Source organism: Hyperolius riggenbachi, chromosome 1, assembly GCF_040937935.1.
Source record: "Hyperolius riggenbachi isolate aHypRig1 chromosome 1, aHypRig1.pri, whole genome shotgun sequence".
NCBI classification, from domain to species: Eukaryota; Metazoa; Chordata; class Amphibia; order Anura; family Hyperoliidae; genus Hyperolius; species Hyperolius riggenbachi.
Genome location: NC_090646.1, coordinates 516,555,114 through 516,627,202, shown reverse-complemented (window position 1 = coordinate 516,627,202; position 72,089 = coordinate 516,555,114). Strand labels below are relative to the sequence as shown.

The window sequence follows — 72,089 nt, the reverse complement described above, 5'->3', positions numbered from 1 at the left end:
ATAACACATACTATAAAAATGTATAAAAACATCTAAGAAAAGCATGATATAGAACACTAGGAAAGATTGTCACATCTGTGTCACTTGATGTTGTAGCATCATGATATATAAAAAAAAACATATTGTTGTCTATCCATCCATATGTTTTCACAGTTTTGTGGCAATGTATTGATTGTTCATAATTTACAGTAAAAATATAAAACTGTAAAATCATAACATCAGAAATTAAAAATTAAAAACTTAAAAGAGAGGACTAGATAATAGTGTGAACAGAACAGTATGAATATATTGCTTAGAAAATTAATAGATTTTTTCTAGGACCTCGTTTAATCCTTCTGGAGCGAGTGTCCTAAGAGTCTGGATCCAGTACATTTCTAGTTTTTTGAGTTTCTCAAATGCCGCTGGTTCTGATTCGTTAATGGTGTCTATTAAGGTGATGGAAAAAGTGTCGGGTTTGCTTTGGTGCATGAGGTGAAAGTGGCGTGAAACACTGTGCATGGGAAATTTATTAAAAATGTTCCTTTTATGTTGGCCAATTCGGCTCCGGGCTTCTTGAGTTGTTCTGCCAACATACTGGAGATGACAGGCACAAGTAATCACGTAAATAACGAATTTGGACTGACAGGGGATGTGTTTCTTTATGGAGTAATAGGTATTGGTGACAAATGATTTAAATGAGGGAGGAAGTATTGGAGACAACGGTGCATGCTAGACAACGGATGTGGTTGCAGGACCAGGATCCTGGTCTGGAGGGGGCTTGGTTAGGTGTACTTTCAGTTTTGTGGCAGCGGAGTCTGCTGGGGGCTAGTAAGATATGGAGGTTGGGTGCTCTTCTATAAGTGATGAGTGGCTTATTGGGTAGAATAGGTCTGAGGTATGGTTCCTGGAGTAAAATTTCCCATCTTTTGTTGAGTATTGATCTGATGTCCTGGTGTTCTTTGCTAAATTGTGTGATGAATCTGGGGGGTGGGTTTGCATCAGTATTAGGATTGGGTATTGGATATGAAATGGAGGGTTGTTTAGCTTTATGGCATGCATCGCGGATGAGTTTTTTCGGGTATTTACGAGCAGTACATTTCTTGGTAAGTGTTTTGGATTATGTAATATAACCATGGTTATCAGTACAGTTTCTGTATATGCGTCTGAACTGGCTGTAGGGTGTATTCTGGGTCCAAGGTCGGTGATGAAAGCTATTGAAATGGATGTAGTTGTTGGAGTCTACGGATTTGAAGAAGGTCTTGGTTTTGATTTTACTGTGTTCGGTGAAAATCATTAGGTGCAGGTAGTCGATGGATACAGGGTGATGTTGTGAGGTGAATTGAAGCCCGGCTTTGTTTGTGTTTAGAAATTGTATGAATGCGGGGATGAGCCTTTCCAAATAAAAAACAGGTAATCGATGTAACGTTTGTATAGTATAATGTTGTCGGTAAATGGATGTTCAGTTTATATTAGTTGTTGTTCAATGTAGCCCATGGTGAGGTTTGCATATGATGGTGCAAAGTAGCTACCCATAGCTGTGCCATTGATTTGCCATTGAATTGGTATTTGTCATTGAAGGAAAAAATGTTATCGTTAAGGATGAATTCAGTGCATTGTAAAAGAAAATTCTGTTGTATGGGTGGCATGGAGGGAACAGTGGTAAGGAAGAATTGTATAGCTGATAAACCAAATTGATGGGGAATGTGGGTGTAAAGTGATGTGATGTCACAAGTGAGCCAATGGTATTCAGAGGACTAGGGGATGTGGGATAGTATTTGTATCAGATGTTGCGAGTCCTTCACATATGATGGGAGGTTGGTAACTATTGGTTGTAGGTGTTGGTCGATGAAGCGGGAGAGATTGCTTGTCATGGAGTCTATACCTGATATAATTGGTCGGCCGGGTGTTTGAAGGCTTTGGGCAAGGTACCTGTGGAGAGGGAGAGGACCAGGGCCAGGTCAGGGAAGTAGGGGCGAAAAGTATTTGAGGGTACAGGGTCAAGAGGGGGGAGGTGGTGGGAGAGGAAGTCGTCAGAAACAGTCTGACTTTGCCAATGATGGCAGTAGAACAGTAGGTGAGGGGTGGATGGGACAAGGGAGCGGCTAGTGGGGGAGGTAAGGGGACCACCTGGGAGGAGATGAGAAGGAATGGAGGGTGAAGTGGGGTTGAGTACGGAATTAAAGGTGGCAAACAGCCGTTGAGAGTTGGAAGCTTGGGTTCCAATTAGGACTGCAAAGTTTTTCTTGTTAACCACTGCTTACGAGAAGAGATGTTATGCTTGCCACATTACACTCCATTTAGTATAATGAAATTGCAGTTGAAAGGCGGTGGTGGCTGACACACCGGAGGCTGAACGGCCCAACAATTATTCATTGGTGAGCTGACTGATGTCCATATTGTATACCTTGATTGATCTGGTAGTAGCCAATGCCTTCCAGCAATACAGCACCCACGTTCCACAAGCCCAATAAGCCATAGATTACCTTTCTCCTCGATGAAGTGCTCAACAAGTGTGCAGTTTCACCCACTGTCTGAAAGGGAACCCAAGGTGAGAGAGATATGGAGGCTGACAGGTTTATTTCCTTTTAAATAATGCACATTGCCTGGCGGTCCTGCTGATCCTCTTCCTCTAATACTTTGAGCCATAGACCCTGAACAAGCATGCAGATCACATGTCTAAGACAAGTCTGACAAGATTCACTGTATGCTTGTTTCAGGTGTATGATTTAAACCCTACTGACCAGAAAGATAAGTAGGACTGCCAGGCAACTGGTATTGTTTAAAAGGAAATAAATATGGAAGCTTTCATAAATCTAACACCTCAGGTTCTATTGAAAGAGGCCTTGGGGAGGGACCTTTACAGTACCACATGTATATCTAATAAGATAACCCAATTTTGGTGATCCTGTGCAAATTGTAGTCTCAGCTTCCTATTTTTAACGGACATACCGGGTGCCAGTATGGTCTCCTGTTGCTGTAGCCCGTCTGCTTTTAGGTTTGACGTGTTATGTGTGTGTACAAACAAGATATTCTGCATACCTTGGTTGTAACAAGTGGTTGTTTGCTCTACTGTTGCTTTTTGATCTTCTCAAACCATTTTGCTCGGACATCAAGACATTTTAATTCACACAACTGCTGCTTACTGAATACTCCTGGAGGCAGGCCGTGGCAGCGCAGGCAGAGGTTTCCAAAAACCTTCGGAAGGGGTCAGAGCATCACCTGTAAAATTACAGCCATGCAGGTAAGTAAATAACCCTGAGACCCCCCTTCCCCCAATCCTGCATCCAGGGCCGGGACGAGGCAGAGGCCGGACAGGCTGCAGCCTCTGAGCGCTTCCCCTAGAGCATTCCACTGCACTCTCCCCGCCGCCCGTCTGTCCCATTCCTTTGGACTCTCCCCATCTGTCCTGCACTGGGATCTCTCTTACCAAACTAACCTCTCCAGTCCACTCGGTTTCCTCCTTCTCTTATCTGGCATGGCCCTTCTGCCCTGAACTGTAACAGCCGTGCTGTCATCAAAGAGCTGTATGCATTGGGTTGCTAGGCAACAGCAGGAAGCCGACTTCTGCAGGAATGGAACTGGTGTCGACTTCCTGCAGAGTTGCCTCTGGACAAAACAAACTGCACGTGTTATGTGAGATGCCGCTGGACTGAACAGGGGAGGGGACCCCTGCTAGCCTTCAGTGAAGCCAGACAGTGCCCACAGATGACTGGACATTGGAAAAAGAAGACAGAGACCAGCTGTTGTCCTGCGGATGCCTGGGAAGAAGCAGGTATGGTAGGGGAAGTGGGCTTCGAAAGGGACAGACAGTTATGGAGAGAGAATTACACACAGACACACATATCAATTAGCTGCCTATGTGACTAGATGTGTTCTCAACACAGCAGTGCCCTCAATCTAACTCTCCCTTTTCTGAAGTGAGGGTAGATTGAGAGCACTGCAGTATTGAGAACACATCTAGTCATATTTATGTTTGTAATTACCTGCTTTTGTGGTGGGGGTGGGGGCGGGCACACTTTGGAATCTCTGCCTCTGGTGCTGGGAAGCCTTGTTCCGGCCCTGCCTGCATCACTAAGACAATGCCTGGCATGACATTCTATGTTTTTTTTATACCGGAGGTACTCTTTAAAGCCCCATTCTAAATGGTTTCTTAGACACGTGTAGGCATTCAGTTGCAGAGCTTGTTTCCTCTGTTTATGAGCTCCTAGATTAGTTAATATGAAATAAATCAATGGTAAAATACCCAGTGAGGAGCCCAGACTGGCCACTTCCTGCAGAACAGACAATCTTCTCTTGGATATACAGTAGCACTCAGTTTAAAAAGAAAAGCATCCATATAGCAAGAAAATCATGTAATAAATCCATGCAAAAAGCTCAATAAAGTATGAACAATTTATTAGGGACTTGTCCCTTTAAAAACAAGTAAAACATGTAGCAGGGGATACAGGTCAGATGTCATGGTGATATGACTCATATAATAATGATCAACATCCCAATACAATACAAAATAATGATAATATACATCAACTGGAGAACTGGGCAAGCTAAATATAACAACACCAATCTTGCAATAGAAAGAATATATATAGAGAGAACTGCACGTTCTGTTAGTGCACCCACTGCTAAATAGAAATAGGTGTCACCTAGAATGAAAGATAAGAAACAAGAAAGGAGGAATGCTTACCACCAGACCAGTTGTAACACCCTGCCTGTGCCCCCGCTAGACCTCACATGTATCGCAGACCCCTCTGCTTCGTCGGAGATATATACAGTAGGTTTTTTACCCCTGTTGGTTTAATGCATATATCCGCAATCACACAACCATCATTCCATGACCGTTGATATGGTCCAGGGGGAGGTTACAAACTAAAGGTGGCCATACACTTATAGATTTGCAGCAGATTCAACCATCAGATAGATTTATGTCAGATGCCTGTCAAGTTGAATCTGACAGGAATCTATCTGATGTGTGCCACACACTAGGAACAGATTTCCAATAGACTTCAGAATGAAATCTATTGGAAATCGATCAAAATGCATTATTAGACCATTAGCTCCACTGCAACTCTATGGGCCATCCATCTACTGCCAGCAGCAGATCGACCTAGATTTTCCATCCTGTCACAGATCAAATCAGCCATAAATAGATCAATTTGATAGAATAGATTTATGATTGATCGATCACTGAAATCAACCAGTGTATGGGCCCCTATACCATGTAATTACAGATGTTTGGTAAATCCAGGACAGCTGCAGCACTAGGCATGACTTCCAGGCCCATTTGTGCTGACAAAGTCTTCAGGCCCTTTTCCACCAAGAAAAACAAACACAATGTTATCGTGTTTCTGATATATTTATTTTTTACAGATGCAATCTGTCAGAAACAAAATCATACTGGTGCAATTTCTAGGAGATTTTCTTGCACTACTACACAAAGTAAAGGCACTGAATCACACACAAAAGTGGCAAGACGATTGGGCTTGTCCATACAAATGGCTTGATTCACAAAGCCGTGCTAACTATTAGCACGCTGGTGAAAAAGCCCATTATCACGCCTAAACTCAGTTTAGACGTGATAAAATAAACTCGGGCGCAAAGTTTGCACGTAAAGTTTTACAAGTTTACGCGCGGAATGCCATTAAACCCTATGAGACGTTTCGCACGCACCAGACTTTGCGCGCGAGTTTTTCCCTCAAAGCTAACCTACTTAGTGCAATGCTTATCACGCCCAAAAGTCTTTCGGCGTGCTAACTAGGTTAGCACCGCTTTGTGAATCAAGCCCAAAGAGCGCTTCTGAGTATGTCCCAAACGGTTCGCCGGCGAACGGTTCCAGGCTAACTTAGGGTGGTTCGCGTTCGCCTGCGAATGCGAACTTTCCCGGAAGTTCGATTCACCCCATAATGCTCTATTGAGCAAAACTTTGACCCTCTACATCACAGTCAGCAGGCACATTGTTGCCAATCAGACTGCACTCACTCTTGGAGCCCCACCCCCCCCTTTATACAAGGCAAGGTCCTTGTGCCGTTTTGCTCACTAATTTGCCTACACTAATTAGTTAAGAGACAGCTGCTGACAGACTCTGCTAGGGAGAGTTTAGTTAGGCTCTTAAAGGCTTGTTCCTAGCTAATTGTTGTTCCTTATATTCCTTCCTTCCTCTCTCCCTAGGGTCTCATCTTCCAGGGAATTGTAGAATTTCAAAAGCCAGCTTATATACCTTGGCCGGGAATTGAACCCAGGTCTTGGCCGGGAATTGAACCCAGGTCTGAGTGCTTGGTAGATAGCTCTCTTAACCGCTATACCACCACCAACACTACATGCTGAAGGCAGCCTAGCATGTAGTGATATATCCTAGAGAAAAATGAGCTTGCTTAAAGATTTGTAGGCTTTCAAAAGCCAGCTTACATACCTTGGCCAGGAATTGAAACCAGGTCTGAGTGCAAGGTAGATAGCTCTCTTAACCGCTATACCACCACCAACACTACATTCTGAAACCAGCCTAGCATGTACCATTATGATATATCCTAGAGAAAAATGAGCTTGCTTAAAGATTTGTAGGCTTTCAAAAGCCAGCTTACATACCTTGGCCGGGTATACCACCACCAACATATTACGCAGCGCTGGACAATAAATAGGGATACATATATTGCAACAAGGGGTGACAGACAGAGAGGTAGCAAATGGTTATACAACATAGCACAAGGTTATACATACAATCAGGGGTATAAAATGCGGTTTACAGAGACGCGGCAAAACAAATACGAGTTAGTCCATGAGAAGGGTGTAATTTCTGGGGTAGTAAAATTAAGAAGGACACACTAAGGGTGGGGGGAGGCCCTGCCAAGGCTTACAATCTAAAGGGTGGGGGGACACATAAGGTAGGACTGTGGAAAGGGAGATTGACAGAGAGTTAGAGTGTGGTAGATGTGGGGTAGGCTATTTTAAAGAAATGTGTTTTGAGGGCTTGCTTGAAGGTGTTGAAGGAAGGAGCGAGTCTGAGGGGGAGTGGAAGGGAGTTCCATAGGGTGGGGGCAGCTCTTGAGAAGTCTTGTAAGCGTGCATGGGAATGAGGAATGCGTGGGGAGGTCAGGCGGAGATCATTGGAGGACCGGAGGGGACAGGCAGGTATATATATCGGTTGACTAGCTCAGAAATGTAGGTTGGGCAGGTCTTGTGCACAGATTTGTAGGTAAGGCACAAAACCTTAAAACTGATCCTGAAGCTGATAGGGAGCCAGTGTAGGGCTTCACAGAGGAGAGAAGTGGAAGCATAGTAGTGGGAAAGTCTGATGAGTCTAGCTGCTGCATTCATGACTGATTGAAGGGGTTCAATGTGTTTTAAGGGGAGGCCAGATAGTACGGCATTGCAGTAGTCAAGGCGGGAGATGATGAGGGCATGGATGAGAAGCTTGGTAGTGTCTGGGGTCAGAAAGGGGCGGATTTTGGAGATGTTTCGAAGGTGGAAGTTGCAGGTTCTGGTAACATTTTGGATATGTTGGCTGAAGGAGAGGGCAGAGTCTAGGGTGACACCCAGGCAGCGGGCCTGGGAGGTAGGGCGGATGGTAGTGCTGTTGATAGTGATGTGAATATCTGGGAGGGGTGGTGCAGAGCGGGGCGGGAAAATTATGAGTTCAGTTTTGTCCAGGTTAAGCTTCAGGAACCTAGCTGACATCCAGGAGGAGATGGTTGATAGGCAGATGGAGACCGTGTCCATAGTGGAGGGGGAGAGATCGGGGGTGTGGAGATAGATTTGGGTATCATCGGCATATAGGTAGTATTTGAAGCCCAGGGAGGAGATGACTTTGCCAATAGAGGAGATGTAAATTGAGAACAGTAGGGGGCCCAGAACAGAGCCCTGGGGGACTCCAACCGAGAGGGGTGTGGGAGTTGAGGAGGAACCATTAAAAGAGGTGGTGAAGTGGCGATTAAAGAGGTATGAGGAGATCCAGGCAAGGGTGTTGTCACAAATCCCTAAGGACTGTAGGGATTGAAGGGGGAGGGGATGGTCAACTGTATCAAATGCCGAGGAAAGGTCAAGCAGTAGCAGGATGGAGTCGTTTCCTTCAGCTTTAGCAAGGGTAAGGTCATTTACTACCTTGAAGAGAGCTGTTTCTGTTGAGTGGGCAGGACGGAAACCAGATTGTAGGGGGTCAAGTAGGGAGTTGGTGCTGAGGTAGTGCGTGATGCGTCTGTGGACCAGGCGTTCGAGGAGCTTTGAGGCAAAAGGGAGGAGAGAGATTGGGCGGTAGTTGGAGGGTAGGGAGGGGTCGAGAGAGGGTTGTTTCAGCAGGGGGAGTACAGTGGCCACTTTAAAAGCTGAGGGGAAGGTGCTGGTGGAGAGGGAAAGGTTGAACAAGGAGGTGAGGACACGGGCCAGGTCAGGGAAGTGGGGGTGGAGGGTGTCAGAGGGGACAGGGTCAAGGGGGGAGGAGGTGGCAGGGGACGTGGCAAGCAATAGATTCACCTCTTCAATGGTAGCAGGAGTGAAGGAGGTTAGGGAGAGGAGTGCATTGGAACAGTCTGGATGGAGGAGGTGAGGGGGGGGGGGCATGGGAGAGGCCTGGAAGGTGAGGCATGGGGGGAGTTGGAGGGAATTGAAGAATGTAGGAGGGAGATTTCATTTCGGATAGCTGAGATTTTACTGGTGAAGTGAGTGGCAAAGTCATTGGCTAAGATGGTGGTGCAAGGGGGGGGGGGAGGAGTGGGTTTAAAGAAAACCCGAGGTGTGTTTAAAGAATGTTATCTGCATACAGAGGCGGGATCTGCCTATACAGCCCAGCCTCTGTTGCTATCCCAAACCCCCCTAAGGTCCCCCTGCACTCTGCAATCCCCCATAAATCACAGCCGTGCTGTGAGGCTGTGTTTACATCTGTAGTGTCAGTCTCGACTGCTCTCCCGCCTCCTGCATAGCTCCGGTCCCTGCTCCCATCCCTTCCCTCCAATCAGCAGGGAGGGAAGGGATGCAGGCGGGGACCGGAGTTGTGCAGGAGGCGGGGAGAGCAGCAGACTGACACTATAGAGATAAACACAGCCAGCTCTGACAAGCTGTTTGTCAGCAGCGTGGCTGTGATTTATGAGGGATTGCAGAGTGCAGGGGGACTTTAGGGGGGTTTGGGATAGCAACAGAGGCTGGGCTGTATAGGCAGATCCAGCCTCTGTATGCAGATAACATTCTTCAAACCCACCTCGGGTTCTCTTTAAGTAGGGAGTTAAAGGTGGCGAAGAGACATCGTGGGTTGGAGGCTTGAGTTCCAATCAGGGCAGCAAAATACTTTTGTTTAGCTTCTGATAGTGCAGTGTGGAAAAGTAGCAGCTTCGCTTTATAATCCAGGAAATCAGAATTAAGACGCGATTTCCTCCATTTCCGCTCAGCGGCTCGTGTCCCTTTCTTGAGCTTGCGTGTGTGGGTGGTGTGCCAGGGTTGGGGATTGGGGGGGTTGTTGGGGCGGAAGGTAAGGGGGACAGCTTCATCTAAGGCTGATGAGAGGGCCTTGTTATATAGTGCTGCTGCTTGATTGGGGCATGGCAGGGTGGGTGGAGGAGAGGGAGAGGAGGGGGTCAGCTAGGATGGTTGGATTCAGATTGCGCAGATCCCTTTGCCATCGACCAGGCATGGTAGGGGGGGCAGAGGAGGAGAATTGGGAGATGGTGAAGGTGAGGAGGTGATGGTCAGAGAGAGGGAATGGTGCAATGTCCAGGTTGGTGAGGGAGGCGGATTTAGAGAAGATGAGGTAGAGGATATGACCAGCAGAGTGGGTGGGGGAGTTTACGTGCTGGGAGAGGTCAAGGGAGTTGGCGAGGGAAAGTAGCTGAGTGGTGGCAGGTGCGTTGGGCACTAGAGATGTGGCGAACGGTTCGCCGAGCGAACATCTCTGGGGTGTTTACTACTTCCGGGTCGCTCTGACCCGGAGTAGTACACCTGCGCTGCCCAGCAGAGCTCGTCCTAGATCGCGCTTCTGTTGCCGGGCACTCTCTGCGCATGAGCGTGACGTCGTTCATGACGTCACGCACATGCGCAGAAAGTGCCCGGCAACAGGAGCGCGATCTAGGACGCGCTCCGCCGGGCAGTGCAGGCGTACTACTCCGGTTCAGAGTGACCCGGAAGTAGTAAACCCCCCATGGATTCAGAGATGTTCGCTGGCTCGGGAACCGTTCGCCACATCTCTATTGGGCACATCAATAGGAATGTGCTCCTTTCCTATGACTGCCTCTTACTTGTATTACTGGGCCTACCTAACCAGCCCAAAATCACATGATCATGTATATTGTACCCATTTTGCCTTGTATAGTTTTGTAATGTTTTGTATAACCTTGTTACAACTGTTATCCTTTGTATCATTGTATGTATTTATTGTCCTGCAGTGCGTACTACGTTGGCACTTTATAAATACAATAAATAATAATAGCGAAGTAATCGCAAATACTTCCACGTTTCAAGTGAAATATCTATACAAGATGATGGCAGCAAAGCAAACCAACTGGTACATGCCTAAATGCTATACTAGCAACTAAGCCTGCTAGCAACCATTCATTATTGTTTCAGCCAACACTATACCTGCAGTCAATGAGCATTCATGCATGCATGGCTATTATAACTGGCACACACTGTCTTGAAAGGAGAGGAGAGGGTGGATAAGCAGGAGGTCCACCACCGTGTGCAAAGACCAAAAAAAAATCTGGTAAAAAAATTCCATGCAGACCATTGTTGTTGCCTATATTTATCATGCACAAACAATGCCTCAATTGCTAATGGCAAACATTCCCTTGAAAAAAAAAAATCAACATTAATGGCATATAGGGGCAGGATTAAATGTTTTTTCATGCTTGTAATTCATGAATGTGACTCCTTGTTAAATTTCTAGGTCTTCACAGATTGTGCCTGTATAAAGTGATGATCAAAACGATCACAATTGATTGTTTCAGGCATAAAGCTGTGTGCTCCACCACATTTCAAATCCAAGTATTGGCCAGCACACTAGACTACTATTCAAATAGTCTTTAATACATCCACTATAGACAATCTGACAATTGTTTTGGGGCGATACAATGCACCCCTGTATCAAGGAATGCACGGCCGGCCTTTGACCTGAGCGACCAAAGCGGTCGCTCAGGGCGCCAGCTTCCAGGGGCGCTCCTGCCATTCTGGCGAATATTGGCTGCAGGCTCTGGCAGGTCCATCTTCCGTGGTAGCTCCGCCCAAGTTCGTACTCAGTGTTCGTCAATACTGAGCTGCTGATTAGCAGTAGAAGGACCAGTGCCCCGCCTACCCCTCCTCCTGCTTCCTCCCTTCTTGATGTCTCTTCAGCTGCATGATGCGTGTCAGCGGTCAGCAGCTACTGTGGCGCGAAATTTGTACTAAGAGGAGTGAGGAGCAGTGGACGGAGACGAGCACTGGGAGCTGTACCTACCAGGAGGAGAGAGGAAGATCAGAGACACAGGCAGACCCAGCCAACAGCTGTACACGGAGGGCGAGATCGGAGACAGATAACAACTAAATACTAGCCTGCAGGCCGTACATGGAGGTGGTAGCATAGACACAGCCAGACTGAGGGACACTCAGCCAGAGAGGGAGGAGGTGATATATTCTGGCTTCTTATTTCTGTTATTTGATCTCTAGTCTTGTGTCCATCTCTGTCTCTATCCTGTGTTCACCATCTCTCCCTGTGCATCGCTCTGTGTGACTACTCTCCTGGCATCCTACTGTGCCCACCTTCCTTGCATGCTGCGCTGTGCTCACCTTCTCATGCAGCCCCCCTGTGCCCACCTTCCATGTATCCCCCCTGTGCCCACCTTCCATGCAGCCCCCCTGTGCCCACCTTCCATGCAGCCCCCCTGTGCCCACCTTCCATGCTCCCCCCCCCCCCGTCCACCTTCTTTGCCTAAGTCTATGTGCATCCCTATAATGTCCTACCATATTATTATTATCATTCATTTATAGAACACTGACATGATCTTCTGCAGCACTTTACAGAGTACATAGTCATGTCACTGACTGTCCTCTGAGGAGCTCACAGTCTAATCCTACCATAGTCATAGTCTAATGTCCTCCCATATTATTATGATGTATTTATATAGCACTGACATCTTCTGCAGCACTTTACAGAGTACATAGTCATGTCACGGACTGTCTTCAGAGGAGCCCAGTCTAATCCTACCATTTTTTTATTATAAATTTTATTTAGTGCTGACATCTTCGGCAGCACTGTACAGAGTACATAGTCTTGCCACTAACTCCCGCAGAGGAGCTCACAATCTAATCCCTACACAGACGGGGGGGGGGGGGGGGGGCATACAAACTCCATGCATATGTTGGCCTGACTGGTATTTGAATCAGGGACCCAGCGCTGCAAGGCGAGAGTGCTAACCACTACGCGGCTGTGCTGTTCTAACATAGTCATAGCCCAATGTGCTACCATTTATCATTTATTTACACAGCACTGGCATCTTCTGCAGCACTTTACAGAGTACATAGTCATGTCACTGTCCTCAGAGGAGCTCACAATCTAATCCTACCATAGTCATAGTCTAATGTCCTACCATATTATTATTATTATTATTATGTATTTCTATAGCACTGATATCTTCTGCAGCACTTTACAGAGTACATAGTCATGTCACTGACTGTCCTCAGAGGAGCTCACAATCTAATCCCCACCATAGTTATAGTCTAATGTCCTACCATATTGTTATTATGTATTTATATAGCACTGACATCTTCTGCAGCACATTACAGAGTACATAGTCATGTCACTGGCTGTCCTCAGCGAAACTCGCAAGCTAATCCTACCATAGTCATAGTCTTGGATCTGCCTATATACACTAAGGCCTAGTGCACACCAGAGCGGTTCTGCTGCGGTTTGCGATCCGCTTGCGGGTGCGGATCCGCTAGGGTAGTGTATTTCAATGGGCTGGTGCACACCAGAGCGGGAGGCGTTTTGCAGAAACGCATACTCCCGGGCTGCTGCAGATTTTGGATTGCGGATGCGTTTCTGCCTCAGTGTTAAGTATAGGAAAAACGCAAACCGCTCTGAAAAACGGCACTTCAGAGCGGTTTGCCAGGCGTTTTTTGTTACAGTAGCTGTTCAGTAACAGCTTTACTGTAACAATACATGAAATCTACTACACCAAAAACGCTTCACAAAACCGCAAAATGCTAGCTGAAACGCTACAGAAAAAGAAGAAAAAGCGTTTCAAAATCTGCTAGCATTTTGCGGATCTGCTAGCGTTTTTTGGTGTGCACCAGGCCTAAAAGAGGATCTGCAAGCCTAGCCTATACATACACTAAAGGGGGGAATCTGCCTTTATATAATAAAGGGGGGGATCTGCCTACGTATGTGTGCGCGTGTGAAGAGGATGAATGGGTGGGGGGCACCAAAATCAGGTTTCGCTCAGGGCGCTGTGAAACCTAAGGCCGGCCCTGAAGGAATGTCACAGTGTCTCCATGGTGGATGCGTTAAAGACGGCAGTCTGGCATGCTGGCCAATATTTGGATTTAAATTATTAATGGATGGTGCCAAGAGTCTCTGGCTGCAGCTCCCACTACACATGTGAAGAGGTGTGCCTACGCTAACCAGGGCTGTGGAGTCGGAGTGATTTTTGGGTTCCTGGAGTCGGGAAAAAATGCATCGACTGACTCCTAATGAATTTAAACTGTAATTAAAATAGAAAATATGATAAAATGTTCTGTTTCTCAGATAATAGTCATCAAATAATTTATATATACAGTAATAGCTCTGCTTAGTCCACAAAAATGAACGAAACCAATAAAAAAATAGTTACTTATGCTGCTTCAAAAAAGCATTCCCCGTATTTTTAAAGTCAGATATACATATCTAATTGTGACTGTATATATGATGTGTACACTGGAATCTCTTATACAGTATATACTAAATAACATCTATGCTGTAAGAATAAAGCCTGATGTGTAGCTGTGTCACTAATAGAGATAGTCAATGAGATGGAAATAATTCTGTGCTGATGCTGGTTTATGCAAATGTATGCACTCCCTTTGCTCATGAAATCAAATAATTTGATATGTTGTTAAAGGATACCTGAAGTGACATGTGACAAGATGAGATAGACAAGATGAGATAGACAGGTATGTACAGTACCAAGCACACAAATAACTATACTGTGTTTTTTCTTTCTCTGCCTGAAAGAGTTAAATATCAGGTATGTAAGTGGCTGATTCAGTCCTGACAGGAAGTGACTACAGTGTGACCCTCACTGATTAACCTCCTTGCCGGTCTAAAACAGAGTCTAAACATTTTTATTATTATTATTTTTTTCTTAAATCATGTAGCGAGCCAAGGGCTCGCTACATGATAGCCACTAAGCGGCGGCATCCCCCCACCCACTCCGATCGCCTTCGGCGATCAGAGTATGCAGGGAATCCCGTTGAGAACGGGATTTCCTGCAGGGCTTCCCCGGTCGCCATGGCGACGGGGCGGGATGACGTCACCGACGTCATGGACGTCGGGACGTCATAGGGAATCCCGATCCGCCCCTCAACGCTGCCTGGCACTGATTGGCCAGGCAGCGCAGGGCTCTGAGGCGGGGGGGAGCGACTCGGCGCGGCGGATTGCGGCGGATCGGCGGCGAGCGGCGGCGATCGGAAGTTACAAGCAGCTAGCAAAGTGCTAGCTGCTTGTAACAAAAAAAAAAATTATGCAAATCGGCCCAGCGGGGCCTGAGATATCCTCCTGCGCATGTTACCCCGAGCTGAGCTCGGGATAACCGGCAAGGAGGTTAAAAATTCCCCTTTTTACCTCTTTCTTGCTCTGAGAAGCCATTTTCTGCAAGGAAAGTGTTTTATAGTTGGAATTTCTTATCAGTGAGGGTCACACTGTAGTCACTTCCTGTCTGAGTCAGGACTGAGTCAGCCTCTTACATACCTGATATTTAACTCTTTCAGGCAGAGAAAGAAAAAAGGAACACAGCATAGTTATTTGTGTGCTAGGCACTGTACATACACATATCTATCTCATCATGTCACATCACTTCGGGTATCCTTTAAAATTTGGTTTAGGGACTTTGAATTAACCACTTCAGGACCACAGTCTTTTCGCCCCTTAAGGACCAGAGCCTTTTTCTCCATTCAGACCACTGCAGCTTTCACGGTTTATTGCTCGGTCATACAACCTACCACCTAAATGAATTTTACCTCCTTTTCTTGTCACTAATACAGCTTTCTTTTGATGCTATTTGATTGCTGCTGCGAGTTTTACTTTTTATTATATTCATCAAAAAAGACATGAATTTTGTCAAAAAAATGACTTTTTTAACTTTCTGTGCTGACATTTTTCAAATAAAGTAAAATTTCCTATACATTTGAGCGCGAAAGTTATTCGGCTACATGTCTTTGATAAAAAAAAAAACATTCAGTGTATATTTATTGGATTGGGTAAAAGTTATAGCGTTTACAAACTATGGTGCCAAAAGTGAATTTTCCCATTTTCAAGCATCTCTGACTTTTCTGCGCACCTGTCATGTTTCATGAGGGGCTAAAATTCCAGGATAGTACAAATACCCCCCAAATGACCCCATTTTGGAAAGAAGACATCCCAAAGTATTCAGTGAGAGGCATGGTGAGTTCATAGAAGATTTTATTTTTTGTCACAAGTTAGCGGAAAATGACAGTTTGTGACAAAAAAAAAAAAAAAAAAAAGTTTCCATTTCTTCTAACTTGCGACAAAAAAAAATGAAATCTGCCACAGACTCACTATGCTCCTCTCTGAATACCTTGAAGTGTCTACTTTCCAGAATGGGGTCATTTGTGGGGTGTGTTTACTGTCCTGGCATTTGGGGGGTGCCTAATTGTAAGCACCCCTGTAAAGCCTAAAGATGCTCATTGGACTTTGGGCCCCTTAGCGCAGTTAGGCCGCAAAAAAGTGCCACACATGTGGTATTGCCGTACTCAGGAAAAGTAGTATAATGTGTTTTGGGGTGTATTTTTACACATACACATGCTGGGTGGGAGAAATATCTCCGTAAATGACAATTTTTTTATTTTTTTTACACACAATTGTCTATTTATAGAGATATTTCTCCCACTCAGCATGGGTATGTGGAAAAATACACCCCAAAACACATTATACTACTTCTCCTGAGTACGGCGATACCACATGTGTGGCACTTTTTTGCACCCTAACTGCGCTAAGGGGCCCAAAGTCCAATGAGTACCTTTAGGATTTCACAGGTCATTTTGAGAAATTTCGTTTCAAGACTACTCCTCACGGTTTAGGGCCCCTAAAATGCCAGGACAGTATAGGAACCCCACAAATTACCCCATTTTAGAAAGAAGACACCCCAAGGTATTCCGTTAGATGTATGGTGAGTTCATAGAAGATTTTTTTTTTTTGTCACAAGTTAGCGGAAATTGATTTTAATTGTTTTTTTTCACAAAGTGTCATTTTCCGCTAACTTGTGACAAAAAATAAAATCTTCTATGAACTCGCCATTCTCCTAACGGAATACCTTGGGGTGTCTTCTTTCTAAAATGGAGTCATTTGTGGGGTTCCTATACTGCCCTGGTATTTTAGGGGCCCTAAACCGTGAGGAGTAGTCTTGAAACCAAATGTGGCAAAATGACCTGTGAAATCCTAAAGGTACTCATTGGACTTTGGGCCCCTTAGCGCACTTAGAGTGCAAAAAAGTGCCACACATGTGGTATCGCCGTACTCAGGAGAAGTAGTATAATGTGTTTTGGGGTGTATTTTTACACATACCCATGCTGGGTGGGAGAAATATCTCTGTAAATGACAATTATTTGATTTTTTTTACACACAATTGTCCATTTACAGAGAGATTTCTCCCACCCAGCATGGGTATGTATAAAAATACACCCCAAAACACATTATACTACTTCTTCTGAGTACGGCGATACCACATGTGTGACACTTTTTTGCAACCTAGGTGCGCGAAGGGGCCTAACGTCCTATTCACAGGTCATTTTGAGGCATTTGGATTCTAGACTACTCCTCACGGTTTAGGGCCCCTAAAATGCCAGGGCAGTATAGGAACCCCACAAGTGACCCCATTTTAGAAAGAAGACACCCCAAGGTATTCTGTTAGGAGTATGGTGAGTTCATAGAAGATTTTTTTTTTGTCACAAGTTAGCGGAAAATGACACTTTGTGAAAAAAAAAAACAATACATATCAATTTCCGCTAACTTGTGACAAAAAATAAAATCTTCTATGAACTCATCATACACCTAAAAGAATACCTTGGGGTGTCTTCTTTCTAAAATGGGGTCACTTGTGGGGTTCCTATACTGCCCTGGCATTTTAGGGGCCCTAAACCGTGAGGAGTAGTCTTGAACCCAAATGTCTCAAAATGACCTGTGAAATCCTAAAGGTACTCATTGGACTTTGGGCCCCTTAGCACAGTTAGGCTGCAAAAAAGTGTCACACATGTGGTATCGCCGTACTCAGAAGAAGTAGTATAATGTGTTTTGTGGTGTATTTTTACATATAACCATGCTGGGTGGGAGAAATATCTCTGTAAATGACACATTTTTTTATTTGTTTTACACACAATTGTCCATTTACAGAGAGATTTCTCCCACCCAGCATGGGTATGTGTAAAAATACACCACAAAACACATTATACTACTTCTCCTGAGTATGGCGATACCACATGTGTGACACTTTTTTGCAGCCTAGGTGCGCTAAGGGGCCCAACGTCCTATTCACAGGTCATTTTGAGGCATTTGTTTTCTAGACTACTCCTCACGGTTTAGGGCCCCTAAAATGCCAGGGCAGTATAGGAACCCCACAAGTGACCCCATTTTAGAAAGAAGACACCCCAAGGTATTCCGTTAGGGGTATGGTGAGTTCATAGAAGATTTTATTTTTTCTCACAAGTTAGTGAAAAATGACACTTTGTGAAAAAAACAATAACAATCCCATTTCCGCTAACTTTTGACAAAAAATAAAATATTCTATGAACCCATCATACACCTAACAGAATACCTTGGGGTGTCTTCTTTCTAAAATGGGGTCACTTGTGGGGTTCCTATACTGCCCTGGCATTTTACGGGCCCAAAACTGTGAGTAGTCTGGAAACCAAATTTCTCAAAATGACTGTTCAGGGGTATAAGCATCTGCAAATTTTGATGACAGGTGGTCTATGAGGGGGCAAATTTTGTGGAATCGGTCATAAGCAGGGTGGCCTCTTAGATGACAGGATGTATTGGGCCTGATCTGATGGATAGGAGTGCTAGGGGGGTGACAGGAGGTGATTGATGGGTGTCTCAGGGGGCGGTTAGAGGGGAAAATAGATGCAATCAATGCACTGGGGAGGTGATCGGAAGGGGGTCTGAGGGGGATCTGAGGGTTTGGCCGAGTGATCAGGAGCCCACACGGGGCAAATTAGGGCCTGATCTGATGGGTAGGTGTGCTAGGGGGTGACAGGAGGTGATTGATGGGTGTCTCAAGGTGTGATTAGAGGGGGGAAATAGATGCAAGCAATGCACTGGCGAGGTGATCAGGGCTGGGGTCTGAGGGCGTTCTGAGGTGTGGGCGGGTGATTGGGTGCCCGCAAGGGGCAGATTAGGGTCTAATCTGATGGGTAACAGTGACAGGTGGTGATAGGGGGTGATTGATGGGTAATTAGTGGGTGTTTAGAGGAGAGAATAGATGTAAACAATGGATTTGGGAGGTGATCTGATGTCGGATCTGCGGGCGATCTATTGGTGTGGGTGGGTGATCAGATTGCCCGCAAGGGGCAGGTTAGGGGCTGATTGATGGGTGGCAGTGACAGGGGGTGATTGATGGGTGGCAGTGACAGGGGGTGATTGATGGGTGATTGACAGGTGATCAGTGGGTTATTACCCGGAATAACAGATGTAAATATTGCACGGGCGAATTGATAAGGGGGGGGGTCTGAGGGCAATCTGAGCGTGTGGGCAGGTGATTGGGTGCCCGCAAGGGGCAGATTAGGGTCTAATCTGATGGGTAACAGTGACAGGTGGTGATAGGGGGTGATTGATGGGTAATTAGTGGGTGTTTAGAGGAGAGAATAGATGTAAACAATGGATTTGGGAGGTGATCTGATGTCGGATCTGCGGGCGATCTATTGGTGTGGGGGGGGTGATCAGATTGCCCGCAAGGGGCAGGTTAGGGGCTGATTGATGGGTGGCAGTGACAGGGGGTGATTGATGGGTGGCAGTGACAGGGGGTGATTGATGGGTGATTGACAGGTGATCAGTGGGTTATTACCCGGAATAACAGATGTAAATATTGCACGGGCGAATTGATAAGGGGGGGGTCTGAGGGCAATCTGAGCGTGTGGGCAGGTGATTGGGTGCCCGCAAGGGGCAGATTAGGGTCTAATCTGATGGGTAACAGTGACAGGTGGTGATAGGGGGTGATTGATGGGTAATTAGTGGGTGTTTAGAGGAGAGAATAGATGTAAACAATGGATTTGGGAGGTGATCTGATGTCGGATCTGCGGGCGATCTATTGGTGTGGGGGGGTGATCAGATTGCCCGCAAGGGGCAGATCAGGGGCTGATTGATGGGTGGCAGTGACAGGGGGTGATTGACGGGTGATTGACAGGTGATTGACAGGTGATTGACAGGTGATCAGGGGGGATAGATGCATACAGTATACGGGGGGGGGGGGGGTCTGGGGGGGGGTCTGGGGAGAATCTGAGGGGTGGGGGGGTGATCAGGAGGGAGTAGGGGGCAGATTAGGGACTTAAAAAAAAAATAGCGTTGACAGATAGTGACAGGGAGTGATTGATGGGTGATTAGGAGGGTGACTGGGTGCAAACAGTGGTCTGGGGGGTGGGCAGGGGGGGGTCTGAGGGGTGCTGTGGGCGATCAGGGGGCAGGGGGGGGGGAAATCAGTGTGTTTGGTGCAGACTAGGGTGGCTGCAGCCTGCCCTGGTGGTCCCTCGGACACTGGGACCACCAGGGCAGGAGGCAGCCAGTATAATAGGCTTTGTATACATTACAAAGCCTATTATACACTGTTGCAGCGGCGATCCGGATGCCAGTAACCCGCCGGCGCTTCCGAACGGCCGGCGGGTTACGGCGAACGGGGGGCGGAGCCAGTCCCCGGCGGCTGATCGCGTCACGAATGACGCGATCGCCGCATAGCCACTCCCGCAGCCGCCCCCGCCGATGGGCGTATTGCGGTCGTTTGGGCCCGGACTTTGCCGCCGCCCATCGGCTGGGGGCGGTCGTTAAGTGGTTAAAGGGTACCTGGGGCAGATGAAAAGAAAAGTTTTATGCATACCTGGGGCTTCCTCCAGCCCCCTTCAGGCTAATCAGTCCCTCGCTGTCCTCTTCCACCACTTGGATCTTCTGCTATGAGTCCCGGTAATTCAGCCAGTCAGCACAGTCCGGCCGCATGCCACTCCCACAGCCAAGAGCATTCTGCACCCGTGCAGGTGTAGTACGCTCCAGGCGGTTGAGTGTGTGCATGCGCACTACACCCGACTGGCTCAAGCACCTGGAACCATAGGAGAAGATCCAGGTGGCAGAGGAGGACAACGAGGGACTCATTAGCCCGAAGGGGGCTGGAGGAAGCCCCAGGTATGTATAAAACTTTAATTTCATCTGTCTCAGGTTTACTTTGTTAGACAGTAGTACTATAGGTACTTATCCGTTAGCCGGGCGCATCCGGCAGGTGGCGCTAATTACTATTCCCCCTCCAGGCCGACATGGATAGTAGGGAAAGATGTAACTCTGGTGGAGTTTTGTCGCCACCTAGAGGATGCGCCCGGCTAACGGATAAGTACCGTACTATACATATGCACTCCCCACAGAGCTGCAGGGAATCCACTGAGAATGTTGTGCACATTGAACAGAGGTTTTGTCTATCACCCATAAACCTGGTGTAGATTGTACCTGAAGAATGTGTAATAGATGAAGAATCCCCTCATTCCCCTACTTAGTTTTAGTCTATGACTAAAAGTATTAGAGGCAGAAGATCCGCTGGATAGCCAGGTAACTGGTATTGTTTAACCACCCTAGCGTTCTGGACGAGCTGAGCTCGTCCAAGAAAAAGTTGCTGTTAGTGTTTAGGACGAGCTCAGCTCGTCCAGCGCTGTCCCCACTCACCAGCGTGCACAGCGTGATCTCCGCCGCCTCCTCTGTGCTGCAGCGGCTGCTGCGGGGCTCCCTCTCCCTCCTGCTGGCTCTGATCGCCGGCGCCAGGCTCCCCAGATCCTCCGGTCCCCGCTCCCCAGGCTCCCCCGATCCTCCGGTCCCTGCTCCCCTCCTCTCCGCAAGCCTACGGAGATCCGGCAGTCAGGGAAGATGGCGTAGCCCAGCCACTTCCTCTGACGCCGGCTCCTGCGCCCCCTAGTGTCCGTCGCGGCGACAGCATCATTGGATTACATAGGTACACAAACTCTATGTAATCCAATCATGCTACTGTATTTCAAAAAGTTGTTTGCACAAACACAAACACCTGTCAGCTCTCAATAAAAGCCCTGAACAGTTACTGGCTCTCCCTCTTTCAGAGTCCTCAGCGTCCAGTGTTAGTCTGTTTACAGCTATCATCTGTGATTTCTGTGCGATTTCTGTGCGATTACTGCTTTTTTCCAGCCTTAGCTTCGTTCATATTACTGTCAGATTGCGTATTGCTTTCCGTCTTTTTCAAGACGCTGTGATCCCTGTGCGTTTGCTTTTGCTGTTTTTTTTTTTTTTGTCGCTGCTCGTGACCCCGTACCCTGCTTGGGGTCATGGCCTCGTCCTCCCGGAGGCGTGTGCGTGACGAGGAGTTGTTGGATGTCCTCGAGGCAAGCGACAGCGAAGACGAGCTCCTAGAGGAATCGACAGACAGCGATGTTCCCGGTAACCTGTCTTCGGAGACGGAGACCAGTGATGAGGAAGCCGAGGAGCCAGTGACGGTCGCACGCACCTGGTGTGAGCTGGGGAGCCCCACTCAAGCTCCGCCACCCAGGTTCCCCTTCACAGGGGCACCCGGGCAGAAGATCGCGTGCGACGAGAGTCCGCTGTCCTTTCTGGAGCTCTTCCTGACTGATGACGTCATCCGCAAGATTGTTGAGGAGACGAATCGCTATGCAGCGCAACATCAGCAGGGATCTTCTCTACCCAGGTTCTCGCGGAGCAGGAAGTGGGAACCTGTGACCAGCAACGACATCTGGGTGTTCCTGGGGCTCGTCATCCTCCAGGGAGTTGTTGGTAAGCCGCTGCAGAAGTGGTACTGGACCACTAATAAGATCCTCAGTACGCCCTTCTTTGGATCTGTTATGTCCGAGCCACGGTATACCCTCATCATGAAGTATTTGCACTTCGGAAACAACGAGGAGTTTGATGAGGCCACCCATCCCGCACCCAAGCTGAAAAAAATTTGGGACATATACCAGATGATTGTTGCGAACTTCAAGGCTGTGTATGTTCCAGATCGCGACATCACGGTTGACGAAAGCCTCATGGCATATAAGGGGAGACTGAGCTGGGTGCAATTTATTGCCTCAAAAAGGGCACGCTTTGGGGTGAAGTCGTATATGCTCTGTGAGGCCAACTCCGGGTACATCTGGAACTCTGTAATTTACACGGGCAAAGGCACCAAATTTGCCCCTCAGTTCAGCCAGTTTGGGTGTGCCACCTCCTCTGTCCTAACCCTAATTGAGCCATTGCTGGATCAGGGGTACTGCCTGACGACAGACAATTTCTACAGCTCCCCTGAACTTTTTGATTACCTGGTCCAGCATAAAACCGATGCCTATGGTACCTTGAGGGCTAACCGTCGGAATCTGCCGCCGGCCTTTTCTGCCAGGAAGCTGAAAAAGGGGGAGGTCGTTGCCTGGCAGAAAGGCAAAATGATGGCTCTAAGGTGGAAGGACAAACGTGATGTCTGTGTCCTCAGCACTATTCATAATGCCGAGACTGTCCGCACCACCAACAGGAGTAAACAGGAGGTGGATAAACCCAAAGCCATACTGGATTATAACAACACTATGGGGGGTGTGGACAGGGCTGATGGAGCCATGACTTTCTATCCGGCTGTCCGCAAGCAGCAGCGGAAATATTATAAAAAAAAATTCCGCCACTTACTTGAGCAGTGCTTGTGGAATGGCTATGTGCTCTACAAGAAAAGGTGTGTAAGGCCTGTACCCCACCATGACTTTGTCTGGCAGCTGACGGAAGCAATCTGCACGAAGTACCCCGCACCAGAGTCAACATCTAGACCGGGGCGCAGGGCATCATATGTCGTGAATCCGGCACGGCTTTCAGGGAGACACTTTGTGGAGTACTTGCCACCGACCCCACAGAAAGCAAACCCTACAAGAAGGTGCGTTGTTTGCTGCAATAAGAAGGACAAGGATGGCAAAAAGATGCGGAAGGAGACCCGCACTTACTGCCCAGATTGTGACGTGGCACTTTGCGCATTACCATGCTTCAAGATCTACCACACTAAAGAAGTGTTCTAAGGTACACTTGTAGCCTGTATAATTTTGTTTCTGCCTTCATTTATTTATTTCTGCATTGATTTATTTATTTCTGCATTTTCTTTATATTTCTGCATTGAGGAAAAATGCAAGGTATTTCAGTTAGTTATTCATACATTTTATTTTATTTTTGACAAGAATTAGTGTTTGACACTTTTATTATACTCAGAATGTATACTAAACTCTTGCTTGGCTCATTTTGGTAAGTTACAGGAAAAAAGGTGCTGAAAATTAAATGTACCGCTTTTTGCACAGAAATCCTTGGGAATCAGAACGCCGAGGTGGTTAAAAGGGAATAAATATGGCAGCCTCCATATCCCTCTCACTTCAGTTGTCTTTTAAAATTCCTAAGCGTTGGCAGCTAAGAGATACATTTCATGTTCCATACTTTCAATCAACAAGATTGTAATATGCAAATTAGAGGAGTCTGAGTCAGTGGAATCCTAACTTGAGGAGTCGGAATCGGTGGATTTTTGTACCGACTCCACAGCCCTGATGCTAACTTTGGTGACTCCACCATTACAAGACTCACAGACCACCAAGGCCAATTCTCGTTTGCTAAGAACGATTGTGCGGTTAAATCAGCACATTTACTGGTAAAAGAAATTGAATGTGACATCGATTTATACTTTAGATAAGTTTAATGCCTGTGCACAGCTTTAGCTCATTGTTGATGTGAAGACTAGTACATTTCAAATTACAATATTCATTCAGGGCTGTGGATTTGGAGCAAAAATGTAATGATTGGTGTAACAACACAGACGTCTGATTATGTGTGATCTGCAGAATCACCAATAATACAGACACTATACCTGATTATGTAGTGATCTGCAGTATCACCAATAATGCAAGTATAGCTATCAGAATAGCAAAGTGTATAGTGCTTGGTGCAACAGTAACTTAATAGTTTAACTAGACCTCACCAGAGGAGCTGGTGGGTACTATTTGTACACAGTAATAGAATAGTAGACTAGATCTCACCAGAGGAGCTGGTGAGTACTAGCAAAGAGCACCTCACCAGTGACAGGGCTCACTGGTGAGTAGAAAGGTCAGACAGGCTAGGATCAGTAACAGGCGGGCAGGTACAGTACAGAATCAACAGGCAAGAGAGTAGTAAGATATCAGGCAGGGTTCAGCAACAGAGTCAGATGGGCAGAAGTACAGAATCAGTTAGCAAGAGCAGGGTCAGAGGATAGCCAGAGTCATACACAGAATATCAAATATACAGTAATACAAATAATACTAGTCTTGTGTGAAATCCCTGGTTTCCTCCCAGATCAAACCACACCGGATACTATCTAAGGTCTGAGCGCTAACACGTAAGTATTCGCAACAGCAGACAGGTTGCGAGTGAAGACTGAAGGCTTTTGAAGCAGAGGAGACCCCACGGCCACGCCCCCTACCAATCAGCCAATCCGGAGCGCCATGAGTCTCCTCTGACGTCAGCCGACCGGCTGGTCAGCTGACGCACCTCCTCCCCGCATAAAGGTCCTGTCTCCACGCACGCCTGCGCGATACAGCAACCATATGATCAACGGACAGCCCCGTCCTCGGTGTACTAGACGCCAGAGAACGCCAGAGCAGGGAAGCGAGGCGGCTGCGGAGACACCCTGCGTGCCCGCAGCCGCTGCTTCCGTGAATGTTACAAAAATCGTCTAACTCCCAACTCCGACACCTCAGTTTATGAAACCACTGACTCCAGGTACCCAAAATTGCTCTGACTCCACAAGCGTGTACTTATTACAATCGACAGTATGATAATTTTATGACAATCAACATTGCAGATCTTTCGATCGATTTTTGCCCTCAATACCGATTATACTACATAAATAATTGAAAACAAAATTGAGTTATAATTGAATTATGTTTAGCCAGCTGTAGGCTCAACAGTGTTGTTGGAATTCAGGATACCTTATTCGGGAAACCCGGATCATGTTGTGCACAGCAGTTCAGCACCTTTATGTTCGGAGATGTGTTCCATGTCACGCTTCAGGAGTCCGATGCATCCTCCTTCCAAGCGGGAAGGCAGAAGCAACAGAGTCATGTGAAGCATTACATGCAATGCAACAATGTGACCCTCTCCAAACAAAGGCGCTGAACTGCTGTGCACGGCATTATCAAAGTTTCCAAATAAGGAATCCCAGATTTCAACACCACTAGCTCACACTAGAGAGCAAACTGGACCCCATGTTCTGATATGTCCTTTGTCCCCATTGTGGCGACGGAACATCGCCAGTCCTTTTCTGGACACCGGAAAGAAGTTGGACATGCCCCATAGATAGCATGCCATCTATAACATGTTCATTACAATGGATGGACACAGCGGATTGTACATCAGATCTTCTGGGACCACCCATATTGTGGCTGTGATCTAGTGTGAACCCAGTCTTACTGTTGTAAAAGACAAAAAGAAAAATAAATATGCAGCCTTCAGAGTGCCATGATTTGGATGAATTGATACAAGATCATCTTCAGAAACCAAACGATCAACACTCAATCTGAAGATAATCAGTTTGTAAAAGGCTTCCAAAGATTGCAATGAAAGAAATTAGTCTCAGCAGATATAGTCTGCCGATGATAATTCTTACCACAAGGTGTGTATAATATTGTCAGATACTGCTTTACTTTTGTGAGAATTGCGCAAGTGTGAAGGAGGAAGAAAATGGAATACTAAAGCATTTCTTGTTTTGTTTTTTTTGCATGGACTGCATGTGTACAACATCATTAGAATGTTCTGTCGTTCAAACCTTCCTGCCAAACCTAAGCAGCAGATTGAACTCTCATGTGTACGCAGCTTCACATTAGTGCTATGCAGATATACTGTACTTTTGCTACCAAATCTGACTGTTCATAATCCCTTTTGGTAAAAATATACTTTCTGTACAGGCAATCCCAGTGCCTGCCACTGCAGCACTCCAATAAGTTGAATATTGGTTCAGTTACCAGCAGCTTATATCAGGATGTCTTTTGCTCAGCCTACTCTGTCCATAGGACAGAACATGCTACCTGGTAGAGAGCCAAAAATCTCTATTGCAGATCACTGGAAAAAAAATCATCTAATGCTATCACAAGATGATATAAGGCGACAGGAATATATAACTTAGATTTAACAGTTTCAGTGTTTTTTTTTTTTTTTTTTTTACTTGCTCATGCTAAGTAGATTGACTCTAACTTTTCATAACTACCTGCATTGAGTCAAATGGCCCTGTTAATAAGCAGAAAAGGATGACTGTTGTGCTCTCTGATGTAGTGGCCCTTACCTCATTCAGTCACATTCTCTCTGAATGTGACTGAATGAGGTAAGGGCCACTACATCAGAGAGCACAACAGTCATCCTTTTCTGCTTATTAGCAGGGCCATTTGACTCAATGCAGGTAGTTATGAAAAGTTAGAGTCAATCTACTTAGCACGAGCAAGTAAAAAAAAAAAAACCACTGAAACTTAAATCTATCCAAGTTATAGATTCCTGTCGCCTTATGTCATCTTGTGATAGCATTAGGTGATTTTTTTTTCCAGTGATCTGCAAGAGATTTTTGGCTCTCTACCAGGTATCATGTTCTGTCCTATGGAGAGAGTAGGCTGAGCAAAAGACATCCTGAACACAAAGCGGTAGTGGTGAATTATGCAAAAAAGAGCAAATTGACAATTATTTCTTTCAGTTTATTATTGTACTTGATACCAATTGTCAGGCTCTATGTCTGTTATCCTGCTGGTGGCAGCACTGGTGAACTTTGGTGCGGACTTCTTCTGTCCACCAGCAGATGGCTCTCGTCTTGCTGGGAGTTGTGCAACTCCCCGACTCACCAGCAGATGGAACTATGAGGAGATTATGGACGATCATCTGATCAATGTGCTGCATATTCAAAGAGACACTGAAGTCTCCTAAAAATCAGCTTTTTATTATAAAATCATCTAACATTACTGCCCTAACTAAACCGCCGCATCCCGCGGCTGAAATCTAACTAAATCCCCCCTAACTCCCCCCCCCCGCAAAATCCACGACTTTCTTGGTCGTGGATTCTGCTGCTGGAGTAGGCAGAGCTTTCAGCCGCAGCTCTGCCTCCTTGTGCATCTATCAGCGGTGGATCTCTGCCTCTCCCCCGCCCCTCAGTGAAGGAAGACTGAGAGGGGCAGGCAGAGGCAGCGATCCAGCGCTGACAGACGCGTGGAGAGGCAGAGCTGCAGCTGAAAGCTCTGCCTCTCATGGAAGCGCTGCCCAGGGGGGGGGGGGGGAGCTAGGGGGGATTTAGTTAGATTACAGCCGCGGGGGATGCAGCGTTCTAGTTAGGGCAGTAATGTTAAAGAGGAGTTTGTAATAAAAAGATGATTTTTTTTAAGAGACTTCAGAGTCTCTTTAAGGGTGGACATCCTAGCAGCACATTGCTAGATCATTCTGGTTTTCCTGCAGTGTTGTGATTCTAGCCATTACTCCTGTGTTCCCTGAACCTTCTTCCTCCACTCTGAACTCCTGGTATTGACGCTTGCTAGTCCGACTATTCTCTTGCATACTGTCGGTATTCCTAATATTTCTGATTACCTGGTTTGATTACTGCCTGTCTGACTATTCTCTTGTATGCCGATTTGGTTATCCACTCCTGTATACATCGTGAGATCTGTGTTCCTGTTTGTGCCATTATAAATATTGTGTGATCTGTGTTATTGCATATTTGTTGTATATAATTGTATAGTTAGTTAGATAGGTTCTGGAATTGTGATTCATTGTTTCTTGGATTGTATGTGTATGGTGGTGTATATTTGAATTGCTGCACCTTTGTAAATAAAACACGTTTTCACCTTCAAATCCAACTTGTGCAGACCTCAGTATTTTCATATATGTGATTTCTTCCTCTTGCATGGTCTTGATAAAAATCTGCATGTGTAGATCCTTACACCGATCAAATAATCTTATGGATTATTTTATACTATGAATGAATGACTGCTTGTACACGCTTCATGACGACAAGTGTAAGAGCAGCAACTTTATTTTTACATGTATTATTATTGTGAGATCTTTTGGGGAACAAGAAGTTTTTGTAGCACATGGATACTCAGGGGTCCAGTGAGTACAGAAACCAGAGATTTTCTATTATCGGTGACTTATAAAGGCTGCAGAGGCAGGCATCAGTGAGTACAGGTGCCGGAATACAACCAGACTATTTCTCCCATCATCCAAAGGTGAACTATACACTGTATAAGATGATGAAATGTACTGAACATCTTGGACACAAACACAGGATTTTTTTCCTTAAAGAATGTTTATTTTTCACCGAACCTGGGTAATATTTAGACAAGCATCTTTTTCTTTTTTAAATGTACATCTTTGAGTTCAGTTTTAAAGTGATATTCAAACAAGTCGGCAAGCAACAGTCCTAACAAAAGAACTATAGGTAATTCTTCTCAAACCTGCTGCACGAGAAGTTTTGCTCGAGGTGGAAAAGATTTCTTAAAACGTGGAAATACAAAAGAAAATTCAATCATATAAAACAACTGTGGGTGTAGAAGAAGAAAATAATACAAGCAGGTAGGTTACATAATTCACTACTTAATCCTGATCTGCACCAACACCAGAAACATTTTACCGTAACCCATCATTAACAGATAAAAAGAATATGGCCTTCAATACGACATACAATTTTCATGTAAAAGAAATGCAGAGACAAAAGCACGTGCCAAAAAAAGAAAAACACGTGGGTGGCATTAAACAAAGCCTGACTCCTGCTTTCTTTCATTTATTTTTTTCAATTCTAGATAGAATAAGAGAATGGTTGATTCACATTCAACTCTTCATCACCCTAGAAGTGTAAGGGGAGTCTAGCAAAGAGAGCAATTAGCTGCCAAGGCCGGCTGCTTCCCAGGTGATAGAGAGGTGTATGCTATGCCAATTCTCTGCTCATCCTGTTATATACTACCTGTCAATTCGTAACTACCAAAATCAAGAAAGAAAACCCCTCTAAAACCCCCACTGCCAAGCCAACAGCCTCCCGGACACTGTAGAGCAGAAAGCCACTTCTCAGTAATACCTGCAGTAAGAAAGTTCATAACAGCAGCAATCTTTATTAATCATGGGATAACACAGCAAGTACAGGGGTACAAACATTAGAGCCCCCCACAACAGGTGGCAGATACTTGCTGTACTATCCCGTGATTGAACAAAGATTGCTGCTTTTATGGACTACATGGATGATGGGCAAATTTTCTTACTGCAAATTTGTAACTAGTGTTTGTGTTCTCATTGAGAAATCTCCTCTGCTGTGGTGACTCAGAATCCTAAACAGGAGGGATGGCAATAAAGGCATAACAAGAGAGAGTTCTATAGCTTCACCCATACTACTATTAAAAGCCTTTTTTCCCTATTTAAATAGATGCCTTTGCCCAACAGATTTACCTCAATTTCCTTCACCAACTACTACCTGTCAATGGGTAAAAAGCGAGGAAGTTGCTCCCCTAAAGGGACACAGACAGCAATAACAACCACAGACATTTGACATCTTTCTCATTCTATCCAAAACCAAGGCTATGTTCACACCTTAGAATTTTATATCCCAAAATGATCAGATGTGATTGTTGCAAGCAAAAATGTAGAGTGCATACAGGTGTCCCCTGAGGTTGTCAGTATTCCATCTTATTGGATAACAACTAAACCTCTATTGTTCTTGTGGGAATTTCAACGTAACTATTGTGACTACTATTCAATCCTCCCCTCTTCCCCTTACCATGGAACACAACAGGAAGCTCTGCAGAGAGCCAACAGTGTGATAGCACAGTGATCCTAAGCTGTCAACAAATATAAAATCACCAATGATCTTGGGCAAGTAGCTTTAACGCTACAGCTGGAGTTACATTTCAATCTAAATCCTCACAGAAGGATTTACTGTATTCCTCTCTGAAAATGTTCCTTTCACAAACAATCTTTATAGGAAGGAAAATGAAAGCAATCATGCTAACATTGTCCATACAGAAGAGAAATGGTTTCCCTATGAGCGCCTTCTTAGATGGCATGCACAACAATGCATACTGCGCAAGCTCTCCCTTCTACGAGACTATGTGAATTCATGAATATTCTCTACTATGACCAACAGTGTCCCATAGATGGCTACATCGATCCACAAAATCACTCACACAGAACTGTACAGTGCCCTCCATGTGTGACCAGGAGCTTGTTAAGCTTAACCGTTTCACAACAAAATAATGAATGACATTTTAGTTGCAGAAATTTTTTTTGCATGCTGTCACTATAGCAGGTTTAGGTCATTTAAAATATATAATGTACCAAATTATTTTCAAAAATGCATTTTAAATTTGCAAACTCCCGTCTTGCTAAGGGACAAATATAAACCGCAATATAAATATGCTGGAAGTACTCAGTGACTTGCAACTCACTGTTCTTTTGCTAGAACAAGTGCATGAGAGGTTCTCCAATTATGGGGTCAGCTTTATAAGCCATTCCCTTATATATGCCACAGACTGTCCCCAGTCATGACAAGTTGCTTTTATAAGATTTGTTGTAAGAGCACAGAAGACCACTGCGACACCAGCAATACTTACCAGTAGACCTAAACTCCTGTGAGGTAACCCAGATTTGCAGCAAATCTCTCACTGTCACAACATCGGAAGCACTTCCAGAGGTTTGACTCTGATACATTTCCTATACTGTGGTGGCACATTCTATATTTCTTGTCTCAGTGCTCTGTATCATAGGTTATGAGAGGTATCTGACCAGGTCTGTGTTGCTAAGAGAAGTGTTCAGTGCTGCTTTACAATCATATTTGCATAGCAGATCAAATCAAAGCATTGTCAAGATACAACTGCATGTTATTAACCCCATACTCAGACAAGTCAACACAAGTATCCTGGTCTTTTTTTTGTTTTTTTATGAAAATTAAAGAGTTTAAATTTCTGGTGTAAAATTACAAAGTCACATCTGACTCTTCCATTACTAGAATCCAGGATCTTGCAGTAGACTTTAAAAAGGACGTTTAGCAAAGAAGCATACGATTTTCCTGTAGGCAGAACTAATTAGGTAATGAATTATAAGAAAAGACAAGACAATGCCACAACAGAGTAGATCATATCAGGGAAGGGAGATTTTCATTTGTTGGATACAGCTATTGCAGGTTAAATTTATGTGGCTTATTCTTAGCCATTTTATTAATGAACCTCTTTGGTTCGAAGTCTCAATAAAAACAAGACATCATCGCTGCAAGAGTAGAGACAAGTGTAACTAGATGAATTTCCAATCCGGACGGTACCACAACATGAGAGTGCTCGAAGATCTTTCCAGAAGGTTTGGATTTCTCTAGGACTTTTCCTGAAAGTAACATATGCAGCATGGTATTTTGTTTGTGCTACAATGAGCATTTCCATAGCCAACATTGCAAAACTAAATTCTGAAGTTGTTTTGACCAAGGTGACAGGAAGGAAAAACAAAACAAAAATAAAATTAAGTTTGGGATCATCAGTAAAAGGACAAAATAATCCCACAGAAAAGCTGCTTAAACCACTCGCCGAACTTCAAAAAATCTCTTCAAGTAATAGATCTGTCCCAGGGTCATAGCTACAAGTACAAGGGCTTCAAAAAACGACCAAAGCACAACTCTGCTGTTCGTGTTGTCATTGACTGTTGGAAAGAGAGAAAAAGGTCGGTTTTATACTTGTATGAAAATAAAATTAACATCGCAACATAAGGGCTATAATAGATAGGGTATATGTAAAGCAAAATAACCACATAAAATTATATAACCATTTACCACTGCTCCAGCTTACAGTTCACATGTGCCACTGACTTATACAAAAGTCGATGTACACAAAGATGTTATTGAACATGCAACTGAACATGAGAAGCAGTCAATCCTTTGTTTGAAGAATCTTATGTACATAACAGCGCACAATAAAAGCAAGGAATCAACAAAAAAAAAATTCGTAAATAACGACATGATGATTGAGGTTTGGTTGTTTTGCACGACCGATGTTCTCATAGCAATGTTCTGCATCATACAGTACAAAGTGAACAGAGGTAGCTGCACAGTTAATGTTAGAAAGGATTTCTGTGGAAATCTTCTCTAATATCAACTGGGTCCAAGTAACGGATAAGCATTCACTATCGGTGAGATACTGATAGTTTCCCTGTCTACCACTATATGGTTAGCCTTAAGTCTTGTACACACACTAGACTGTCCTCAGCCAAGGTGGCCATTCAGGGCCCCTATGCCAGGAATCTAGCATTTGTTCAGTGCTCCCAACCCCCTCAGTGCCTCACCTGATGATTAGCCTGGCAGATAGTCTCCATCGGCCCTCCTTCCCCTGCACACCAACAGAAAGTGTTGCCAGACTAGAGGCTAGCAATACCTCTGCAGCCATGGCCCCACACTGTTGCCTGAGTAAATGAGTCCTGATCCCTCTCTAGCGACTGTCCTCATGCGTGTGTATAAGGCTTGAGGATCATCAGTACTACTGCATTTGAGCTGCGCTGAACAGAACTTAGCAGCAATACCAAGCCCAAACCATTCATGCCTTATATGATACAACAATTTCAACAACAGAGACTTTTCAGGTTTAGAGTTTTTCTCTATACATAAAGCACTCTGCCACTAAGTTTATACTCTGCTCTGTTTAAATCGTAATTGGTTATGGTCTTCCCTTAAAGGATTCCTGAAGTGAGATGGATATGGAGGTTGCCATACTTATTCCTTTTTATACAATACCAGTTGCCTGGAGTCCAGCTGATCTTTCTGGCATCAGCAGTGTGAAGCAGTCCAGTCAGACTACAGTGAGAAACATCTGATCTGCATGCCTGTTCAGGGTCTGTGGCTAAAAGTATTGGAGGCAGAGGATTAGCAGGGCAGCCAAGCAATCTGCATTATTTAAAAGGAAATCAATATGGCAGCCTCCATATCCCTCTCACTTCAGGTGTCCTTTAAATTCAGTTCCCATGCAACAATGAAGTGTTAATAAAATTGGGATATATTACAAATTAAATGCAGCATCCCTCCATGACAGGAATGCAGAGAGGTCTAGGTTCACTCATTTCTGTCTGTTCTGCCTAAACTCAAGGAATCTCACCTGCTGCTCTCTGGATATGTGCTTAATAATAATCCACCCGTCACTATTGCTGGGGAGATTTACCACCACCCACTTTTAGACAGCCATTATCTTTATCTACTACCTCTTATCTACAGTGACCTCTTATGCTAGGTACACACCATACACATTTGTGTAAGATAGATGGTTCGATACATAATTTCCAACATGTCCGATCTTATTTTCAATCGTTTTTCTGATTGCTTTCTCATAGAAGTGAATAGACATAGGTAAGAAAAGATAATAGAATTGAATCGGAAATAGATCGGACAGAAAATCGACCAAAAAACGCATCGTGTGTACCCAGCATTAGGTCAGCCTTTGAATGATCAAAGAGCCAATACTAGGCTGGGTGACCTTCACTCAGCAGACTCCTCCTACTAGAAAGACAGAAAGCAGTGGAGCACATTGAGTCTGGTGGGAAAAGCAGCAGCTGTAAATCTTTCGGCAGGCTCTCCTACAGGGAAATATTTCTCTCTCAGCACATTGACACACACACACACAACTGGAAGTGTTGGGAGCCAGAAGGGAGGCCTGATCTCAGAGGAAAAGACAAATGGCAATACAGCAATGGTATGCAGACTTGGACTTTTCGGAATTCTAGACCTTCCCTGGAGGGAGGACAAGTTCTGCAAGTACCAATTTGTCCTTTTCTATTCTATTAACTGGCCACGTAATGGTACAGTGCTGTACAGGAACTTGATTTAAAGCGGTATCCAATCTATAATACAAATTCACAGGAACCCCTTCTGTAAAGTTATAATTACCTGCCCAGTTTTTAGTTGCGAGTCACTCCCGGGGCTCTTTGTCCACCCGCTTTGGGCACATAAACCCTCCCCCCCCCCAAGATAAAGGGCAGGGGGGCTACACTCCAGAAGCAGGTGGACACAGTGCCCTGAGAGAGTCTCACAACAAGTAACTGGGCAGGTAATTATAACTTTGCAGAAGGGGTTCCTGTAAATTTGTATTATAGGCTGGATATCCGCTTTAAGGAGGAGCCATAATAACTTAAAGAGGATCTTTAGCCTAAACAAACATACTGTCATTAAGTTACATTAGTTATGTTAATTAAAATAGATCGGTAATATAATCTCTTACCCACCCTGTTTTAAAAGAACAGGCAAATGTTTGATTATGAGGGCAGCCATCTTTTTGGTTGACAGGAGGTGACAGGGAGCATGAGACACAGTTCCAACTGTCCTGTGTGCTGATCACCCCTCCCAGTTGCTAGGCAACGTGAACATCATCATAAGAAATCGCATCATGCTTTGCACAGCATCAGGGAAAAAAAAAAGCACGGGCTGTTTTCTTTGATGGGTAGAGCTTAGCTAAAAATGCAGCTAAAAATTATGCTTTAGTAAAAAAAAAAAAAAAAAAGTTCTGATGCTGTGAAACTGTTTAACACCAAACCTTTTCAGTTCTGCTTAATAAATCTTTAGTTCGGCGGTTCACTTTAAAGAGACACTGAAGCGAAAAAAAAAATGATATGATTTGTATGTGTAGTACAGCTAAGAAATAAAGCATTAGGAGCAGAGACATAAGTAATATTTGTTTCCAGTACAGGAAGCGTTAAGAAACACCAGTTATCTATGCAAATTGCTATGGAGCTATGCGACTTTCAAAGTGGTAGAGAGCTCTGGGTTCTGAAGGCTGTTATCTAACTGTATTGTTTTTTCTTTTGCAGAGAACTGTTCAGGATAGGTCAAAAGTTCACTGCCTGTTCTGTAAAAAAACATTTAGAATGCTGAGTAGTGTGTAAACTGCAAATATTAGATAATGATATAAAAAAACAAACAAAAAAAAACCCAAAAAAACTGTATAACTGAAAATAAAAATGAGAATTTTTTTTGCTACTAATGTTCTAGTAATTATCCGTACTACACAACCAATTCATTATATCTTTTTTTTCCGCTTCAGTGTCTCTTTAATTCTTACACAGAGTATTTAGTGTGCTTGGTAGCAGTGTGCTTTGTGTGGACGAGTTGAGTTAGAACTTTTCAATCTGAAATTACACTGATAACCTCATAAGTTCATATGCACAGCCTACTCCTGCATCAGGAATATTTATGATTCAGCCCTTAAAACTTTAAAGGTGTATGTCCACCTTAAAGAGAATCTGTATTGTTAAAAATCGCACAAAAGTAAACATACCAGTGCGTTAGGGGACATCTCCTATTACCCTCTGTCACAATTTCGCCGCATTAAAAGTGGTTAAAAACAGTTTTAAAAAGTTTGTTTATAAACAAACAAAATGGCCACCAAAACAGGAAGTAGGTTGATGTACAGTATGTCTACACATAGAAAATACATTCATACACAAGCAGGCTGTATACATCCTTCCTTTTGTATCTCAAGAGATCATTATACACAGGCAGTGTGCATAGAGGGGCCAGGAAGGGGGAGTTCATAGCAGAACCACAACACTGAAGAACTTGGCAGCCTTCCAGACACAGGCTGACAAGTCTGACAAGAGAGAGATAAGTTGATTTATTACAGAGATGGTGATAGTAGAACAAGCTGCAGTAAGCCAGAACACATTAGAATAGCTTTTGGAACTTGTAGGATGATAAAAAACAGGATGTAATTTTTGTTACGGAGTCTCTTTAAGAGAAACAGAAAGATATAACAGTAGAGTCTTCTAGCACCTAGGTTCTCAACGTGTGGTACGTGTACCCCAGGGGGTACTTCTGATGGTTCCAGGGGGTACTCAGGTTTGATATACTTAACCAAGAATAACAAATTTAGAGTTTTAGAAAAATATAAATCCTATATAAACACCAAATTAGTATTTTTTTCTAATTAAAAGCAACAGTAAATGCTTGGAAATTGTTTAGAACCAATTATCATGTACTACGATTAAATATGTATTTGTTAAGGGGTACTTGTGATAATATTTACTATGCCAGGGGGTACTTGGTGAGTACAGGGTTTTATAAGGGGTACATACCAATAAAATGTTGAGAAACACTAGCACATACAAACAGGGAAAGAGAAGTTTATCAGAATTTGGCTGTTCCATTAAGCAAGCTGCATGTTTTAGTGAACCCCTGCAAGCATCTCACTGTGGAATGACATTAAAAGTTTCTTTGGAATAACTCACTTGCTCTGTGTATTCTTTCCCGCACCTCCATGTACTCCTGCTCATGCTTTACGGCTGTCATGGCCACCGCAAGTTCATTGATCATCTCTTCCAACTTGTTCTGATGGGCTGCACGAAAATGGTCGTATTTATTTCACAGCAACAGGTCATTCATAATTCAGCATCTAACAAACTCATTAATCCCATTATACATTCAAGTCAATGTCCTTAAAGAATACATCTGGCAACTTAATAAGAATCAGATTTACTTGCCTGGGGCTTCCTCCAGCCCCTGAAAGCCTAGGTGTCCCTCGCTGTAGAGCCACTCTCTGGCAGACTCCCGGGGTACCCTCCATAGCAGCTGCCGACCCGGCCAGCAGCCTCCACACAGGCCGTGCTCCCGTAGACAAGAGCGTTCTGCGCAGGCACAGTACTTGTGCTACAGGTTACAGGAGTGCAGCCTTGTACATGTGAAGAGGCCGCCAACCTTACCGGGTCAGCACCTGCTACGGAGGAGACCCCGGGACACTGCCTGAGAGTGGCTCTGCGGTGAGGGTCACGTAGGATTCCAGTGGCCCAGGAAGACCCAGGCAAGTAAATCTGATTTTTATTCATTTGATAGATGTATCCTTTAAGTTATTTTTAGCAATTTTAACAATCCACTATAGACTTCTTAATGGGTCAAATCCCAATTGTAGCTACAATTACTTCAAACAAAATCAATACACATGCCACTGAGAAAATCCATCCTGTTAACACACGAATTCCAAAAAAGATGCACATGTAGGCAGGCAACATTACTGTATTATGTGTGGCTTTGTGTGCATCACAGTAAATGTTAGGAGATGGTGAAGAAAATCAATAGATTATTAACTCTGACCCCTACTAGACACACTGCAAATACAGAGAAAGGGTGTGAACTAATGCATTTTTTATGCTGGGCATAGACTGGTCGTTTTTCCCTTATCAATCGAGCCGCTGATGGTCAATTGATAATATCCGACAGGTCCGATGACCCGCCGGATAGATTCCCCGCTCAATCCCCGCAAGCGGACAATAGCGGGGAATCGAGCGGAAGATGAGGAGCACTCGCGGGGACGAGTGGGGATTGATCCAGGCGCTGGCGGGGACAAGCGGGGATGCGCCGGGATCGAGCCCGCGGCTCGATCCGGCGCAACTATCTCACCTTGTATTCCTAGCATAAGGGCTGGTGCACACCAGAGCGGTTCTGGAGAGTTTTTAAAAAGCTAGCTGTTTGAAAACTGCTTGGGTAATGTATTTCAATGGGCTGGTGCACACCAGAGTGGTTGGTTTTTTCCACAAACGCAAACTCGGGGGCTGCAGCATTTTTTAGATTTCTGAGGCGTTTCAGCCTCAATGTTAAAGTATAGGAAAGTGGAAAACCGCTCTGAAAAATGCTTGATCAGAGCGGTTTTCCGCGTTTTTTTTTTTTTTTTTTACAGAAGCTGTTCAGTAACAGCTTTACTGTAACAATATATGAAATTTGGTACACAAATTTAGAAAACCTCTCTACATGCCTAAAATCGCTCTGAAAATCTGCTTCAAAAACCTCTAGCGTTTTGCGGATCTGCTAGAGGTTCTTGGTGTGCACTCAGTGAGTTTGCCAGAGCAGAAACAACACTTAATGCATTAAAATGTGTCTTTCTATAATACAACCATGGGAATACCCCACACAGCATATTAGAATATGGGCTCATCCGCAATTCCTGTTCCCCGTCACCTTAATAATCTAGGAGGCATAATCTTGGAACCACATATTTGTTTCAGTTGACTGATGTACTACTGTTAAATTGATATATATGTACTGTATATGCACAACTTGTTTGATTTTGTTTTTATTTCTGCTCTCATGTTTGAGACTACTTATATTTTTTCTATATTAAACTAAGTACACACGAGAATTGTCGCCCATCGGGGATTGGAAAACAATGCTTTGGGCGACAATTTGGGAAACAATGGTGTACAGACACATTCCTAGCCTTGAGGCTAACAAAATGTGTTCCTTTATGGAGGGGAGTAGAGGGACAACAATCTGCGGACAAAGTAGCGTTTGTGATCAGTAATGCTCATATACAGCTGTACATATTTAATGATTGTCGGCTGAAACGGTCGTTATCAGCCATTTCAGCCAACAGTTATCCCTATGTGTGTATGTAGCTTTAGTCCTTTTTGCATCTTTGCACTTTTAAAGAGATCCTTTCATCTGTATAACGGATATATTTATGTATTCGTATTTTCATTTTTTGGACTAATAAAATGGTCTCTTAACCCTCCTGGCGGTTTGTCAAAATCCGCCAGGGGGCAGCAAATCCATTTTAAAAAAACGGCGCGACGGATAGCGGCGGCGATCGGATTGCACACGCAGCTAGCTGCGTGTAGCAAAAAAATAAATAAAAAATTATGCAAATCAGCCCAGCGGGGCCTGAGCGGTGCCTTATGGCGGCATAGCCCGAGCTCAGTTCGGGCTTACCGCCAGGAAGGTTAAGAAAAAAAAAAAAAAGTATTTTTCACAAATTTAACACTACAGAAAATACTTCTACTTGAAAATCCACATGGCATGCTTAGGTCAGTTAAAAATTAAATCTCGAACATGGTTTAATATAGGGAATATCTGACAAAACCACAAACATGTCAGGTCTTCATAATATTGTAATTCTTAAAAGTGTACCCGAGTTCAGTAATAAGAAAGGAGAAGTATAAAATCTTTCAGTAGTTACGTATTAAGCAGTCTTGCAGAATGCTTGTCTGCATTTCAGGCAGAAAGAGTACAGTGCGGTTGAATAGTAGCCGATTCGTCACTGTGTAAATTGGCTAACACCTACAGTTGCCCGCGGTCTCCTGCTCCTGACAAGCCTCTTTGCCAATTGCCAGTGACTGGCCACTAGTGTTGATTGAACACCCAGTTATTCGGGCTCGGGTCAGCGTGTTTGGCCCAATATCCAGCACATCTGGACCACGTCCGGCCGAGCCGACCCGAGCCCGAATAACTGGGTGTTCGATCAACACTACTGGCCACCAGCCAAAAGACTTAGAAGGTTGGGTCCAGCTAGCCCAAAGTTGAGCAAAGCTGTGGGGGAAGGTTGGTGTCGCCGTTGCTGCATGAGCGCTTCACCAGCTACCTGAACGGTGACAAATTTGTGGCGAAAGTGGAAGGGAAGATCGGCATCAGGAGGAAGCTTAGCGCACAGCTCCCCATAGCTTCCCCACTGTCATATTACCCTGGACCGAAGGGGTAAACTTATCTGGTGCATTGAGTTGAACAGTAGGAGGCCGCTCCTCAGAACAAAAATTCATGTGAAACTGACATTGTTAAAGCCAGCAACAGCAGTGGACACAGGATTGCTATTGCAGGTCATACATCATTAATCGCATGCTGTCAATTTTTGTTTCTCTGCCAATCTTAAATAGTTCCAGGTGTAACTGATAACATTTTATTTGCCAGCGCTGCCACAAAGTACAGAAGGGAGAGCAGCTAATTTGTGACAAATCAGCTGCCATTCAACCGCACTGTACTCTTTCTGCCTGAAATGCAGACAAACTGTTCTGCTAGATGGCTTAATACATAAGTACCAATCTTTCTTATTACGGATCTCAGGTTTCCTTTAACCAGATATTATGTTTTGGCTTTAGTAGACAAAAAGTAATTCATCCAGTGTTATATCAACCCAGAACACAGACATGCCAACCAATGCAGGTGTTAGGAAAAACTGATGCAGTTTATTACTCTCTCCACACTGCAGAGAGCAAACAAATTAATGTTCAGACTGCAGAAACCTACCATCCCATGTATCACCGCCACCTAGGAGGATTGTAAGAGATGAAAACAAATCAAGCAGTTTGATTACGTACCCAACTTTCAGAATGATGTGATTACATCTCATAAATAACTACTAATGTCAAGTTCCAAATACAGGTAGTACCCGGTTAACAAACAAGATAGAGACTGTAGGTTTGATCTTAACATGAATCTGTCCGTATGTCGAATCACTGTGTCATCTCTGTCCCCTGTACCTCTTCTATGCCGCCCTGTGCCTCCAGTGTCCACCACTGTTCCAATCCTTTAGTTCCCCACTCTATGCCACCGCTGCACCCCTCCCCCTGTGCCCTCAGTGTACTGCAGCAAAATTTCATTTTACCAGTTTAAAAAATATCTCTATACCCATGTACAACTATAGGAATTTGTGTGTGTGCTGCGGTAAAATGCAGCACGCTGTCCGGATCGCTCTGGCGTGCAATTTTGATGCAGGCTACTGGTGGAATAGGCATCCCAGCTTGGACTGCTTGTGGGGAAACACTGCAGATTCCGCAGTAGTGAAACCAGCGCCTGTTTGAATACTGTTCTATCAATTTTTTTCTGGTAGCAGGGCTTATGTTGTAAACAATCTTTTAGAGCAAAGAACAAATGCTGAGTTCCATACCACTTAAATTCATGGTGCAGTCAAGGGGCTAATGCTGTTGCCGCTGTTCCTCTTTCCAGGAGTCAGTCACATTGCCTTTTAAGAGGGGCTGGGGCCGAAGTGCTATCCACCTGTGTATTCAGATCTATGGAGGGTGCATGGTCAAGGTGCCAAACAACAAACTTCCATTTGGATAGGGGATATGGGCAGTGGAAGGAGGAAGAGCTTCAACAGGTAGGCTCCCATGGAGCGCAGAAGGGAGCCCCTTTATTGCCAAAAGAGAACCCAAAACACAGCGAGTCACATGACATGATGTCACATGATAAATTAGAGTAAGCAGCAGTTCTGTACAACAGAGAAAGGAATGTTATCAATGTATTCTAAGAAAACCTAAAACCGTTTATTTTTTCTTCTTCTAGGTCTCAAATTGACGTAATGCGGTGAGGAAAAGCAACATGGCCCGAGTACACCCGAAACTTTAAACATCCAAAATGATCATTCATATGGTTTTCAGAACCTTTCCAGTGTGTACAGGTGTCCACAAACTACTTGTGAGCTGAGACAGTCTAGATATAAAGGGGTTAACTGATCAGTTCATTGAATAATCCTCACCTTCTGTTTCCATGTCCTGGCCTTTTGGGGCTTCTCCTATATCGATAGTGAACATCACTATTTTCGGAGTCATTGTTGACATTCTGTTGCTGAAACAAAACTTGTATGTTCCATCCATGTGTGCAGCAAAGGTGTACTTCCCACTCGATTCTCTGTCTCCTTTATAAATGTTTTTATTGTCAGGACCAGTGATCTGCAAAATTTATTTTTCATGAAAGCATTAATGTCACTTCATAAAAGTCTAAAACGTTAAGCTCTGCAATTCAAAAACACATACCCTCACTAAGGCTCGGTTTACACTATAACAGGTTTGTACCATGTACGGTGACATTGGATCCGCTGGCTCCATCCAGGCTACAAACCTCTGTTCACAGTAGTCCTGTTGTGTCCATTGCTCTGGACATGTCATAGACCGCACGCAATCTATAACATCTCTGACTGCCGTCCAGAATCCAAACAAATCATGCAAGCAAGAGCTTTGCATTCTGTCATTAGCCCTGTGGGAGAACTAAAAGTACCATCCAACAGCTTAGTGCGCATATAGCTCGAATATTATTTGTGTGAAATGAAACTTCTCTATCTAAAATACCATCTCGAAATCCTGATCCTCATCAGTAGAAGAATTGAGTCAATTTTCAGGTTCTGTAGATGGAAAATCTGCTGCATGGATTACATCAACCCATTGATCAGACTTAAAATGTAAGTAACCCTAGATCGAACGCAAGAAATAAAAATTCACTTACCTGGGGCTTCTACCAGCCCCCTGCAGCTACCCTGTGCCTGCGGCTAAGTTTCATTCCTCAGCGACTGGCCAATAACGTCCCCCATCTCGCTCCTGTTGGTGGGAAGGCCCTGCACAGGCACAGTAGGAGATTGGCCATCGACTGGCCAGTCACTGGAGAACGAAACTTAGCCACGGCAAGGGTAGCGGAGGATCTTTGAGTGACGGCGTGGGCACAGGTTGGTAGAAGCAGTGTTCTCCCCAGAATTTTTTTCCAGCCGGGTGGCATGAAAAAGTAGCCGGGTGGTGAAGAAAGGTCATGCTGGGTGGAAAGGCCGGGTCACATCGAAGCGGCAAATTTATTTTGGGTCCCAACATAGTCACCTATGTTGAAAGCTGCGATTAGCAGCTACAGCTGGAAATTTGTACAGGTCGTAGCAATTTAAGACTAAAACTGAGTACCCACGAAAAGATAGATCACGGAATTCCATTATGAACAATCGTTCTATGATCTATCTTTGAACATTGGAAGCGGAGTTATGTGACCAACAGTACGTAAGCAATAGTTCAAATGAAACCATGTTTTGCTAAAGTCCAATGACTTTAGTAGAAATTGTTTCGTTTGAACGATCATTTCCATTGTGATCCATCAGAACGGTCCTTTAAAAAAAAAAGTGAGCACCACGGTTCGTAAGCCATCTGAAACTTGTATAACGAATCTCCATTAAATGATCATTACGTAATCTCATGCTGTTTAATTTTTATGTGGATATGGACCTTTTGGACTGAGATCATAACCAATGCCTGCTGTACCAGATGATTGTTATTAAGATGCAGGGGTGTGTGTGTGTATCAGCTTGGCAGACAGCTTGGCTGGGGAAAGCACAATGAGCTGTGTAACAGTGTAAATAGATTTTTACAGGTCAGCAGCAGCTGTATCCCCCAGCTCACTCCCCCCTGCCCTGATTTCTCACCTCGCTGTTTGATTTCAGGACAGACACGTGGGAAGTAAGTTAAGTTTACAGTGTGAGGGGAGAGTCCTTCACCCATTGTCTGTCTAGCATTCTCCGATGTTTACTTTGAAAACAAGAGGCCAGCATGCCAGTGGATGACTGATAAGATCACTCTAAGGAGCCCCTCGGGAAAGCATCCTTGTTTTCTCCCCTCTCGCACCGCTTTTACAGCCAGGAAAAACACACAGACCCAGCGCGGCTTGAAGCATCGATAGCAGCTAGTAGCACATTAGCTCTGACCCACGCGACAGGGCACGCCCCCCACTGGTGAAGCTGTAATGTGACTGGCCAACAGGGTAGTGAGAGGCAGAGTCTCCTGAGCTGCATGACACAACGTCATACAGTACTTCCCCTGTCCCTCCCTCCTTTCCACCCACAGACAGGAATTGAGGCGTAGAGCGGGTATAGCGTCCATGAGCGACAGCGGGCTGCCTGCAGAAGCAGTTCTGCTGCGGATGGCGGCTGATTGGCAGCCGGGCGGTGAGGAATTTCAGGTGGGCGGAGCGCCCCGCTAATTGGCTCTAGGGAGAACACTGTAGAAGCCTCAGGTAAGTGAAACTTTTTCTTGTATTGGGTTTAGGTTCAATTTAAGGTCTCATTTCCACTACAAGCATGCATATTTGCATGCTATTTTCAGATTTTTTTCTGCATGAGAGTTTGTACTTGTAAGTGATTTTTTTCCCCGTCGTCCCGATTGCTATACTCATGCAAAAACGTGCTAGCTGCGTGCAGCAAAAAAAAAAAAAAAAAAAAAAAAAAAAAAAAAAAAAATTGTGCAAATTGGCCCAGCAGGGCCTGAGAAAACCTCCTGCGCGGCTTACCCCGAACTACGTTCGGGGTTACCGCCAGGAAGGTTAAACAATACCAGTTGCCTGGCAGGCCTGCTGATCTTTTTAGTGGCTTAATCACACACCTGAAACAAGCATGCAGCTAATCCAGTATGACTTCAGTCAGAGCACCTGCTCTGCATGCTTGTTCAGGGCTATGGCTGAAAGAGATTAGAGACACAAGATCAGCAGGAGAGTCCGGCAACTGGTATTATTTTAAAAGGAAAAATCAATATCACTCAGTTTAGGTTCCCTTTAAGTTTCATAAAGTATTATTAGTAATTTATTATCAATAAAAGCCATTACAAATATTGCTCTTAAAATAAATTTAAAGAAACCTCAGGACGTGTTAAATATAAGTATTCCCTAGTTACAGAAGTTACTGAAAATAATCTTCCCATATTGTTTCCCTTTTGCTTATATTTTAAAAGACTGTTGAAAACATCATATTGTGTCAAACTTGGATGTTCTTTTAGAGCCCATTCACACTAGGGTGATTAGTGGGTGTTTCCCGCTAATCGCTAGCGCAAATGTAACCATATGGCAGTGATCTTACTGCCGTGACTGCCGCTGATAGCGGGCATTTCGGGATTTATGACAATCGCAAAACATGTTGCCTGCAACATTTTGTCGCGATTCTGGAGCGATTGTGCTACAGTGCTTGTAAAAGCGCAGATTGTGATCGTTGGAAATCACGAGAGTGTACAGTGATTTGCACTAATCGCGGTAAAAATCACCCGCGCAAACCGGTACCGCCACTTTCAAGTGTGAATGGGCTCTTACACCGCAGTTCACAATGATAAACACCTTCTCCCAAGTACTGTACTGTATTTACATGAAACACAACTGTCATTTAATCTGTAATACAAATCTGCATTTCTGCTTCTCTATCAACACATTTGAATAGGCAAGTCAGTTGAGGTGCTAGAGTGTGAGGCAATTCTGCCGATTACTTTAGAAAAATGCTAATTTTCAATAGGTATACATAACAAACATTATTCCTATTGGATGCCCAATACAACAAAACACCAGCGAGATACATGATACATGACAAGTACAGTGCCTTAATGCAGAACTACAGTTTTCAAACAAACTGGTCCATTAAAGGGGCTCTATGGCGAAAAATGGTGTTTTTTAGGTAGTGGCATATGCATAGCTATATGTAGAGCATAGATGTTTACATGTAGTGAGGTAAAGTTTTTTTTTTTTTTACACGGACATCAGCATGGTGTACTTTTATAGCCACGTCGGCAAATGTATCTTTCTGACGCGACTCAGCCTAATCCATGTATTTGCAGGAGGCATCTTTCCCTCTTGTAGTAACTGCCGTTTTAGTTTCCCCCTCTGTGCAGCGCTGGAAGGTTTGTGCCATATTTCAACTGCACGATCATGCAGTTACACTGATCCCCCACGTGCCGTAAAGTGTACTAACTTATTTGCTGTGTGGAGAGTGGAACGCGCCCTCCCTCTTAGGTGGGACGCAACTGCCGAGTGAGGAGGACTGAGAAGGAACGCAGCATCACTGACGACGCTGCCCGGCAAGGACCCCTGTAGCGAAGCTGGCATTGAAACGGACACCTAATATTGTCCGTTTCTATGGCTACCAGGCTTCGCTTAGTGAAGTGCGCAGAGCCGGCGGATTGATTGCGCAGACACAAGCACTGTAGCTGTGTGCTGCTATTCATTCCGGAATTGTGCGCACTTCACTAAGCGAAGCCTGGTAGCCATAGAAAACGGACGTTAGGTGTCCGTTTCAATGCCAGCTTCGCTACAGGGGTCCTTGCCGGGCAGCGTCATCAGTGATGCTGCGTTCCTTCTCAGTCCTCCTCACTCGGCAGTTGCGTCCCACCTAAGAGGGAGGGCGCGTTCCACTCTCCACACAGCAAATAAGTTAGTACACTTTACGGCACGTAGGGGGATCAGTGTAACTGCATGATCGTGCAGTTGAAATATGGCACAAACCTTCCAGCACTGCACAGAGGGGGAAACTAAAACGGCAGTTGCTACAAGAGGGAAAGATGCCTCCTGCAAATACATGGATTAGGCTGAGTCACGTCAGAAAGATACATCTGCCGACGTGGCTATAAAAGTACACCATGCTGATGTCAGTGTAAAAAAAAAAACTTTACCTCACTACATGTAAACATCTATGCTCTAGATATAGCTATGCATATGCCACTACCTAAAAAACACAATTTTTCGCCATAGTGCCCCTTTAAAGTACACCTGTAACAAAAAACAAAAAGTGCCCCTATGGGGTACCTACCTCAGGAGGAGAAAGCCTCAGGATAATAATGAGATTTCCCCCACCCTCTGCAGCCTCGGGGACCTAGCGCTGGCACTCGGAAAATTCCCCGGACATGCACCGACAAGCACTGCGCAGGCGCAGCAAAATTTACCTACGTGATCCAGCACAGGTGCAGTAGCAGCTTTCCAATGGGCTCCGCCACAAACAGCCGAGCCTGATCGGGTCCGCTCTACTACGCAGGCGACCCAGTCAGGCTTGGCTATTTCCATCTGAGCCGATGGGAAAGCCACTAATGCGCCTAAGCTGGATCAGGGTAGGTAAATATTTACCTCTTCACTGTTCGGGTAGCCAGCACTTGATCGCCGGGATGGAGGACGATAAGGAAGCCTCTTTAGTATCCAGGCTTCCCCCTCCTGAGGCAAGTACCTCCAAGGGGCTTTTTTTCATTACAGGTTTACTTTTAGTGGAAACACCAACGCTTGGAGATAAAATACCGGTATATTTACTAACAACATGAGGACAGAGACTCACTACACTGCAGGGCGCTTTTTGATCCGTTTTTGTATTTAAAAACATGCTCCCATTGACCTGCATTAAAATTGTGGTAAAATCACGGCAAAATTTCCACAATCGCAATTTTTCAAACAATTGTGATCGCTGCAATTTTACTGCGATTTTAATACAAGTCAATGGGATCGTGTTTTTAAAAACTAAAACAGATCAAGCGCTCTGCAGTGTGTCTCTGCCCTAACACCTCTTATTCATGCTAGTTGGTTTTCTGATGATTAGAGCCTCTCTGCCAAGAATCTACTATGTATACAAAGGCTCCTGACCCTCCATGATGCCTCACCTAGAGATCCGGATCACCTTAGCCAAAGTTACTGAAAAAAAACATTTTTCTCATTACCTCCCCCGCTCCATAGCAACAGTACTTGATCCTAGTCTGTAAGCTAGCAACATGTCTCTATAGCACATCTTTAGGGCTGGGGGGCACATTAGATCACCTGCAATTGTCAAAGGGCAATAAAGGTGGAACCCTATGAGGGCTATTCCACTACAGGGCCGCAATTTCTATGACACTGCAAAAGTGATGCCTACAGCATTTTTTAAGAAATCATGTTAAAGCAACAAGAAGACACGGTGAAAATCTCAGCACTGCTAACACTGATTTATTGCTGATGCAGTTGCATTCAATTCTTGTCAAAGAATTTAATCTTGTGTAATACAAACAACATTCAAGTTAATACTTATCGGGGCAGTGGGGGCTGTCTGGTGTACGGCCTGACGACCGTTTCGCTTCAATAGCTTCTTCTGAGGCTTGGATGTGCACCCCACATTGAAGGAACGCGCAGGGGGTTGCGTTCCTTCAAATCACTCATAAAATTGCAATTCCTAGAGGCTCCCAACCCCAAGACTTAGCATAGGATAATAGTATTGGTAGAAGCTTTTTTGATAATGTTGAGGCTTACAACAGCTCTGAGAAGGTGTTATGCATTTAATGCACTAACAACATTGTTTTTGCAGCTACTGTGCAATGTGAGGTCCGCGCATGCGCAGTAACCCCCACTGACGCAACTTAGCCAGTTACCGGGGCTGATTGCGGCTAAACTGAGGCATGCAGGAGGACGGTGTTGTGTCTGATTACACTGCCTTTGGGTTTGCGCTGCCCCGCATGCGCAGTAGGAGACTGTGCGGCCACAGTTCCTATTGAATTATGCTGCTGATGGTAAAATACTACATATCTCTGCTTCTAAACATCCTACACTCCCCAAATTTTCAGGGTAGGGAGGGGAACCCCCCCAATTACCTCTATGCCAAATTGCAGCCCCCGAGACCCACTGGTTCCCGAGATAGATTAGAGAAACCTATCTCGGGAACCAGTGGGTCTCGGGGGCTGCAATTTGGCATAGAGGTCGTTCGGGGGATCCTCTCCCTACCCTGAAAATTTGACTAGTGTATGATGTGTGGAAGCGGAGATATTTATTATTTTACCATCAGCAGCATAATTAACTTCACACTGAGCATGCGTGCTACTCAGTGTGGAAGGCAGCTTCCGGGCAGCGCAATCAGACATTACAACGGCATGGGACTCAGCGGTGCTTATGAGGCTGAAGGAAGACCCGGGTAAGTATCAAACTTTTCTTATCAGACATCTCGGGTTTCCTTTAAAGAGGAGCTGTCAGCCAATCTATCTCAGGAAAAAAAGAAAAAAAAAAGAAAAGTAATAGTGATTTTAACTTTTGGATTGCCTGGTTAGCATCCTTCTTACTTGTTTACCAGATCAAAATAAAGAATTGATTTTATGCTCAATAGTTACACTTTAAAGGTTTTAATTTCTCAAAACAGTCTTCTGAATATTTTTTTAAATTCTCAAAACAATTTTCTGGCCTTCAGAGTGAGCAGGGATACAATAACCTTAGCTGAAGAACAACACAGGCATATATGTTTCTTGAACACTTTGGGCCATATGCAATTCACTTTTTCACCTGAGTTATCTCCTAGTTGATATTTTTAAACTTGTCGATAAAATGCATTTTAAGCCCCCAGAAAGCAAGAAAATACTCAAAATAATTTTGATAGTACCTTTTCATTTACTTTTTGGTACTTTTTAGTTGAAAAGTGCTGGAAAGTTATTTTAAATAGAAGATGAAAAATTATCTCCTAGGTGAAAACTCAGGTGAAAGGGTGAATTGCATTTGGGCCTTTAGGTTTTAAACACTTGCTAGTTGGCTGCTAGACTGGACTGACTGGCTCCTAATGTCTTTCTTAATTTGTCCACTCGTGTTCTGTATGTCAAACCGGTCCTACGAGGGCCGAGATCCTCACACATTTTTGATACAGCTCAAATGAATTGATGGGTCTGAATCAGGAAAGGTATGGTCCATCAGGTAGAACACATTCATTTATTTCTCAGTCCATCCTAAACACTGGCATGGATCTGGCCCTCCAGGCCTGGAGTTCGACACGTGTTCTAAACTGACAAATATAACCCTCCCAATGCTGCTGAAAGGCAAATTCTGATAACCGCCAGTAGAATTTGTGCTACACTGAACTTAGTAGTTTTACAAGCTATAACTATATGTTCCCTCCACATTATGCATGGATTATTCCATTAAAGTGGACCTGAACTCTTGCACAGGACTGAAGAAATACATAGAGAAATACATCCTGTATGTATTTAGAGAGTTTAGCCTGTTTAATTCCCCCTCATTTGTATCTAATCACCACTGTAATCTGATCTCTCAGCTGTGTCACAACTGCCTATGGCAGAAATGGCAGATAAGGCCATTTGAAAGTACAGGCTGTAAAGGTACATACACACCTTGGATTTGTGCTAACGACCCGTCGTTTGGACGTCCAAACGACCAGTCGTTCAGACATCAAATCCGGCGTGTGTACAGTCTGTCGTTCAGCTGATAAGAGTGGACTAGAGCGATTCGCTTGGCGAATCGCTCAAGTCCGCTCTTATCAGCTGAACGACACTGTACATACGCCCGATTTGATGTCTGAACGACCGGTCGTTTGGACGTCCAAACGGCGGGTCGTTTGCGCAAATCCGACGTGTGTACACACCTTAAAGTTAACCTTAAGTCAGAAAAAAAAAATTAGTTTTACTCACCTGGGCCTTCTACCAGCCCCCTGCAGCAGTCCTGTGCCCTCGCAGCCACTCACTAATCCTCTGGTCCCCCGCTGCCAGCTAGTTTCATTTTTGCAGACAGGCCCGACAGGACTGGCCACGTGTAGCTTTTTCCGCATTCCCGACTGCAATTAGCGCTATTGCGGGCCGCAACACATACAAAAATACACGTTGCCACATTACTAACGCATAGATATGCAGCAACGCGTATTTTTGTAAACTTTGTGGCCCGCAATAGCGCTAATTGCAGTCGGGAATGCGGAAAACAGCTACGCGTGGCCAGTCCTGTTGGGCCTGTCGGCAAAAATGAAACTAGCTGGCAGCGGGAGACCAGAAGATTAGTGAGTGGCTGCGAGGGCACAGGACTGCTGCAGGGGGCTGGTAGAAGGCCCAGGTGAGTAAAACTCATTTTTTTTCTGACTTAAAGTGAACCACTTTAACCACTTCAGGATTCTGCGTACGCTTAAGTACGCCCCTGAATCCTGAAGTGGATTCCGCTCCATGTCAGTTCACGGAGGGTGTCTCCGTGAACACCCTGCGAGCCGCCGATCGCGGCTCGCAGGGTAAATGTAAACATACGGGGAAGATCTTCCCCGGTGTTTACAAATATACGGCGCTGCTGCGCAGCAGCGCCGTAGAGGAGATCGGCGATCCCCGGCCTCTGATTGGCTGGGGATCGCCGGCATCTGATAGGCTAAAGCTTGCGGGTGGGGCTTTGAAGAACCCCCACCCGCAAGCGCAAGCAGCCGGCGGCGATCAGACCCCCCCCCCAGCAGGACATCCCCCTAGTAGGGAAAAAGGGGGGGGGGGGGGGTACGAGTCTGATCTGCCTGGCTGCTATCTGATCAGTGCTGCGGGCTGGAGAGCCCACGCAGCACCGATCAGCAAAAAACCACGTGATATAGAAGTGGTTAAACAATATGTCTGCTTCCATGAATCAGGAAGTAGAAACTGTGCAGATTTATTGCAGGATTTGTATCAGCTATAACAAAGACATTTTTTTTGTTTAGAGGTTATTATGCTGTTGTGTATCTTTTAGAGCAGAGAGGAGTTCGGAGTCCAGGTCCACTTTAAACATTACACTCACCCTTTTAACAGTTAGGAAAAATTTTCATTTTCATATTAAACATTTTGTATACATAATTAGACCATCCAGATATTCCCTGTTAGGCCGGATCCACATAAGTGCTTTTCTGAGCGCTTTGTGATTAGTGCTTTTTAAAAATGTCTCCCATTCACTTTCATTAAAGTTGCGGTAAAAATCAGCGCGATCGCATACGCGAAAAATCTCGGTGATTTTTACACGTTTTATGAAAGTCAATGGGAGAACTTTTTAAAAAGCGCTACTCAATCACATCCTGCAGTACGTTAAGCGCTTGTGATTTGAAAAGCTCTTGCTAATGTAATGCTATGGGTGTGATCCCACTTAAACGATGTGATTTTATGAAAATCACCCATAGACTTGCATTAGCAAGAGCTTTTCAAAATCACTAGCGCCTAGAAAAGGCTGCTAGTGGGTTTGAGCCCTTAGAGCTCATTCACGGTATGTGTGCAGCAGTACAGAAACTTGCATGGTGTGATATGCAAAGTTATCAGATGCTATATAGAAAGCAATGTCTGATGTTCACGCTAATGTGGTCGCAGTGCTTTTCATGAATGAATGAGGCATTTTAACCTACAGCACTGAATGGAATGAGCAACGCAGCAGAGCGCAATGCAAGTACCACACTCTCCGTTACTAGTGTCAACGAACCATGACCGAGAAACTCACACAGCTGTTTCCATGTTTGTGTTATAATGAGTCATCAATCAGCATTATCGAGCGAGTTCTGTCTGAAGCCAATACATGTCTGTTAGGGCTCTTTTATGCTGAGATTACACATTACCTTTTTCGCGTTCGATTCTGCGCGCGATCTATTAGCCATTCGATTTTCTGCTCGATTCTCTTATCTTCCACTCATTTTTCTTATCTTTTTTCCATCCACTTCTATGAGAAATCGAGCGGAAAAGAATCGAGCGGAACATCCGACATGTCGGAATTTTATCATCGAAGGCATCTATCGGAACGATTCTTTACAAAAAACGTAACGTGTAATCCAAGCATTAAACTACACAAGTCATGCATGAACAAGATTTCGTGCATGCTTTCCCACTGCATGGCATGCACGTTGCAGTGCGTTATAGCACGGACACAGAACCCGACAGGAAATTGCATGATAAACTGTTCCAAGCCATGGGAAAGCACACCTGTACTGTTAAGGGTAAATATGTGCATCATAAATGACCGCACCACACAGTGTGGATGTGCCCTAGATGGTAAAGGTTTCTAACACTCACCATTGACCACAGTGAGGACGGCTATTAATTAGCTAAAGCTCTAGACGTAATGCTGTACATCAATCTGAAAATGTGCTACTAACCTTTCAGTAATACTCTAGAGCAGAGGTCCCCAACCTGGGGGCCGCGGCCCCCTGGGGGTCCGTGGGAAGATTTCTGGGGGGCCGCGGCAGATCTGGCCTTTCTCCCTCTCCCCCCAGTGGCCGCCGTTCCTGATACCTTATGAGCGGGCGGCCGCTTTCTTCCTTATATTCCCCATAGCCCCTCTCCTCTTTGAAGCATCTCGTATTACAACAGCGCTTGCTGTGCGCATGCTGTAAGGAGGGAAGGAGGCGGGCAGCGTTCCCATGGTAACGGCGATCGCCGCTACAGGAAGCCGCTGCCCTATTTCCTACCCTTCCTTACAGCAGCCGCGCGGGAAGCGCTGCTGTAATACGAGGTGCTGCAAGAGGAGAGGAGCTATGGGGAATACAAGGAAGCGACCGCCCGCTCGTAAGGTAACAGGAGCGGCGGCCACGGGGGGGCTGTGCGGGGGAGAGGAGAGGCTACACTGGGCTAACTGTACTGGCGACACTGGGGCAGCGATACTGGGCTAACTATACTTGCTATACTGGGCTAACTATACTTGCTATACTGGGCTAACTATACTTGCTATTCTATGCTAACTATACTTGCTATTCTGGGCTAACTATACTTGCTATTCTGGGCTAACTATACTTGCTATTCTGGGCTAACTATACTTGCTATACTGGGATAACTATACTTGCTATACTGGGATAACTATACTGGCTATACTGGGCTAACTATACTGGCTATACTGGGCTAACTATACTGGCTATACTGGGCTTACTATACTGGCTATACTGGGCTAACTATACTGGGCTAACTATACTTGCTATTCTGGGCTAACTATACTTGCTATACTGTGGTAACTGTACTAGCTATACTGGGGTAAATATACTTGCTATACTAGGCTAACTGTACTTGCTATACTGTGGTAACTGTACTAGCTATACTGGGGTAACTATACTTGCTATACTAGGCTAACTGTACTTGCTATACTGTGGTAACTGTACTTGCTATACTGGGGTAGCTATACTTGCTATACTAGGCTAACTGTACTTACTATACTGTGGTAACTGTACTAGCTATACTGGGGTAACTATACTTGCTATACTAGGCTAACTGTACTTGCTATACTGTGGTAACTGTACTTGCTATACTGGGGTAGCTATACTTGCTATACTAGTCTAACTGTACTTGCTATACTGGGGTAACTATTGGCTATACTGGGGTAGCTATACTTGCTATACTAGGCTAACTGTACTTGCTATAGTGTGGTAACTGTACTAGCTATACTGGGCTAACTGTACTTGCTATACTGTGGAAACTGTACTTGCTATACTGTGGAATCTGGGAAAAAAGGGGGGGGCTGCTGCCGCCGACACTAGCCACGCCCACTCCCCCCCCCCCTACCCCCCGCCCCCAGGGGGGCCCCGGAGAAAATTTTGGTCGGGATAGTGGGCCCCGGGCTCAAAAAGGTTGGGGACCCCTGCTCTAGAGTGCCTTTGGCTAGGGTTGCAATTGTTTGCAACCTGCAGCAGATAATTTAATAAAGCACAACCAGATTTCCAGTATAACTCGTATTCCCTTGTCTTTGAAATCCTTAGTGTGGGCAACTATACCTCTGTACACAAATTGTAGCTTTTAATTAGCAGTGTGCCAACAAAATGTCAAACATTGTTGAACTACCGAGCATTATATTGTCTTTCCTACTTTAATGCTAACCTTCCCTTTCCTGTACTTACACATAACCTCTCCTGTGTCTAACAACACTAACCTATGTGCCTAATAACATTAACCTCCCTCTCTCCTGTGCCTAACAACATTAACCTCCCTCTCTCCTGTGCCTAACAACATTAACCTCCCTCTCTCCTGTGCCTAACAACATTAACCTCCCTCTCTCCTGTGCCTAACACTAACCTCCCTCTCTCCTGTGCCTAACACTAACCTCCCTCTCTCCTGTGCCTAACACTAACCTCCCTCTCTCCTGTGCCTAACACTAACCTCCCTCTCTCCTGTGCCTAACACTAACCTCCCTCTCTCCTGTGCCTAACACTAACCTCCCTCTCTCCTGTGCCTAACACTAACCTCCCTCTCTCCTGTGCCTAACACTAACCTCCCTCTCTCCTGTGCCTAACACTAACCTCCCTCTCTCCTGTGCCTAACACTAACCTCCCTCTCTCCTGTGCCTAACACTAACCTCCCTCTCTCCTGTGCCAACACTAACCTCCCTCTCTCCTGTGCCAACACTAACCTCCCTCTCTCCTGTGCCAACACTAACCTCCCTCTCTCCTGTGCCAACACTAACCTCCCTCTCTCCTGTGCCAACACTAACCTCCCTTTCTCCTGTGCCAACACTAACCTCCCTCTCTCCTGTGCCAACACTAACCTCCCTCTCTCCTGTGCCTAACACTAACCTACCTCTCTCCTGTGCCTTAAACAAACCTCCCTCTCTCCTGTGCCTAACACTAACCTCCCTCTCTCCTGTGCCTAACACTAACCTCCCTCTCTCCTGTGCCTAACACTAACCTCTCTTTCTCCTGTGCCTAACACTAACCTCCCTTTCTCCTGTGCCTAACACTAACCTCCCTTTCTCCTGTGCCTAACACTAACCTCCCTTTCTCCTGTGCCTAACACTAACCTCCCTTTCTCCTGTGCCTAACACTAACCTCCCTTTCTCCTGTGCCTAACACTAACCTCCCTTTCTCCTGTGCCTAACACTAACCTCCCTTTCTCCTGTGCCTAACACTAACCTCCCTTTCTCCTGTGCCTAACACTAACCTCCCTTTCTCCTGTGCCTAACACTAACCTCCCTTTCTCCTGTGCCTAACACTAACCTCCCTTTCTCCTGTGCCTAACACTAACCTCCCTTTCTCCTGTGCCTAACTTCCCTCTCTCATGTGCCTTATACTAACTTCCCTCTCTCCTGTGCCTTGTAACACTAAATTCCCCCCCCCCCCCCCTGTGCCTTATACCACTAACCTCCCTCTCCCCATGCTCAAATGTTGATACATCGGCTAAACTTTATTTTACATGGCTGACATTTACAGTTTTGACAGTCCACCGACACCCTCCTAACCACAATCGTTTCAAGCTACATGTAACTAAGCTTTGAATTGAATGCATGTATTCTTCAATAAGGTGTGCAAGTCTCAAGGAAACATTCAGAATTCATTGCACAAGCCAGAGACTCCGACCACAAGGCTCCTGGGCCTCCCCATACACCCTCCGCCTCTGATTTGCATTCTGATGTGTTACGTGCCGACTACTCTGCTTTAGGACTGGCCTCACCTCCACATCGATGTCCAGAAAGCCACCCTCGGCCACCTCGAAAATGAGGCCCATCTTGGTCCCGGACGTCACATGCTCGAAGTAGCATTCCTCTGCGTGAGCGTCGATGCTGACGAAGTAACCTGAGGCGGTGGCAGAGAAGAAGGCAACCAGGGCGACGAGCTCCGAGAGGGTGAACATGGCGAGGGCACTGGGCAGGCCGGGAGTCTAGCACAGGAGTCTGGGCCTCGCTAGGAAAGAGGCGTCACCACTCCGGAGAGCCGGGGAGAGAGCAGCTTGTGCCACGTAACGATTGTACGGCGGCCTGTCAGAGACACGCTGACATCCGGGCAATCCCACTGAACAACAGTAGACTTGGCAGCAGCAGAGATCTCGCTGCGATGTATGGAGGGAAGCCTCGGAGGCCATTTTGCGTGTGGGCAGAAAAAGGGCTGGAGTCGATGAAACTTTTCACATTGGGCTCTATTCATAAAACCATGTGCGGTAAATATTTTTTGGGTGAAAAATTACCTACAGTGATAATTCACTAAAATAGTGAGTATTCACTAAAAATGTACCAAGTGTGATAAATGTTTGATAAAAGTGCGGTAAACGGGTGATAAACTGGTGATAAAACAGGTGATAAAACTGTGAGTAATATGTACGGGAATAAAGCTTTTTTGACCACTGTAGGGCAGCCCATATACTTGCCACCCATTACACAGAGACGACCCAGGAAAGCCTGTCACATTTAAAGTGGGACCGCAACTCTTGCACAGGACAGAAGGAAAGCATATAGAAATGCACCCGTTTGTATATCATTTAGCCTGTCTAATTCCACCTCATCTGTGAATAATCACAACTGTAATTTGAGCTCTCAGCTGTGCCAATGGCTGCCTCAGCAGAGCAGCTAATGTGTAAACACAGGATGTTAACCCTATGTCTGCTTCCATGAAAGCAGGAAGTACATACACTGGAGATTTGTTGTTAGATTTGTATCAACTGTAACAAAAAAGTTTTTCTTTAAAGGTTATTATACTGTTGCTTATCTTTTAGAGCGGAGATGAATTTCCACCTCGGCATCTATTAAATCATCTAAAAGACTGTACGAGGTCTGAAAGTGTGCCTTGAGATTAGACACGCTAGTCTTTTCTGCCTTCTGTGTAAAATTGACATAAACTCGAGCAAAGAAAGCTCAAAAAATCCATCCTGAAGGCCAAAAGCAGAGAAGTGATAATTTTCACCTACCATTTGTAGGTGATAAAAAAAATCCTTAATTAGCACCAACTTTTCAATTGAGAATCTCAAATTGGAGATACAATGGGCTCTATTCTCAATGAGTTACCGCATGAGTTAAATTACGTAGTGATAAACACCGACCAAAATATCTCCATTTTGAAATTCACAATTTTTTTCTCCCTAAATTACCTCAAGAGGTAAAAGTGAGGTAAAAGTGTGGTAATTACCTCAAAATTCATCTCCAATTTGAGATTCTCAATTGAAAAGTTGGTGTTAATTAAGGATTTTTTTTTATCACCTACAAATGGTAGGTGATAATGATCACTTCTCTGCTGTTGGACTCAGGGCTCGTTCCCACTATCGCGAATCCGCATGCGTCCAATGCATGCGGATTCGCACATGTAATGCAAGTGGATGGGCCTGTTTTCACTGTAGCGTTGTTGAGGTGCGTTTTTTTCAGCGGTAAAAAAACGCACAAAAGAGCCAACGAATTCGCCTGCGAGTGGAATGCATGCGAATCGCCGCTAATGTATTTAATAGGCAATTCGCCTGCAGCTATGGTATGCGAATTTTCATGCGAATTCGCATAGGTACCAATGTAAATTCACACAGGCAGTGACATGGTTAAAATCGCATATACCTTCACCTATGCGAATTCGCATGCGAATTCGCGGCAAAAAACGCATGGGAAATCGCATCCGGATGCGATTTCATCAGCGGTGGAATCCAGGCGATTCCGCACCGCAATAGTGGAAACAAACCCTTAAGGATGGAGCCTTTTGAGCTTTGTTTGCTTGAGTTCATGTAAATTTTACATAGAAGGCAGAGAAGACCAGTGTGTCTAATCTCAATTTACACATTAGCTGCTCTGCTGAGGCAGCCAGCTGGCACAGCTGAGAGGTCAAATTACAGTTGTGATTATTCACAGATGAGGGGGAATTACACAGGCTAAATTATATACATACGGGGTGCAAGAGTTGAGGTCCCACTTTAAATGTGACAGGCTTTCCTGGGTCGTCTCTGTGTAATGGGTGACAAGTATATGGGCTGCCCTACAGTGGTCAAAAAAGCTTTATTTCCGTACATATTACTGACAGTTTTATCACCTGTTTTACCGCACTTTTATCAAACATTTATCACACTTGGTAAAATTTTAGTGAATACTCACTATTTTCACTATTTTTAGTGAATTATAACTGGAGGTAATTTTTCACCCAAAAAAGAGTTACCACACATGGTTTTGTGAATAGAGCCCATTTTGAGGTAATTACCACACTTTTACCTCACTTTTACCGCATGAGGTAATTTAGGGAGAAAAAAAATTTGTGAATTTCAAAATGGAGATATTTTGGTTGGTGTTTATCACTACCTAATTTAAGTCATGCGGTAACTCATTGAGAATGGAGCCCATTGGCTTCAATTCATCAAAGGGTGTTCGATAACAAAACCCCAGTCCTTAAAATACCGCATTCGGTATTTTACACTTCACTGTGCTAATTCATCAATATTCTCCCATGTGTGGTAGAGGTTCGTTAAGTTACCGAACTACTAGGCTTCAATTCATCAAAGGCTGTTCCATAACAGCAGAGTGGTGCAGAGCAGCTTGGAATGTCCGTGTGTTGTTACAAGCTGATAACAATAGAAGGCATCCAGACATCCCTTTAGATGTAAAGGTGTTATAGTTACTGTTATTTATACTGCCTCTGCTGCTCTGAATCTGTCGATCAGTCTTTCTTAACATTTTATTTATTTGCCACAACGTAGATGAACTTCCTGGAGACATTACAAATGCCATGCTTGGTGATTTCACCACCAGCATCTTTGCATTATCAAACAGGGCCTGAAAGGGTTACACCACCGAAGGGAATCTGGGGATATATTTTGACCCGTTCTCTCTGCTCACTGCTTGGGGGGTCTGAAAGCTTGTGTGGAGAAGCCTGTGTGACCTATCAGCAGCACTTGCAGGAGAACAGGGGCTGTTTCTATTGGCTGCCTGCTCCTGCTAATCATGAAAACATTCACACAGAAGGCTTTCGAAGCCTGTAACGACAGGGGAGAGCTTGAGATAAACACCGAATGTGTTATCGAATGTGGGAACCTTGATGAATTAACATTTGTTGAGCACATGTCGGTAATTTATCTCATTGCTGTGTCATTTCAGCTTCTCATTCGGTAACAGCTTTGATGAATTAACATTTTCTAAAGTGCTTCGTTAAGTCAGCTGTTTTCAGCATTACCGAATGCGGTAATGTTTGATGAATTGAAGCCATTGTATCCATAGTTTAGAGTGGTCCATCTTGTAGAAGCAAATGCCATGCCACAGTCCATTTGCTCTCCCTATTTTTGGCTTTATATGCAGATTTATATGCAATACATATGTTTAGGCTTTGTTTCACTTAATGGTTACCTACAGTGGTGTGAAAAACTATTTGCCCCCTTCCTGATTTCTTACTCTTTTGCATGTTTGTCACACTTAAATGTTTCTGCTCATCAAAAACTGTTAACTGTTAGTCAAAGATAACATAATTGAACACAAAATGCAGTTTTAAATGATGGTTTTTATTATTTAGTGTGAAAAAAACCTCAAAACCTACATGGCCCTGTGTGAAAAAGAAATTGCCCCCTGAACCTAATAACTGGTTGGGCCACCCTTAGCAGCAATAACTGCAATCAAGCGTTAGCGATAACTTGCAACGAGTCTTTTACAGCGCTCTGGAGGAATTTTGGCCCACTCATCTTTGCAGAATTGTGGCAATTCAGCTTTATTTGAGGGTTTTCTAGCATGAACCGCCTTTTAAGGTCATGCCACAACATCTCAATAGAATTCAGGTCAGGACTTTGACTAGGACACTCCAAAGTCTTCATTTTGTTTTTCTTCAGCCATTCAGAGGTGGATTTGCTGGTGTGTTTTGGGTCATTGTCCTGCTGCAGCACCCAAGATCGCTTCAGCTTGAGTTGACGAACAGATGGCCGGACATTCTCCTTCAGGATTTTTTGGTAGACAGTAGAATTCATGGTTCCATCTATCACAGCAAGCCTTCCAGGTCCTGAAGCAGCAAAACAACCCCACACCATCACACTACCACCACCATATTTTACTGTTGGTATGATGTTCTTTTGCTGAAATGCTGTGTTACTTCTATGCCAGATATAACGGGACACATACCTTCCAAAAAGTTCAACTTTTGTCTCGTCTGTCCACAAGGTATTTTCCCAAAAGTCTTGGCAATCATTGAGATGTTTTTTAGCAAAATTGAGACGAGCCTTAATGTTCTTTTTTCTTAAAAGTGGTTTGCGCCTTGGATATCTGCCATGCAGGCCGTTTTTGCGCAGTCTCTTTCTTATGGTGGAGTTGTGAACACTGACCTTAATTGAGGCAAGTGAGGCCTGCAGTTCTTTAGATGTTGTCCTGCGGTCTTTTGTTGCCTCTCTGATGAGTTTTCTCTGCGCTCTTGGGGTAATTTTGGTCGGCCGGCCACTCCTGGGAAGGTTCATCACTGTTCCATGTTTTTGCCATTTGTGGATAATGGCTCTCACTGTGGTTTGCTGGAGTCCCAAAGCTTTAGAAATGGCTTTATAACCTTTACCAGATTGATAGATCTCAATTACTTTTGTTTTCATTTGTTCCTGAATTTCTTTGGATCTTGGCATGATGTCTAGCTTTTGAGGTGCTTTTGGACTACTTCTCTGTGTCAGATAGCTCCTATTTAAGTGATTTCTTGATTGAAACAGGTGTGGCAGTAATCAGGCCTGGGGGTGACTACAGAAATTGAACTCAGGTGTGATAAACCACAGTTAAGTTATTTTTTAACAGGGGGGGGGGGGGGGGGCGGCAATCACTTTTTCACACAGGGCCATGTAGATTTGGAGTTTTTTTTCTCACTGAATAATAAAAACCATCATTTAAAACTGCATTTTGTGTTCAATTATGTTATCTTTGACTAATAGTTAACGGTTTTTGATGAGCAGAAACATTTAAGTGTGACAAACATGCAAAAGAATAAGAAATCAGGAAGGGGGCAAATAGTTTTTCACACCACTGTATTTGACACATATAGATGAATGTAAGCAGGGGATTGTTAGCAAATATGGATGCAAATAGTAGAATATTCGTGATAATAAAACGAATGACTGATATTCTAGCTATCGTCAATAACCAGAGAAGGATTATCCTCCAGACAACTTAGGCGGGTGCCTGAGGCCTGGTGTGTGTCAAGGGGCCAACATTCATCAACATCCAAATTCATAAACATCCAGTGCTAAAGGGTTAATGTGCGGTGCTTCATGGTAAATTTGCTGTACACTCACTGCACACATAAACTTTGCTGCAGTGTAGTGCATAAGGCCCATTGGGTGAAAATCCATATGTATACTTTCAAGCCACGCCTTGCTCCCAAGGAATTGGTTACAGTTGATAACAGATGCAAGTCAAAATAGCTGTGGTGTGGTTTTCAATGACCTAGCTGCCCAGAACACATTTAAAGGGGAACTGAAGAGAGAGGTATATGGATGCTGCTATGTTTATTTCCTTAAAGAGAGTCTGAAGCGAGAATAAATCTCACTTCAGACCTCATAGATAGCAGGGGCATGTGTGCCCCTACTAAAACGCCGCTATCCCGCGGCTTAACGGGGGTCCCTTCACCCCCAAATCCCCCTCCGTGCAGCGGGGGAGCGCTTCCTGGTTGGGGCAGGGCTAACCGCCGCAGCCCTGCCCCACGCGCGTCTGTCAGCGCGTATCTCCGCCTCTCCCCCGCCCCTCTCAGTCTTCCTTCACTGAGAGGGGCGGGGGAGAGGCGGCGATGCGCCGCTGATAGACGCGACTGGAGGCAGGGCTGCAGCCGTTAGCCCTGCCTCCAGGAGCGACCAAGTCTGCGACCAAGTGTTGCAGTTGGGGGTGAAGGGACCCCCGTTTAGCGGCGCGATAGCGGCGGTTTAGCAGGGGCACACATGCCCCTGCTAACTATGAGCTCTGAAGCGAGATTTATTCTCGCTTCAGGGCTGGTGCACACCAAAACCCGCTAGCAGATCCGCAAAACGCTAGCAGTTTTTTAAACGCTTCTTTTTATTTTTATGAGGCGTTTTGCTAGCGTTTTGCGGATTGCTGCTGCGGTTTTCAGTATAGTAGATTTGGTACTTATCCGTTAGCCGGGCGCATCCTCTAGGTGGCGACAAAACTCCACCAGAGTTACATCTTTCCCTACTATCCATGTCGGCCTGGAGGGGGAATAGTAAGTAGCGCCACCTGCCGGATGCGCCCGGCTAACGGATAAGTACCGTAGATTTCATATATTGTTACAGTAAAGCTGTTACTGAACAGCTTCTGTAACAAAAACGCCGGCAAAACCGCTCTGAACTGCCGTTTTTCAGAGCGGTTTGCGTTTTTCCTATACTTAACATTGAGGCAGAAACGCACCCGCAATCCAAAAAATGCCTCACCCAGGCATTTTTCGTTTCTGCAAAACGCCTGCCGCTCTGGTGTGCACCACCCCATTGAGATACATTGACCAAGCAGATCCGCAGCCGCAAGCGGATCTGAAAACGCCCAAAAAGCCGCTCGGTGTGCACCAGCCCTCAAAGTCTCTTTAAGCAATACCAGTTGCCTGGCAGCCTTGCTGATCCTCTGCCTCTAATACTATTATCCATAGCCCCTGAACAAGCATGCAGCAGATCAGGTGTTTCAGACTTTAAAGTGGAACTGAAGTAAGAGGTATACAGAGGCTGCCATATTCATTTCCTTTTAATCAGTACCAGTTGCATGGCAGCCCTGCTGGTCTATTTCTCTGCAGTAGTAAGGGCCCTTTTCCACTAGTGGCGTTTGCGATGCTGAATCGCAAAAACGCAAACCGCTAGCGATTTTACAATCGCTACGGTTTGCTTTTTAACATGGGAATCGCGGTAGGTCATTTCCACTACCGCGATTCGTTTTTGCGGGGAACGCGAACGCGCGGCGGAGCGATAATTGCCGCGATTTTGCTATGCATGTGCATAGCATAGCAAAATCGCGGGCCGCAAACGTCGGGGGAATCGCCGGTTTTGCGATTCAGCAATCGCTAGCGTTCAGCGTGAACGCTAGCGATTGCAGGTGGAAAAGGGCCCTCACTGAATAACACCAGAAACAAGCATGCAGCTAGTCTTGTCAGATCTGAAACACCTGATCTGCTGCATGCTTGATCAGGGGATATGGCTAATAGTATTAGAGGCAGAGGATCAGCAGGGGCTGCTAGGCAACTGGTATTGCTTAAATAAAGGAAATAAACATGGCAGCCTCCATATCACTCTCTCTTCAGTTCTTCAGTTCTCTCTTCAGTTCCCCTTTAAAGTCAGATCTGACAAGATTAGCTGCATGCTTGTTTCTGGTGTTATACAGATACTACTGCAGAGAAATAGACCAGCAGGGCAGCTTGTCAGGCAACTGGTATTGATTAAAAGGAAATAAATATGTCAGCCTCCGTATACCTCTTACTTCAGTTCCCCTTTAAACAATACGTTTTAACATACTAGAACTAGATGTCAGAGCCATTCAGTATGGGATTTGCTGCTCATTTGAACGTTTGATCTCTCTGCACCAGATGCAACAACAAAGCAGTCCTCTCATACATCTTAAAACAAGTTGGTACAATCCTTTTCTTCTGAGTCCTATAACGTCCAGATCTGAAGGAAGTTTATATACCAGAAACAGAGGCGCATGGCATAGTACCAGACCTGTTTTTGTATATGTTCATTCTTATTGCCTGAGGAAGCGGGTCAAAACATGTTGTATTTCACTGGAGCATGTAAATAAATTGTTTTGCTGAAAATTGGTCGGCATTTTCTTGTGTCTGCCCGGAGGAGGTAAGTCCAACACCACCTCCTCACTTTTAAACGTTTTAGATCTTTTTATCCTTCTGGCGCCTCTGTATCCATACTACATTATACATATCCACCCTTGGTGGAGGGGTGTTACCCCTTTTTTCCTTGATCTACAGAGAGCAACTTCTTAATCCTGAGAGGGGACAGGTGTAATCTCCCCACCTGCTTTTACAGTGGTTGCCTATGTGGTAACCCTGACTTGTGAGTATATTGCACATACTTTTTCCACACACCTTGATTTACCAGTGCATACTACACTATATTGGGGTCTCGGTGTCCCCTCTTTTTGTTTTATATTCCAGAAACAGAAAGCATAGAGAACTATTTCCTATCAAGGAATTTACCCAAAAACATGTAGTCTTCAAAATTATGAATCTGTCATTATCTAGTGTGAAAGTGGGGAGTTCCTCAAATGGATATTTTCATCTTTCCCATTACAAAGGCCCTGTCACTAGTCCCAGTTCAGGCAAAGCCAGGATTATTATTTATGCATGAAACTGCACTAGTTCATATATCCACAGCTGCCTGCTCACACCCCTTCAGTCTGAAACACTTCCCCCTTTCATGTATGCTCCCTGGTGACTGATAGCCTATAAGGAGCCATCGGGGGTTGATGCACTAGCCACTGGTGATATTACTGTGGGCAGGCAGTGCAGGGTTGGAATGAGCAGCACACGTGCACCCACTGGACCTTCAATCAGGGTAGCTGCCACAGAGGATTTCTCTGCCCCGGGAGGGATTTTTTGAATTAAATTTGCTCTAGCCTTTGTAGCTAGCACTTCACTAGCTACCATTGTCTCCCAAGTCCCTCCGCTCTTTTTTGATTGCCCCATATTGCCGCCGTTATACGTAGTACTCCCCCCCCCCCCCCGGATCCCGCGATGGCGCAGCCTCTCCAATCAGCTCCAGGCTTCGCTGTGGGGAGGATCAGGATTGCACATGACGTCAGATGTCATGTCCGATCGTCGCCATAGTGATGACTGAAGCTCATTGGGGAGGCTGCGGGTCTCGGGGGATCGTGGCTAGGTAACGTTATAGCGGCGGTGATTGGGGGGATCAGAAGGGTGCGGGGGACTTGGGGGACAATGGTAGCTAGCCTAGTGCTAGCTACAAAGGCTAAAGCAAATTTAATTCAAAAAATCCCTCCTGCGGACGCAGCCTCAGAAACTGCGTACCGCCAGGGAGGTTATGCGTCCAAGAGAATTTGCCGCTGGGAGACTTGGGCGCAGGATACAGCCAGTATGGCTTATCCTGCTGCTGCACGAGTTCCCGGCAGCGATAAATACTATGCCCCCCTCTAGGTCCATGGGGATAGTGGGGAATTATGTAATTCGGCTTCCAGCTATTGCTAGAATGTGAATTACAGTGTTTTAAAAGTGACTTCAGCTCTGTCTTCTGACGGCGCCGAAGTTACTGTATGTGCGCCGCTATAGCCGTAATTCCTATTACGGTCTATGGTAGCGCCTGCTGCGCCCAAGTCTCCTGCACTGCATTTGCCGTGTTCGGCTCTTACCCTTCTCTATTACTAATAATACTTTCATTGAGGCCCCATTCCCACTTTATCTGAGCTTGCGTGCGTTATGCAGAATTGCGAATTTGCGCTTGTCGCCCATCTAATGTATTTCAACGGTATCATATTTGTACTGTATTTTTTGTATTTTAGTGTGTTCTTCACATTTTAAGTCAATGAAAATTTAAAAAAAATCCCATTCGTTTTCTAAAAAAAAAAAAAAAAATCATTCAATTTTGAAGTTAATAAGATGCATTGGGATTGTTGCACAAAATAGTGGTAATACTGCCGTGCACAGACAGCGAATGGCAGTATTATCCTCACTATCAGCAGCTAGTATTGCGAGTTATGCTATAAGTGTGACCCCACGGTACTCAAGTAATGCGACCATTGTTACGGTAACATGCGTTACTAATGGTAACGCTCGTTAGTAACAGGCGTTACCATAGCAACGGTCACTACGTTAAACACGCGTTACTAGCTGACAATAGTAAAGGTAATACTGTTGTGCGCTGTCTGTGCACAGCAGTATTACCGCTATCTTGTGCATCAAACCCATTCTCGTGAATTAATTACATTACTATGCATAAAAAAATTGCAATCTAAAAAATTTGCACAAAAAAATGCGCAAAAATACACGTAATGGCAAAGGCAAAAAACAAAGGCAAAAACCCCTAAAAATGGCAAAACGCAGAATTGGACAAGCAACATGTGGAAAATTGCATGTGAAATCTGCATGGATCAATATGAAGGCTGCTTTACTGGGCTTCTAAAATGACACAGAAACAATAAAAACGATATAAATATATATATAATTTATTAAAACACAGCAAAGTACCCCCAAGTCCACTAGACTTGTCCCTCGGGGGTGCAGGTAGCGAGGCCTGTGCTGTATACAAGTCACTGACCAATCGCAGCACTGGACTGGAGGTGACACTCCACTGTGACAAGGGCAATATGCAAATTTCTGTAAACAAGCCTCACTCCTCGAGCTACTGGAGTGTAAGTAGCAGCTTATTAGCAATGCTCCCCAATTTCTTCTATTTTATTGCTTTCTCTGTTCTTCTATAAGTGTAAAAAGTATATTTCCCACAATACAATGAGTTTCTCAGACAGCAAACTGTCAAGTCTGGAAGCAGGGACACACACACAGGGGACAGGATGCAGAGACACGGGTTTTATTATATAGGTCTAGTTGACCTAAGCCCGTTTAAAACGGGCTCTAGGTCTCTTCACGTGCCACCACCACCAGTCAGTGCGCGCGCACCGTCCGTCCGCCCTGCTGCCTGGCCCGTCCTCCTGTCCCAACGGTTGAAAACCACAGACACACAGACAGGGAAAGAGGATGACGCAGGGACAGTTAGGTTTTATTGTATAGGACTAGTAGACCTAAGCCCGTTAAAAAACGGGCTCTAGGTCTGTGTCGGAACCCCCCTCCTCCCCCTGTGACCGCCGCTGCACAGTCAGCGCACATGCGCGTGCCCGCCACGTGCACACACCCGCCGCGTGCACAAACACCCGGCCGGCCCCCTGGCCCGTCCTGCTCCTATCCCAAGGCTTATCGGCGCGTCACATGTGCAAACGCACAGACACACGACACACACACAGGGACGCAGAGACACAGGGGATTATTACATAGGATTTGGTTTCAGCAATATCTTGATCCAGCTAGGCAGTTATCCTGTAACCAACTGCCACCACCAACTGTCACCACTGCTCGCAGTGGTGTATCTAAGGGAGCTGTGGGCCCGAAAGCAAGTTTTACATGGGGCCCCCCCAAGCACTCTATACATAACAATTTTATACGGCGCACCAAAACCTGCCAATGGCAACTACAGTGTCAGAGGTTGCAAGAAGGGGATGGGGAACAGTTTGTTTATTGATTACCACTATTCAAAGTATCTATAGAAGTGATTATTATGAGCACAGGACCAATAGAGAGCTATACTGTAGTTTATGGAGGGGCCCTTTGGGGCCTCTCTGGCCCAAAGGCCCTGATGCGTTCCCATCCTCTGCAACCCCTATTGCTACGCCCTGCTTGGTCATGTGACCTGGCTGAGCCTTAGATTTGCAGTTATGCTGACCTTGGCTCATCTTATGCAGCACGGTGGCGTAGTGGTCAGCGCTCTCGCCTTGCAGGCTGGGTCCCAAGTTTGTATCCAAGCTGGGGCACTATCTGCATAGAGTTTGTATGTTCTCTCCGTGTCTGCGTGGGTTTCCTCTGGGCACTCCGGTTTCCCCCCACATACCAAAGACATACAGATAGGTTAATTGGCTCCCCCCTAAATTGGCCCTAGACTACAATACATATACTACATGACACATACATAGACATATGACCTTGGTTGGGATTAGATTGTGAGCTCCTCTGAGGGACAGTTAGTGACAAGACAATATACTCTGTACAGCACTGCGGAAGATGTCGGCGCTATATAAATACTAAATAATAATAAAAAATAATAATAATCTTATTAGTCTAAAGGTGGTCACTAACGGTCCAATTCCTAGCGAAAAATCGTTGGAACAATCAGATAATTTTGATCGGAAGTAAAATTGTTCACTACAACCATCAACGAACCAATCTTTGCTTCCTATCTATCACAACCAACAAAAAAAATCCAAATTTTGGTTTGACTATTTATATACGACGTTCGTAATCGATTGTGCCCATCAACAGAGATTATTTACAACCAATCCGATCAGAATTTCTGATTGCTCAAACCATTTTTCACTAGAAATTGGACCATTATTGGCCACCTTTAGGGCTAGTTCAGAGTGTGTCAGTTATATTGCAGAATAGTTCTGCATGTCAGCTCACTGACCATACAATTCTATAGGCGTACGAGAGATAACGGCGCTGGAGACTTGGGCACAGGATACAGCCGGTATATGGCTGATCCCGCTGCCGCACAAGTCCCGGCTGTGTTAAATACTATTCCCCCTCCAGGCCGCCATGGATTGTGGGGAATGATAGAATTCGGCTTCCAGCAATTGCTGGAAGCCGAATTATTATGTTTTAAAGGGAAGGTTCAGGGACACCTTGCAAAAAATAAAAATCGATATCCACTTACCTGGGGCTTTCTCCAGCCTGTGGCAGGCAGGAGGTGCCCTCGCCGCCGCTCCAGAGGCTTCCCGGTCGTCTTCGGTGGCCGACCCGACCTGGCCAGGCCGGCTGCCAGGTCGGGCTCTTCTGCGCTCCAAGGACGGGCTCTTCTACGTCTCACGCGGGCGCGCTGACGTCATCGGACGTCCGCCGGGCTATACTGCGCAGGCGCAGAACTACTGCGCCTGCGCAGTACAGCCCGGCGGACGTCCGATGACGTCAGCGCCGCCCGCGTGGGACGCAGAAGTGCCGGGCCTTGGAGCGCAGAAGAGCTCGACCTGGCAGCCGGCCTGGCCAGGTCGGGTCGGCCACCGAAGACGACCGGAAGCCTCTGGAGCGGCGGCGAGGGCACCTCCTGCCTGCCACGGGCTGGAGGAAGCCCCAGGTAAGTGGATATCGATTTTTATTTTTTGCAAGGTGTCCCTGAACCTTCCCTTTAAGAGTAACTTCAGCTCCGTCTTCTGACAGCGCTGAAGTTACTCCCTGTGCCTGCTATAGCTGCAATTCCTATTATGGCCTATGGTGGCGCCGGCTGTGCCACAAATCTCCTGGGCTGGTTTCAGCGTGTTCGTTCTATAGGGCTGTTCACTTCACAGTACTGCATTGCAATGGATCATGTTATTCTAACTCGCTGCATGCAGGCTTTGTATTAAAGTCTTTGGCCAGTTTCCATTGCAGTTCACACTCATTATAATGCAAGCGTCACGCAACTTACCACTGTGAACCTAGCCTCAATGTTGTAACCTGGAAATTGATTCTAGTATAGTTATATATGAATGTAATAGTTTGTTATCTTGTACACGGATGAATTTTGTGCTATTGGATAATATTTGTACCACATAAATTCTCTGGTCCTGGATGAACGTAATGTGCAAATTACGATTCCACAACATTTCGGGTAATTTTCATAAATGCGATCATAATTGAAAAATAGTAATTACGAAAAATAATTATGATAATGTTTCACAATATTGATTTTTTTGTGTGATTAATTTTCACGTAAAACAGCAAAATTACGTTTTTGTGTTACTCATAATTTTTTAATTTCATGTCATTTTTTGCAATTACGCAAAGTTACAAAACATGAAAATAAACATGAAATTATGATTTAACGGAAAATTACTACATTAAAGGGGAACTGAATAGAGAGGCGTATGGAGGCTGCCATGTTTATTTCCTTTTTAGCAATACCAGTTGCCTGCAGCCCTGCTGATCCTCTGCCTCTAATACTATTAGCCATAGCCCCTGAACAAGCATGCAGCAGATCAGGGGCTTGATTCACAAAAGAGTGCTAACTGTTAGCACGGCCGTTTTCGCGCAAATTTTTGCATTGCGCGCAATCGCGAATTTTCACGTGACACGACAAACGATATCGATTTCGCGGTAAAATTCGCGTTTGCGCGCGAAAACGTTATCGTTTCGCGCAAAAAATCGCGATTGCGCGCAATGCGAAAATTCGCGCGAAAACGGCCGTGCTAACAGTTAGCACTCTTTTGTGAATCAAGCCCCAGGTGTTTCAGACTTTAAAGTCAGATCTAACAAGATTAGCTGCATGCTTGTTTCTGGTGTTATTCAGATACTACTGCAGAGAAATAGACCAGCAGGGCTGCTAGGCAACTGGTATTGATTAAAAAGAAATAAATATGGCAGCCTCCGTATACCTTTTACTTCAGTTCCCCTTTAAATTACAAAATTACGACAAAATTAATTAATTTTTTTCTGAAAATTCAAATACAATTTTTGTTGTAGTTGAAAATTATGATGTGGAATTACACAAATGATCATTTGGCTCATCACTAGTCCTGATTACTGTAAAGATATAGCTCCCATCTGCAGTGCAGCCCCTAATGCCTTCAGGAAACAAGCAAGGGCTGCTTACTGGCCTTGCTCCAGCTGACACACATTAGCTGAAGGTGTGGTAATGCAGCAGTGGATGGCATTTTTCCATTCACTGCCATTTTGTCATACAGGTGAGCTAAGGATGTCCAACTAAGGTGCTCTTACATCTAGTGATGATGGGCAGATTCAACGAAGAGATCTGTTGGCTACCCATACACTGCAGGCTGATTCACGTTCGTTTTCAGCATGAAATCTCTCGGGAATCATCCGAGTCTGCCACCTCGCCGCTGCCCCCCTGGTGTATGCTCCCCATGTGTGCATTTATACATTACCTGTCCTATGTCGCTCACTGCGCTTTGCCCATCTGTCTTTGGAATTCCACCGCTCAATTAGCGCTTTACAAACCACTGGCTTTAAGTGCGTGGCGTGTGTGATGTCACACACACTACATGCTATACACCGGCAGAGTGTATATAGTGCTTATGGAGCAGCAGAAATCCTTAGACAGATGGGCACCATGCGGTTGGGCAACAGGATAGGTAATGTATAAATTCACAGATGGGGGCACATATATACACTGGAGGAACAGCTCAGACTCCGAGGGTTTCATCACGTTTGTTACTCACCCCAATATCGCTCGTATGTTATCACCACGCATCAGATCGACCATGACAGCTCGACATCTTGCAGCATGTCCAATTCAATACGTAACCAATTTCAATGCGCTTGGCGGCACCGATTTTTTAATCAGATTAGATAATAATTATTGAATCGGATGGTTGAGCGACCACCAGTCGGGAGATGTATGGCCACCTTTACACCTTGTAGGGATGTGGTCCTCACACATTTCTAGCAGTCCACTAACAGGTGAAGCATGGCTGGAGTTACATCTCCATAGCCTATAGGCACAGGAGACCTGGGTCCATATGTTATTAACTTTTTCTCCTGAGTTTTCTCCTAGGGGATAGTCTTTCATCTTCTATTTAAAGTGGTCTGAAAGTCAGCATTTCTACTTTGCTCTAAAAGATTCCTCACAGCTTGAAAGCTACTATCCCAGATTTGTTTTTTTAGCAGAACATCACTGAAATAGTTAAACAAAACATTTTGTCTTGCTATTCAGCTTCAAATCCGCATCCAAACTGGAGATAACAGTATCTTTGTTTGCATTGCAATGTTGATACATGTGTGTAAACACACTGTAACAAGTGAAAAGGATCACTCTGTGAAGCTCTCTGTGCTTCAAGCACACAAACAGCTCAGAACAGCTAATTAGAAGATGTTAATATACAGTATAATAAAAAGAAATTTGAATAAAATGCAATGGCAGGTTTCGGGCAAGATAAACTACACTTTGAAAACTTGTAATTTGTAAACAGACAATGGCCTCAATTCACTAAGCTTTTCTCCTGTCTTTAATAACTCTTCTAGAGTTGTTACCATGGTGATAAGGCATGCAGTATTCAGGAAACCTTTTTACCTCAGGCAAACCTAAAGTTAACTCTTCTGTCTTTAAGTTAACTCTTTAATCCTTAAAATAACTCCAGAGTTAAAGACAGGCTGTTCATTAACTGCGTGTGAAAATAACTACAGAGGAGGTAACTTAACTACAGAGGAGGTAAATTAACTACAGAGGTGGTAAATTAACTACAGAGGTGGTAAATTAACTACAGAGGAGGTAAATTAACTACAGAAGAGGTAACGTAAGGAATGAAGAGATAAGATAACTCTCTTACTTGCCTTATTATCTCCAGCATGATCTTAGTGAATTGAGGCCAATATTACTTATGCACAAAAGCAAATATGATAACTGTATGAGTAATAAAAAGTAGGAAAACACATTT

General features: G+C 44.8%; 1 protein-coding gene across 2 annotated transcripts; it reads right to left on the bottom strand.

Moving 5' to 3' along the window:
- Positions 1-28,642: 28,642 nt before the first annotated feature.
- On the bottom strand, positions 28,643-56,051 carry TMED2 (transmembrane p24 trafficking protein 2). 2 transcript variants are annotated; one of them, XM_068244578.1, is made up of 5 exons: positions 55,730-56,051; positions 41,593-41,785; positions 40,362-40,382; positions 36,584-36,691; positions 28,643-32,023 (listed from the first exon to the last, which is right to left on the bottom strand). In XM_068244578.1, the coding sequence occupies exons 1-5, from the start codon at positions 55,907-55,909 to the stop codon at positions 31,899-31,901; spliced, it is 627 nt and encodes a 208-aa protein (XP_068100679.1). In that variant the 5' UTR covers positions 55,910-56,051; the 3' UTR covers positions 28,643-31,898. The 2 variants fall into 2 exon arrangements, with proteins under 2 accessions (XP_068100679.1, XP_068100689.1); XM_068244588.1 differs by lacking the exon at positions 40,362-40,382 and having other exon boundaries at positions 55,730-56,047.
- Positions 56,052-72,089: the final 16,038 nt, after the last annotated feature.

Coding starts and splice junctions, on each gene's coding strand:
- TMED2 (XM_068244578.1), bottom strand. CDS start 55,909: ATGTTCACCCTCTCGGAGCTCGTCGCCCTGGTTGCCTTCTTCTCTGCC. Junction 41,786..55,729: donor TTCTGGACATCGATGTGGAG/GTGAGGCCAGTC, acceptor TAAATTTTGCAG/ATCACTGGTCCTGACAATAA. Junction 40,383..41,592: donor CCAGGACATGGAAACAGAAG/GTGAGGATTATT, acceptor CAATCCTCCTAG/GTGGCGGTGATACATGGGAT.